At 41.4% G+C, this 72,089-nt stretch overlaps 2 protein-coding genes across 6 annotated transcripts; both read left to right on the top strand.

Annotated features, from left to right (window-relative positions):
* Positions 1-5,515: 5,515 nt before the first annotated feature.
* LOC115135296 (eukaryotic translation initiation factor 3 subunit A-like) lies at positions 5,516-32,443 on the top strand. Of its 5 annotated transcripts, none has more exons than XM_029669828.2 (23): positions 5,517-5,693; positions 8,367-8,557; positions 9,395-9,531; positions 10,041-10,204; positions 15,549-15,748; positions 16,621-16,829; positions 16,991-17,162; positions 17,441-17,545; positions 17,716-17,814; positions 18,242-18,358; positions 18,720-18,905; positions 19,235-19,582; positions 21,885-21,989; positions 22,132-22,245; positions 26,296-26,418; positions 26,669-26,822; positions 27,885-28,084; positions 28,545-28,633; positions 28,734-28,751; positions 28,895-29,292; positions 29,501-29,684; positions 29,861-30,048; positions 30,335-32,443. In XM_029669828.2, the coding sequence occupies exons 1-23, from the start codon at positions 5,645-5,647 to the stop codon at positions 30,544-30,546; spliced, it is 3,762 nt and encodes a 1,253-aa protein (XP_029525688.1). In that variant the 5' UTR covers positions 5,517-5,644; the 3' UTR covers positions 30,547-32,443. The 5 variants fall into 5 exon arrangements, with proteins under 5 accessions (XP_029525690.1, XP_029525693.1, XP_029525688.1 ...); XM_029669829.2 differs by having other exon boundaries at positions 29,501-29,672; XM_029669832.2 differs by having other exon boundaries at positions 29,522-29,684.
* Positions 32,444-40,187: 7,744 nt separating this feature from the next.
* On the top strand, positions 40,188-46,796 carry LOC115135297 (homeobox protein EMX2-like). The gene is made up of 3 exons (XM_029669834.2): positions 40,188-40,914; positions 42,295-42,479; positions 43,934-46,796. Exons 1-3 carry the CDS (start codon positions 40,527-40,529, stop codon positions 44,105-44,107), a joined length of 747 nt encoding a protein of 248 aa, XP_029525694.1. The 5' UTR covers positions 40,188-40,526; the 3' UTR covers positions 44,108-46,796.
* Positions 46,797-72,089: the final 25,293 nt, after the last annotated feature.

The following is a 72,089-nucleotide window of genomic DNA, read 5'->3' on the forward strand; positions in this document are numbered from 1 at the left end:
TCATACCGCTCAGGAAGGAGACGTGTTCTGTCTCCTAGAGATGAACGTACTGTGGTGCGAAAAGTGTAAATCAATCCCAGAACATCAGCAAAGGACCTTGTGAAGATGCTGGAGGAAACCGGAACAAATGTATCTACATCCACAGTAAAAAGGGTCCTATATCGACATAACCAAAAAGGCCGCTCAGCAAGGAAGAAGCCACTGCTCCGAAACCTCAATAAAAAAAGCTGGACTATGGTTTGCAACTGCACATGGGGACAAAGATCATAGTTTTTGGAGAAATGTCCTCAGGAAGTGAAAGCTTGGTTGCAAATGGGTCTTCCAAATGGACAATGACCCCAAGCATACTTCCAAAGTTGTGACAAAATGGCTTAAGAACAACAAAGTCAAGGTATTGGAGTGGCCATCACAAAGCCATGACCTCAATCCTATAGAAAATGTGTGGGCAGAACTGAAAAAGCGTGTGTGAGCAAGGAGGCCTACAACCTGACTCAGTTACACCAGCTCTATCAGGAGGAATGGGCCAAAATTCACCCTTCTTATTGTGGGAAGCATGTGAAATTCTAACCTGAAACGTTTGACCCAAGTTAAACAATTTAAAGGCAATGCTACCAAATACTAATAGAGTGTATGTAAACTTCTGACCCACTGGGAATGTGATGAATTAAATAAAAGCTGAAATAAATCACTCTTTTACTATTATTCTGAGATTTCACATTCTTAAAATAAAGTGGTGATCCTAACTGACCTAAGACAGGGATATTGTACTATGATTAAATGTCAGAAATTGTGAAAAACTGAGTTTAAATGTATTTGGCTAAGGTGTATGTAAACTTCCGACTTCAACTGTACATACAGTACCAGTCAAACGTTTGGACACACCCACTCATTCAAGGGTTTTTATTTTACCTTTTTTCTACATTTTAGAATAATAGTGAAGATATCAAAACTATGAAATAGCACATAAGGAATCATGTAGAAACCAACAAATATATTTTATATTTTATTTTCTTCAAAGTAGCTATTCTTGGCACTCTATCAACCAGCTTCATCAGTTTTGAAGGAGTTCCCACATATGCTGAGCACTTGTTGGCTGCTTTTCCTTCGCTCTGCGGTCCAACTCATCCCAAACCATCTCATTTGGGTTGAGGTCGGGTGATTGTGGAGGCCAGGTCACTTGATGCAGCACTCCATCACTCTTCTTCTTGGTCAAATAGCCCCTACACAGCCTGGAGATGTGTTTTGTGGCATTGTCCTGCTGAAAAACAAATGATAGTCCCAGAAGGATTGGCGTATCGCTGTGGTAGCAATGTTGATTAAGTGTGCCTTGAATTCTAAATAAATCACTGACAGTGTCGCCAGCAAAGCACCCCCACACCATCACACCTCCTCCTCCATGCATCACGGTGGGAACCACACATGCGGAGATCATCTCATAAAAACACAGCTGTTGGAACCAAAAATCTCAAATTTGGACTCAATCAGACCAAAGGACATATTTCCACCAGTCTAATGTCCATTGCTTGTGTTTCTTGGCCCAATCAAGTCTCTTCTTATTATTGGTGTCCTTTGGTAGTGGTTTCTTTGCAGCAATTCACACAGTCTCCTCTGAACAGTTGATGTTGAGATGTGTCTGTTATTGAACTCTGTGAAGCATTTATTTGGGCTGCATTCTGAGATACAGTTAAGTCTAATGAACTTATCCTCTGCAGCAGAGGAAACTCTGGGTCTTCCTTTCCTGTGGCGCATCTCATGAGAGCCAGTTTCATCATAGCACTTGATGGTTTTTGTGACTGCACTTGAAGAAACTTTAAAAGTTCTTGAAATATCCCGGATTGACCTTCATGTCGTTTTTCTTTGCTCATTTGAGCTGTTCTTGTCATAATATGGACATAGCCCTATTTGGTAAAAGACCATCTTCTGTATACCACCACTACCTTGTAACAACACAACTGATTGGTTCCAACCCATTAAGAAGGAAATCAATTCCACAAATTAACAAGGCACACCTGTTCATTGAAATGCATTCCAGGTGACTACCTCATGAAGCTGGCTGAGAGAATGCCAGAAGTGTGCCAAGCTGTCATCAAGGCAAAGGGTGGCTGTTTTGAATAATCTTGGTTACTACAACAAAACAAACGGGATGATCGTGGATTTCAGGAAACAGCAGAGGGAGCACCCCCCTATCGACGGGACAGCAGTGGAAACGGTGGAAAGTTTTTAAGTTCTTTGGCGTACACATCACGGACAAACTGAAATGGTCCACCCACACAGACAGTGTTGTGAAGAAGGCGCAACAGCGCCTCTTCAACCTCAAGTGGCTAAAGAAATTTGGCTTGTCACCTAAAACCCTCAACCTTTTAAAGATGCACAATTGAGAGCATCCTGTCGGGCTGTATCAACGCCTGGTACGGCAACTGCACCGCCCACAACTGCAAGGCTCTCCAGAGGATGGTGCGGTCTGCACAACGTATCACCGGGGGCATACTACCTGCCCTCCAGAACACCTACAGCACCCGATGTCACAGGAAGGCCAAAAAGATCATCAAGGATAACAACCACCCGAGCCACTGCCTGTTCCCCCCACTACCATCCAGAATGCGAGGTCAGTACAGGCGCATCAAAGTTGGGACCGAGAGACTGAAAAACAGCTTCTATCTCAAGGCCATCAGACTTAAACAGCCATCACTAACACAGAGAGGCTGCAGCCTACATACAGACTTGAAATCATTGGCCAATTTTTTATTTTATTTTTATTTCACCTTTATTTAACCAGGTAAGCAAGTTGAGAACAAGTTCTCATTTACAATTGCGACCTGGCCAAGATAAAGCAAAGCAGTTCGACACATACAACGACACAGAGTTACACATGAAGTAAAACAAACATACAGTCAATAATACAGTAAAAAAAAACAAGTCTATATACAATGTGAGCAAATTACTTTAATAAATGGATCACTGGACACTTTAAATAATGCCAATTTAATAATGTTTACATATCTTACATTACTCATCTCACATGTATATACTGTATATTATACCATCTATTGCATCTTGCCTATGCCCGCTCGGTCATCGCTCATCCATATATTTATATGTATATATTATTATTTAATTCCTTTACTTAGATTTGTGTGTATTAGGTAGCTGTTGTGGAATTGTTAGATTACTGTTAGATATTACTGCACTGTCGGAACTAGAAGCACAAGCATGTCGCTACACTCACAATAACATCTTCTAACCATGTGTATGTGACCAATACAATGATTTTTATTTGATTCCATATGTGTTATTTCATAGTTTTGAAGTCTTCACTATTATTCTTCACTATTTGTCTTCACTATGATTTACTTTTCTGCTCTTTTGTACACCAGTATTTCAACTTGCACATCATCATCTGCAAATCTATCACTCCAGTGTTAAATTGTAATTAATTCGCTACTATGGCCTATTTATTGCCTTACCTCCTCACGCCATTTGCACTCACTGTATATAGACTTTTAAATATTTTTTTCTATTGTGTTATTGACTGTACGCTTGTTTATTATATGTGCTGTTGTTTGTGTTGCACTGCTTTGCTTTATCTTGGCCAGGTAGCAGTTGCAAATGAGAACTGGTTCTCAACTGGCCTGCCTGGTTAAATAAAGGCGAAAAAAAATATACAATTATACAATGTAGAAAATAGTACAAATATAGAAAAACCCTTGAATGAGTAGGTGTGTCCAAACTCTTGACTGGTACTATATATTTCATTATTTACTTTGCTACTTACTGCCTGTCTAGCTATGAAAAGCGCTTCGTGTACATACGGGAACTTATGTCGTTACTGATGTTGGCCGCTCACGAGCAAGGTTGCCATGTTCGTGATTATCCTGAATAGCACACTTAGAAAACGATGTCACGTGTGAGAATGTATTGGTCGAGCATTTCATTTTATTTTATTTACCTCTTAAGTGACCCGTGGCAGTCTTCGCATTTCTCTTTAAAAAAAAAATTCACTGTGACCTGTTGCTGCCGATTTACATGCCATTGTAAACTACCATTTGATACAATACATATGTTTAAATTACTATCACTGGAGTCATTGCAAATACATTTTTTGCCACTTGTGTAGTCTACTTGGAGTTGGCAAACGGATTTAATAAATAGCCTATAACTTCAGTGTATTGTTGTTGTAGCCTTGTGTTATTATGCAATTATTAACGGACATGTTTAGTTCATTAAATTGGAAGTTATCAAAGCCATCGCTATTTCAGATCAGTTGTTAGAATGCATTAGACTGATGGTAACAGTCAGTCAGATTAGGCTAAAGGAAAACATGTTAAACACTGACTGTTGTTGACAAGCATATTCAGTTCATATACATATTATTAGTATTTAATATTTAATTGAAATTACGACTCATCCTCAGTAGCCTATTCTAGTAGGCTATTGGGAAGCACACGCACTTCGTACCTTGAAATCGCCAAACTATTCATGTTGAACAAAAGAGTCCATTTGAATTCCCCAAGCTGCTAAATCTTTCATTTTACATCTTGTTTACATTTTGCTTAGACTACTGTAGACTATCTGAAATAAGATGTAGGCCTATCTGGGGCTATAGGCTACCTGCATCTATCTCAGCAAACCATGGCAAAGTTGAATTACAACCATACACCTAGAATTTTGTCTGTAGTCGATGCCTATTGAAACGACAAGTCAAATGGGCCTTTTATAACTGTTTGTAGTCTTAACATTGGGCATATAATAAAAGGCACAATTGCCAAAAAATAGCCTAACAGTTTTTAAAGTTGCAATACGCACCTCCAAGGTTTATAATTAAGCAATAAGGCCCGAGGGGTTGTGGTATATGGCCAATATACCACGGCTAAGGGCTGTTCGTGTATATATGAATCAACGCGGCCCTAAGCAGTGGTATATTGGCCATATTCCACAACCCCTCGGGCCTTATCGCTTGATTATAAACGGGTTCAAGCCCTGAATGCTGATTGGCTGACAGCCGAGCCCTGAATGCTGTTGGCTGACAGACGTGGTATATACCATGGGTATGACAAAAAAAATACTTTTATGTTGGTAATCAGTTAATAATAGCAATAAGGCACCCTGGGGTTTTGTGGTAAATGGCCAATATTACAGGGCTAACGCCTGTATCCAGACTCTTCATGTTGCGTCATGCTTAAGAACAGCCCTTAGCCATGGTATATTGGCCATATACCATACCCTATTGCTCAATCATAGCAGTCAACGAGTTAAATCGACATTCCTTGATGGAAAATGATCTGACGAGTTTAATAAGGGCAAATTATATTTACTCTTGCAACATATTCAAATGAGTTTATTATGCCATGTCATAGTTTGCAATAATTATTATTTTGATAAACTTGTAACTACTATACATGTGGCAACTCTCCTCTTGCTGTGGGGGAAAATTAGGCTATTTGACATGCCTTTTTGTGCGGGTTTTGAGTAGTCGTTTGTGCTATCGTTTGTTAGGATTTTTTCGAACCTGGCAACCCAGCTCACGAGGTTAATTCCTTTCCCAGGAGCTTGTAGAGTGGGTGAATGCCTGGCTCGGATGGACCGGTGAAATTAGTCAAATTCACCTAAACCAACCTTCTCTTCATTCCGCGAGCAAGGTCATAAAATGCCGGCATATTTCCAACGACCGGAGAATGCTCTCAAACGAGCAAATGGTGAGTCGTAGAGGGTAATTTCCTAGATGTCATCGCTTGCTAGCTAGCAAGCTACACTAGCTAGCCCAAGTTATGTGTATTCATTGTTGGCTTGCCATGGTTAACGTAACAGCTTGCTACGCATGGCGGGGAAGCCATGTTTAAAGTATACGCTCGTTCAGGCCACCAGTGTCACTAGGCCTAAGAGTTAGGGTTCCACCACCCACAATGACGTTAAATGTGTCATGGCCCTGCCAATTCAGCAAGATTAGCCGCATGAAATCGAAAATCACACAAACTATCAGATTGTCCCACTGACATGAAAAAAGTACCTGCCATCTTTGCTCACACTGACCTAGATACATTTAAACATCAGCACATCCTAGCCCTGAAGGGCTAACGTATTAACTTATCCCGTCATCGTCAAGCTGAGATAATACGCGGCTAACTAGTAGTGACACAGTGAGCAACTTGTCAAACTCGTTTTGATGTCCGTAACTATTCGGTTTAGGCCACATGTAACGTTAGTTAACTATTATACTTTTTTTTTTTTTTTTTTACATTTAGCCTTGATTTAACTAGGCAAGTCACTTAAGAGCAAATTCTTATTTACAACAACGGCCAAAACCGGACGACTCTGGGCCAATTGTGCGTCGCCTTATGGGACTCCCAATCACAGCCGGATATGATGCAGCCTGGATTGGAACCAGGGACTGCAGTGCCTTCTGACTACACGCGAGCGTTGCAAAATAAATTGAGAAATCTATGTTATTCAATTATTGCACCCACGCTGCTTGCGTCGTCAACCAGCGTTTGGTTGCAAAGAGCTAAAATAGAAGTCCTTTCTATTTCTGACTCAGATGCGGGCTGAAAGTCCGGCCTCCCCCATCTTCTCATTGGTTTATAGAAGCAGGTACCCACGTGCCATCTCCTCATTGGTTATACCCACGTAGGTGACTGAAATACGAACTGTGTTGCCGGTAGTCTTAGTAATACTATGAAAGTTTAGATGCCAATCACCATATAAGTTCAAAGATGAAAAAGCCTGTAAGGAAGAGAGATGACTAAAAACGATTCGGTTGACCGTTTCATGTGTGGATTAATTGTCAAGAGTAGAGGACCATGTGCATTTCAGGTAAAATAACAACTCAATGTTTATATCCCAGGACAAATTAGCTAGTAACAGCACGCTAGCTAAATAGGACAAATTAGCTAGCAAGTGCAAGCTAACTAGCTATATTGCCATAAATGTTTAATGCTTTTTGACCTGTCCCCTACTCCGCCAATTAATCCACACATAAAACGGTCAACCGAATTGTTTCTAGTCATCTCTCTTCCTTCCAGGGATTTTCTTCTCTTGACTTTATATTGCGATTGGCAACTTTCATAAATTAGGTGCATTACCACCACTGACCTCGTTCATCTTTCAGTCACCTACGTGGGTATAACCAATGAGGAGATAGCACGTGGGTACCTGCTTCTATAAACCAATGAGATGGGAGAGGCAGGACTTGCAGCACAATCTGCATCAGAAATCGGAAGGACTTCTATTTTAGCCCTTGGCAACGCAGATGTTCGTTGGCGCGCGCGAGCAGTGTGGGTGCAATAATTGAATAACATAGATTTCAAAATGTATTTTGCAAGAGAGCGCTGTGGTCAGCTTGTTAGAACGCTGCGCCAATCGGGAACTATCAACTGAAAAGCAACAGGTGCTGCTGGTTAATGTTTTTTTAGAATTGTCTTTGGGCTCCTGAGTGGCGCGGCGGTCTAAGCTCTCTATCTCAGTTCTAGAGGTGTCATTACAGACCCTGGTTTGAACCCAGGCTGTATCATAACCGGCCGTGATTGGGAGTCCCATAGGGTGGTGCACAATTGGCCCAGCGTCGTCCGGGTTAGGGTTTGGTCGTATGGTATGCCGTCATTGTAAATAAGAATTTGTTCTTGACTTGCCTAGTTAAATAAAGGTTAAATAAAATAAAGATTGCATAACCAAAACAAGGCCATACTAAGATTATCAATCAATTGCAGTAGCTAGCTAGCTAGCTAGTCACCTTTAATTAGGATTAATGAGTCAGTTGACACATCTTGCCGTTATATTGTCGCTTAGTAGTACCAATAGTTGTTGTTAGTCAACATATAGCTGGTTTGGGGAGTAGCTACCCCATTCATAGACGCTAACTGCTTTAGTGCCTCTGAGGATAGTATGTTCTGGTCGGGGATCTTTTGTTAAGGAAGACAGATGGAAGATATAGGTGGTCACCAGTGCCAATTAGCTATCTAGCGCAGTCTTAACACGTGTGTAAGCGTAACTGGGGAAGAAGTGTAGTTCGTCAACTGGAGGCACATAGCGTATGGATCTGTGCAAAACTGGTACAGTAAGTGTATATTTTTGTTTTGCAAGCAATGGTTATTGACGTTTCTAAACTTTAAAATACAGCGTCGGAATTGTAGTTCACACGCAGCCAACCGTGGGGGAAGCTAACTGCTGAAAACCCTATGTATAATAAGACAGGTTTTCAAAGGCTAAAGAGTAGCTCGCTAAATGGTTAGGTTGATCGCTCTACCTTCATCTATCAGATCGGTTTTTAAACCATTTGGTGTCCCATGAATATACATGTTAGTAGCAACTGACTCACCTTCCAAACTATTATGCTGTTTGCCTCCATTTTTATGTAATTTGCTGTGTTTGTACAGAGTTCTTGGAGGTTGGCAAAAAGCAGCCAGCTTTGGATGTCTTGTACGATGTCATCAAGAGCAAAAAGCATCGAACATGGCAGAAGATCCACGAGCCCATCATGGTCAAGTACCTGGAGCTCTGTGTTGACCTGCGCAAGAGCCACCTGGCAAAGGAGGGTCTCTACCAGTACAAGAACATCTGCCAGCAGGTCAGTGGAAGCACACCCAGCCCTCTCTTTGATAACCCTAAATGTTGGATACTATTGATCCTACTTCGTCACTCACCTGCCGGAGTTAAATGTCCACTGCAGACGTTTTTATCTCAATATCAAATAAATATCTTACTGTGATTGTTTTCAATTAAAATGGTCAAAAAGAAATAGATTCTCAGTAAGAGCAATTTCTCAAACAATAATTTTGATTGGACTGTCAGGGAGTGGTCTGAGTGGGGATTGGAAAACTGAAAACGACCTGTTATTGGCAGAAAGGTTTGGAACTCTTTCTTATTGGTCTATTAACTAATTTACTGCCTGGTGATGCCACCAGCCAGGCCGAAACTCCACCCCACCAAAACAGGCAGAAATTTCAGGCGCTCTTTTCAAGCAGCTCTTACACTAAAATAGAACTATCATCATTTCCACAGTATTATTCCAACCTCATTTTATACAGTACCAGTCAAAAGTCTGGGCACACCTACTCATTCAAGGGTTTTTCTTTATTTTTACTATATTATACATTGTAGAATAATAGTGAAGACATCAAAACTATGAAATAACACATATGGAATCATGTAGTAACCAAAAAAGTATTTTACAAAATATATTTTGTTGGCCTCTTTTCCTTCACTCTGTGGTTCAACTCATCCCAGACCATCTCAATTGGGTTGAGGTCAAGTGATTGTGGAGGCCAGGTCAAATAAAGAAAAACCCGGGAATGAGTAGGTGTGTCCAAACCTTTGACAGGCACTGTGTATATATTAAAAATAGGAAAATCAATTTTTTGACTACACTGGGCCTTTATGCATGAGCCTCTATTTCGTGATGTAGGTGAACATCAAATCCCTCGAGGATGTGGTTCGAGCCTACCTGAAGTTGGCCGAGGAGAAGACCGAGACCGCCAAGGGGGAGTCACAGCAGATGGTCCTGGACATTGAGGACCTTGACAACATCCAGACTCCTGAGAGGTATTTATTTAACCAGGAAATAGCTTTGAGGTATGGGACTATTAAAACTTTATTGTGATGGGCTGATACTATAATTCAGATATATTGGACTATCTGCACACTTATTGTTACTACCTTTAATGGTGGTAACCATGCTAACAGTCATGCTTCACCTCTGCTGTAAACCATTCAAGTGGTGGTGTATACCACCACAGTTGTATAACTGACTAGGGGGATACATTCAACTGAAATGTGTCTTCCACATTTAACCCAACCCCTCTGAATCAGAGGTGCAGAGGGCAGCCTTAATCGACACCCACGTCTTCAGTGACCGGGGAACAGTGGGTTAACTGCCTTGCTCAGGGGCAGAACAACAGATTTTGTACCTTGTCAGCTCGGGGATTCGATCCAGCAACCTTTCGGTTACTGGCCCAAAGCACCTACCCGCCAGGCTACCTGCCACCCCACAATGTTGACGGTGCAGTTCTGTGAGCTCAAGTATTGATGCATAACTTCTTGTGTGATCCTAGTGTACTTCTGAGTGCTGTGAGTGGTGAAGACACCCAGGATCGTACAGACCGTCTGCTGCTCACTCCTTGGGTGAAATTTCTGTGGGAATCCTACCGCCAATGCCTGGACTTGCTGCGTAACAACTCCAAGGTGGAGCGCCTATACCATGACATTGCCCAACAAGGTGAGCACAATCTGAATATTAAACATGATGTACAGGGTGGGAAATGAACTTTTTGGTCCAACAGCCACTGTGGCAGATAGCTGGAGAGAAAAAATATCCATCTAATTACACCAAAAATAACAAATAATGGATGAACATGCTTTGTAGTGTTTCTAAAACAATAAATGTATTACTAGTAAGAAGTAATGTGGTATATTGCTCAGTTGAATTTTTGTGACCGGAGTCTTTTAACCAATCATTTAGATACAATAGTAAAACAGACACAGTTCTACAACTGAACATCACAAATCAAGTGATAAGTCTTATTTATTATTATTAGTTCAGGGCTCTAATGCTGACATTTTTTACAGTGAGTACATACGTCTGTTTAGGAGCACAATGCAATTATTTGAGTGTTTTAATGATAAGGAATGACTAAAAGTTTATGAATAAGAGTTTTTGGAGTGTTCCATGTTCAATCAAGCACTATGTACCCAAATATTTGAGTAATGTAGGTGAGACAGAAATGTTCAGCTGCTCCTTTAAACTTCTACATTTGGGTTTTGGATTTATTTATTTCCCCCCCAAATGCTGTGTTAAACGCCAACATGGCTGGGGAAATAGTCAATTCTCCTCCACCAATGCCAAAATCTACCCACATGTAGCGGGTGTTCATTTCCCACCCGGATGATGTACATGAGGGCTTGGTAACTAGATTCAGCCGCTGCAGATTTTTGTCAGAGAGGACGGTTGGGGGGAGGTGGAAAATATTAGTAAGCCCAAAAAGATTGTATTTGAAAATAACAATAATTTCATACCCGTGCCTGGTCTGAGTGTAGGTTTGATATTATCTAACAATCTTGTTATTAGAAATATATATTAGTCTGAGATGCGTAAGTGTAGTATGTTGTGACTTAGTTTTTTTCCTAATGTTAGGTTTACTCACACTGTGACAGCATGGAATTCAAAGGAGGCGATAGACAGATGGCATCATTTGTAAGCTTTAGCTTGGTATCTAGCTAGCACATTTACATTTACATTTAAGGGCTCTTATCCAGAGAAATTGGTGCATTCACCTTATGACAGAGATTACTTTAATGACTTGGGAGAGATGAGGATGCCCTTGTTTGGGTGTAGGGTTGAGGTGCCGTTCCCTCACACTGTGACCAGAAGCGGATGCGAGCTTCAACTGGAAGCCAGTGGAGGGAGCAAGCAGAGAGCTTGGGATGAACACCAGCTGGATGAGTTGTAGGGGTTTAATGGCACAGGGGAGACGAAGAGAGATGAGTGCCAGTGAGGAGTAGAGTGTTATCTGTGGTGATCCATGTTTCTGGGAGGAGGACGTCAGTGCAGTCCTTCCCCGGGAGGAAGAAGTCGAGGTGGTGAGGGATATGGGCTGATGCGATTCGCCATGAGGGGAGAGAAGATTAATTGTTGTCGTCTGCATAGCAATGATAGGAGAGACCATGTGAGGTTATGACAGAGCAGTTAGGAGAGGGCCAGAACAGAGCCTGGGGGACACCAGTGGTGAGACCTGAACTCGCCACACGTGGGTCGTGCGCGCGTGGGACCACCGGAGAGGGTGGAGAGGAGGATCTGATGGGTATCGAAGGCAGCCGATAGGTCTAGAAGGATGAGAGCAGAGGAGAGAGAGTTAGCTTTAGCAGTGCGGAGCGCCTCCGTGATGAAGAGCAGTCTCAGTTGAATGACTGTCTTGTCTGATTTGGATCAGGTCAGAGAGAGATAGAAGCTGGCCAGGTTCAAGAGTTTTAGAAAGAAGGGATACTGGTCTGTAGTTGTTACATCGGACCTGGGATCGAGTGTAGGTTTTTTCAGAAGGGGTGCAACTCTCGCTCTCTTGACAGCGGTCAGGGATGAGTTTGACAGGTCTCCGGAAAGACTGGAGAAGAGAGGAGGGGATAGGGTCAGCGGGCAGGTTGTTACGCTAATGTCAAAGGAGAGTGTGAGCAGAAATGACTTAGCAAAGGATGGACTCGACCTTCTTTTCAAAAATGGTTGACGAAGTCATCTGCAGAGAGGGGAGGAGGGGGGGGGGGGAGGAGGATTCTGCAAAGAGTGTTCAGAGGAGAGTTAGAAAGTGGCTTTAGCAAGAGAAGAAGAGGAAAATGTAGAGAGGAGGGAGTGAAAAGATGTCAGGTGTATTTTCCTCCATTAGCCCTGTTCTGTGAAATGATACTGGAGTACATGCTGAAGGGTTGAGGAGGCAGGAGATAGGTTGAGAAGTTTGAGCAGAGGGAAGAGATGATAGGATGGCAGAGGCTGCGTTGTTGAGGGGCTGGGAAGTGTTGGATGAAGCTAGAGACTTGGAGGGAGTTGCGAGGTTAGTGAACAGCATCAAGAAGCGTATTTCCTGCCTTGTGAGTTGAGGGTGACAAAAGAGGAGAGAATGGAACAGAGAGGAATACAAAGGTAGGCTAAAGTCGCCCAGAACTGTGAAGGTGAGCCGCTCAGGAAAGGAGCTTATCAAGGCATCAAGCTCATTGTTGAGGAACCTGTAAATGATAGTTTTAACTAGCATGGAATTGTAGACAGATGGGCAAGGGGAGAAAGAGAGAATGCTGGAGAGATGAGGATCCCGGGCTAGCTGGCAGTGGCTAGCAGTGTTGATCCATGTTTAACTAATCAGTGCCAAGTGAGGGACTGGAGGGATGCATAGGCTGAGATGAACTCTGCCTTGTTAAGATCGGCAGTTCCAGAGGCTACTGAGACCTGGAACTCCACTGGGTCGTGCGCTGGGACCACCAGATTAGGGTGACGCGGCCACGCGGTGTGGAGCGTTTGTATGGTCTGTGCAGAGAGGAGAGAACAGGGATAGACAGACACATAGTTGACAGGCTACACAAGAGGCTACGCTAATGCAAAGGAGATTGGAATGACAAGTGGACTACACGTCTCGAGTGTTCAGGAAGTTAAGCTTAAGCAAGAATCTTATTGACTAAAATGATTAAAATGATACAGTACTGCTGAAGTAGGCTAGCTGGCAGAGGCTGCGTTGTTGACTATGTAGGCTAGCTGGCATTGGCTGCGTTGTTGACACTACACTAATCAAGTCGTTCCGTTGAGTGTAATAGTTTCTACTGTGCTGCTATTAAGCTGGCTAAAGCAGTGTTGATTACGTTACGTTGCGTTGAAAGCTGGCTAGCTAACCTGAAATCGCTCTAGACTACACAATTATCTTTGATACAAAGACGGCTATGTAGCTAGCTATGTAGCTAGCTACGATCAAACAAATCAAGCCGTTGTACTGTAATGAAATGAAATGAAAAATGTGATACTACCTGTGGAGCGAGCGAAATGCGACCCGGTTGTTGAGTGCAGAAGTTCTGTTCGGTAGACGTTGGCTAGCTGTTGGCTAGCTAGCAGAGTCTCCTATGTTAAGGACGACATAAAACTACACACTCTAAACTACACAATTATCTTGGATACGAAGACAGCAAAGACAACTATGTAGCTAGCTAACACTACACTAATCAAGTCGTTCAGTTGAGTGTAATAGTTGTGCTGCTAATCGGTAGACGGTGGACTAGCTAACGGTGGACGTTAGCTAGCTGGCTAGCTGCAGGGCAGTGTAGACTGCGTTAGGACGACGAAATACGATAATTACGCAATTATCTATGATACAAAGACGGCTATGTAGCTAGCTAAGAAGAAATTGCTAAGATTAGACAAATCAAACCGTTGTACTATAATGAAATGTAATGAAATGTAATACTACCTGCGGACCGAGTGCAGATGCGACCGCTCGCTCCAACCCGCACCAATACAACCAGCCTGAAAACAATGACCAGTAGAAACTGCAGTCATTTTCATTATTCTTAGCAATGATTTAGGAATCCTTGTGAGTAATTATTAGCTATGTTGCCACTTGTTATTCGCCTATTGAAATTGAACTTCAAAATAAGTAGCTTGCCAGCTACTTAACCCTGTTGCACAAATCTAACGTTAAAAGCAGCCAGCTAGCTTCATCGGGCTAGTGAGGCTCGACCGGACTGGTCGTGTGTGTGTGTGTGTGTGTGTGTGTGTGTGTTGTGAAGCTAGCCACAAAAAGGATTAGGCACAATAGTGGAATTTGTGGTTCGCCTTCAAAATAAAAGTATTTAATTGACAGTGATCCAAATGAATACAAAGAGTAGAATTATGCCATACTTTTATTTTGAAGGCTAACCGCAAAGTCCACGATTGTTGCTAATCCTTATTGTGGCTAGCTTCACATAAATGGGTCCGACCACCATTAATCAAATAAGAAGTCTTAGAAATTAGGGTTATTTTAGATGATGACACCTGGCTATATAGTTAGCTAACTATAGCTCTAGAAACAGATTATGTTATGTTATTTGACACGTCAAAAGTGTTATTTGACGTGTATCTTTTTTGAGACGCAAAGACCCAAACGGTATTCCATAGAAATCCTGGTTTAGAATGAAACGACTGAACAAATGAACAACGAAACAGCACAGCAAGTAAGTGAAAGAAATGGGATTTCATTATGCTTTACTGGTAATGGGGACATACATACATGCCAACAAAATAACTTTTTGGTCAGTGTGTGTGTGTGTGTGACCTTTATTTACATTTACATTTAAGTCATTTAGCAGACGCTCTTATCCAGAGCGACTTACAAATTGGTGCGTTCACCTTAAGACATCCAGTGGAACAGCCACTTTACAATAGTGCATCTAAATCTTTTAAGGGGGGAGGGGGTGAGAAGGATTACTTTATCCTATCCTATGTATTCCTGAAAGAGGTGGGGTTTCAGGTGTCTCCGGAAGGTGGTGATTGACTCCGCTGTCCTGGCGTCGTGAGGGAGTTTGTTCCACCATTGGGGGGCCAGAGCAGCGAACAGTTTTGACTGGGCTGCGCGGGAACTGTACTTCCTCAGTGGTAGGGAGGCCTATTTAACTAGGCAAGTCAGTTAAGAGCAAATTCTTATTTTCAATGACGGCCCGGGTGACGCTGGGCCAATTGTGCGTTGCCATATGGGACTCCCGATCACGGTCGGATGTGATACAGCCTGGATTCGAACCAGGGACTGTAGTGATGCCTCTTGCACTGAGATGCAGTGCCTTAACACACACACAGACGCAGCGGTCTAACTATTTAAATGTACTAGAATGCTTAAAAGGCAGCAAAATGTTTTAATATTGGTTATCTGTATAGTTTTTTGGGGGGCAAATAAAATATTGGATATCGGTATCGGACAAAAATGTAATATCAGTGCATCACAACTTATTATGGTTCATAATTAAAGCTAAAGTCAACAACTGTCAGTGTTCTAAACGTTGATGTAAATGAAACAATATGTATATTGCTCTGCATCCTAACCATATCCTGATGTGCTCCACAGCTTTCAAGTTCTGCCTTCAGTACACCCGTAAGGCAGAGTTCCGGAAGCTGTGCGACAATCTACGCATGCATCTGGGTCAGATCCAGCGCCACCACAACCAGAGTACGGCCATCAACCTGAACAACCCTGAGAGCCAGTCTATGCATCTGGAGACACGCCTGGTGCAGCTGGACAGTGCCATCGCCATGGAGCTCTGGCAGGTATGATGTCATACATGCAGGGATGGAAATTGAGCTCGCCTGAGGCAAGTGTTTTTCAGAGAGCGAGGGAAACTCATTTTAAGGTGTTTTATAAACCGCTGTGGTTTGCACATGTATTAAAATTCTCTACAACAACAACTCTACCTTAAAAGTCAAATTACTGCTCTGGAGTGGGCGGGCAAGCTAGCTGCGGGCTTCTTAGCTGGTGTCTGGCGAATGCTCATGTTGACGTAGCTAGCTACAGTGTAGTTGATTGGCATGCGTGTTGACCATTAGCTTCGATCCTCTGTCTTCGCGGCGGCGGGTCAACAGATACACACACAAGCTTAATTTGGTTGCCAAGGGAACATTGTTGCGTTTGACAGCTGTGTGTGAATAGTTGTTGTTGGTAGCTAGCAACAAAGATAATACATATATCTTTTTTTTTGCAAACGTAACACCCCCAACACCAAAAAAAAACTACAACTGACAAACAAATAGTAGTTACAACATAATTTAAACATTGTGAAATGTTCCGGGAATGAGAGGTTTTCCAATATGCTTTTATGCCTGACTCTGTCTTATGTCATTTCCAATTTAAAAGCAAATACATAGGTCTATATCTTCTGGGCGCTCACCTCGCATATATGACTATATAAACTGGGCTAGTACCATCTTAGCTAGTCTACTAGCCCAGCTGGCCAGTGCCCAAAAGCCTTGAGTTCCATCACTGCATATATAATTAGCTTGCAATATTGTAACGGTTGCATCTGGGAGAAGAATACTTCATCGTCCATTTTCTTTTTTCAATAAGCCCTTTTTTATCTGCATTTTATTATGAACATTGATTTTATGTGTTATGAATGGTGAAATGAGATTTTTGATTTTTACAGGAAGCTTTCAAGGCTGTGGAAGACATCCATGGTCTCTTTGCCCTTTCCAAGAAGCCCCCCAAGCCTCAACTTATGGCCAACTACTACAACAAGGTGTCCACTGTGTTTTGGAAGTCTGGGAACGCCCTGTTCCACGCCTGCACCCTCCACCGCCTCTACCACCTCTCCAGGGAGATGCGCAAGAACCTCACCCAGGAGGAGATGCAGAGGTATGCTAGCCCAGTCCTTAACAGTCTCTGCTCTGCTGGAATATGTGGCACGTAGAATTATAATTACTAGAACGGTCATTCGCAAGTCAATGTTTGATAGGTAGATCCGAGGTTGCAGGTCAGGCAGGTGCTTATGGCTCTCTTTTCTCTCTCTTCCTCAGGATGTCCACAAGGGTCCTCCTTGCCACCCTGTCCATTCCAATCACCCCGGAGCGCACGGACATCGCCCGCCTGTTGGACATGGATGGCATCATCGTGGAGAAACACCGAAGGCTGGCCACACTACTGGGCCTGCAGTCCCCACCGACCCGCCAGAGCCTCATCAATGACATGGTATATACATACGTGCATGGAACAGTATAGAAATAACTGGTGATTTCTGTTTGTGAGCAGGCTGGGTATAAGAGGCAGGTGACAGAATGTCCGATATGTTAGACAATGTTAGGAGTTTGTATTTTAGTGCTAGACTTGTTTTAGTCTTGTGAACAACACGTACAGATATGTTTGTTTACTACATAATTGAAAATGAAAACAAACACGTTAACCAATTGCTGTTGCTTTTGTCGGGGGTTGTTCACTGAGTGCTATGTGTGTGTTATGTTTACCTTCAGGTGAGGTTCAATTTGCTGCAGTACATTGTACCTGAGGTGAAGGAGCTGTACAATTGGCTGGAGATGGACTTCCACCCACTGAAGCTGAGTGGAAGAGTAGCAAAGGTAACATTTGAATTCAGATTCAGAAAAGCTATAGTGTCGCGACATTGGGCAATATGACTTGCAACTGTACAAAAAAAAACAATACACAATGTACAATGCATAAACACAATTCCTCTAGAAACGACAGCTATTTGTTACACGGCTGATTAATTTACCCTTCTTCCTGTTAGGTGTTGAACTGGGTGAGAGACCAGTCGGAGAAAGAGGCGGACCTCCAGCAGTACGTTCCCCACCTGCAGAGTAACACCATCCTCCGGCTGCTGCAGCAGGTGACTTATTTGTCTTAGGCCCTTTATACTTGATGGTCTGTTAATCTCACTCGTAGTTAAACGTCACGAAAATGTGTCAAACAATAACTAATCAAATCAAATGTAATTGAACTTTGTTATTAACCATGTCTGTTGTCCTTGTTGTAACTATAGTGCAGGGACGGGCACCAGGAGGCCCGCGAGACGATTAAACTTCTACATACTTTCTATGTATTTTAAATTAACTGCTCTTTTTCCAGCCCACAAATTGGTCAACAACAAAAAAAGCAGTCCTAATATGGCCTTCGATGTTGCCCATCCCCGCTTATAGTGTGTAATGCAAGTTGTCACTGTAACAAAATGCTTTGTAACACATGTCATGTATTGTATGTAAGTTGTGGTCCTATGAGCTAATCACTGAACACGGTTTATTCTATTGGGATATTAGGTGGCGCAAATTTATCAGAGCATTGAGTTCAGCCGTCTGGCCTCCCTGGTTCCATTTGTGGATGCCTTCCAGTTGGAGCGCTCCATTGTGGATGCTGCCCGACACTGCGATCTGCAGGTAGAGTACTGGACATGGATTTTGCCTGAAACAATGAGATTCTCTGTGCAAAATCATACAAAGTGGACTTTTCAACTTAATCCGTTTTTATGTTTTCATAGCCATACACTTTGAATTCAATCAGTATTTCCACAACTAAAAGATGAACACTTCTGTTTATATTACACAGAATGGTCACAGGAGGTTGGTGGCACCTTAGTTGGGGAGAACGGGCATGTGTTAATGACTGCCGAGGAATTGTATCAAATACATCAAACACATGGTTTCCAGGTGTTATTATCATGAGCCGTTCTCCCCTCAACAGCCTGCAGTGAGAATGGTACACGTGAAAAAAAAAAGAAAAAAAAAACGTCTGTTCTAGGTTCGAATTGACCACACCACTCGAAACCTGAGCTTTGGTTCAGACCTGAACTACTCAACCAAAGAGGACTCTCCTGTGGGGCCGTTCCTGCAGAACATGCCCTCGGCGCAGATCCGGAACCAGCTGACAGCCATGTCGTCCTCCTTGGCCAAGGCGATCCAGGTCATAAAGCCTGCATCCATGCTGGTGAGCACAGCCCCCTGTCGAGATAGCATTTGGATATGGATTGCAAGCCCTAAAAACGTCAAGTCGACAATGTCACTGTCCTCCCTGATCTATTATCAAGACTTGCTTTTCTATCATCCCCGATGCACATTCCATAAATGATTCTATGGTATTTAGGGCCAATATTGTATGTATTGTTCCATGCATATACATACAAACACAGCACCAATTCACATTGATACCGCATGAATCCCCCATTCATGCACAATCTCTATTGCTCCATTTAATTCTCGCTCAAACAAACCTGTCCCTGTCTCTCACTCTTCTACCCTCTTGTCTGCCATTTCCAGCAAGAGCGTGAGGAGCAAAGCCATCTGGCCATCACTGCCTACCTGAAGAATGGCCGCAAGGAGCACCAGCGCATCCTGGCCCGCCGGCAGACCATCGAGGAGCGCAAGGAGCGCCTAGAGAACCTCAACATCCAGCGGGAGAAGGAGGAGCTGGAACAACGCGAAGCGGAGCTGCAGAAGGTGCGCAAAGCGGAAGAGGAGCGCCTGCGCCAGGAGGCCAAGGAACGCGAGAAGGAGCGCATCATGCAGGAGCACGAGCAGATCAAGAAGAAGACGGTGCGCGAGCGGCTGGAGCAGATCAAGAAGACAGAGCTGGGAGCCAAGGCATTCAAATACTTCGATATAGAGGTAAACTACACATAAGCTCAAATAAGCTGTACATTATGCCACTGATCAAACATATTAACCCTAGTGATCCTATTAAAGCTGCAATATGTAACTTTTTGATTGACTGGACCAAATTCACATAGAAATGTGCGTTATAGATCTGTAATTTTCATTGAAAGCATGTCTAAGAATCGGTAGATCTGTTCTATGTGTGCTCTGCTTCCATTAAGTTTAGTTTTTGTGTCTTTTACTTTCGGTTTTGTACATCAGCTAAAAGCACAATATTTTGGGTTGTGGAAAATATATTTCACAGCGGTATATATAGATGGTACAATGATTCTCGACTCTACTTGCTTTTTTTGTCATATAAACAGAAATTAGGTAAACTATTAGAATTTCAGCAACTAGGAAATGGAGGAGAGATTTCTGCATATTGCATCTTTGGATTACTAGAGGGGCTATGTTTTAAACCCTTGAAGGTCCTGAATGGGGTGACAATGGCAGCCATATTGGTCAGGGAGATATCCAAACCAGTCTAATTGGAATGAAGGGCAGTAGAGGTATAATCCAGATTTGACTTATGCAGGAAAATAAAAGTAAGGCATGTTATGTAATAGAGTTGTCAACCTTAAATATTGTCATATAGTTATAAATACCCTGAGTGTACATAACATTAAGGACAGCTGTTCTTTCCATGACACAGACTGACCAGGTGAATCCAGGTGAAAGCTAGGATCCCTTATTGATGTCACTTTGTTATATCCACTATAATCAGTGTAGATGAAGGGAAGGAGACAGATTAAAGAAGGATTTTGAAGCCTTGACATAGATTATGACATGGATTGTGTGTTGACATGGATTTTGACATGGATTGTGTGTATGCCATTGAGAGGATGAAAGGGCAAGACAAAAGATTGAAGTGCCTTTGAACGGGGTACGGTAGCAGGTGCCAGGCGCACTGGTTTGTGTCATGAACAGCAACGCTGCTGGGTTTTTAACCGTCCGCAGTTTCCTGTGTGTATTGAGAATGGTCCACCACCCAAAGGACATCCAACCAACTTGACACAACTGTGGGAAGCCATGGAGTCAACATAGGCCAGCATCCCTGTGGAACGCTTTCGACATCTTGTAGAGTCCATGCCCTGATGAATTGAGACTGTTCTGAGGGGGGAAAGGGGGGTGTGCAACTCAATATTAGGAAGGTACAATACTGCTTTTATACCGATTTTTTTCTGTTTAAATAGCCTCTATATGTAACCGATCATAAATGTCTCAGATTTAGTTTTCTTGGAAAGCTGTGAGTGCTATTATGCTGAACAAAAATATAAATGCAGCATGCAACAATTTCAAAGATTCTACAGTTCATATAAGGAAATCAGTCAATTGAAATAAATTCCTTAGGCCCAAATCTGCATCCATGCTAGTGAGCACAGCCCCCCATGACTGGGAAGACACATATGCATCTGTTGGTCACAGATACCTTTAAAAAAAAAAGGGGGGGAAAAAGTATGGATCAGAAAACCAGTCCGTATCTGGTGTGACCACTATTTGCCTCATGCAGCGCGACACTTCTCCTTCGCATAGAGTTGATGAGGCTGTTGATTGTGGCCTGTGGAATGTTGTCTCACTCATCTTCAATGGCTGTGCGAAGTTGCTGGATATTGGCAGGAACTGGAACACGTTGATCCAGAGCATCCCAAAATGCTCACTAACACAGGTGTAAACAAATTTGTGTGCAATATTTGAGCGAAACAAGCTTGTGCATATGGAACATTTCTGGGATCTTTTATTTCAGCTCATGAAACATGGGACCAACACTTTACATGTTGCGTTTATATTTTTGTTTAGTGTATATGATACCATATCGGTACAAGTTGCATTTACAGCTAGTCTAAATCATCAATTGACTAAATCCTATCATGTTGACATAATTGTTTGAATGGAATGTTGGCTTATTGGCAGTTAATTTGACAAATGAATGGAATCAGTCCTCTCAAGCTGGCTTGCTATCTAACAAACATACAGTGCAGGTAAATTCTTCAAATGAATTAGTTTACACTATATAAACACATCTGGAAAACCATCGTTGCCCAACTTCGTGACCAAAATGGCTGACCTTTATGCCATCATAAGAAGGTTACTGTTCATTCTAGTATTCTAATTCTATGTCAATGATGTTAAGACAATGTTTTTTCCCAATGGGTCATACTTGTATCAGTACCATAAGTGTAAACCTGGAATGTACATACAATCTAGAATGGGTTTTGGAAAATAATTGTGGATGTACAATGATGAAATTAACTCTTAACCACCCTCTGTACAGAACCTTGAGGACCTGGACCCTGACTTCATCATGTCCAAGCAGGTAGAGCAGCTGGAGAAGGAGAAGCGAGAACTTCAAGACCGCCTGAAGAACCAGGAGAAAAAGGTGAAGACAGAATTTTCTGCAAATTAGGCGATTCCATGTTTTCTGTCTTGCCTGTTACACAAACAGGTGATACATAAAGACCTCTACTAGGGGGTGAAATGACTCACTCAACATTGTTTCATGTGTGGACTGGTCCTTGCAGATTGACTACTTTGAGCGTGCCAAACGTCTGGAGGAGATCCCGTTGATCAAGAAGGCCTATGAGGAGCAGCGTGTCAAAGACATGGAGTTATGGGAGCTCCAAGAGGAGGAGAGGGTATGGCAATATATTTCTTCAGTGTCTGTGCCTTTGTAAATCCTAGGCCATCTAGGGCTGTCCCCGACCCCCCCAAAAAAATCTTGGTCGAACTGGAGTTATCTGTTCTTAAAACGTGTATTTTTCCATATACTGACACATCTTATGTGTTTTAATCAAATCGACTATATTCACTGAGCTTGTCTGATGCTTTAATCACACTCTTTTATTCAATAATTAAGACACACAAATGACTAGAGGGAGTCCGACCAGCAATTGATTTGATTGTGCTTGGCCGGGCTCAGACTTGCTGCGCTGTGTTTATAAAAAAACAAGACTGCGAATGACCGTGTGACTAGCACCCATTGTCTTTCTCTCCTCGCTGCTGCAGCGACCACCACAGAACATCAACAGTGTTTATCGCGCTCTCCGTGTTGCTGAGCCTGCAACATAATTACAGCCATTTCTGACTTAGAAATTATCGAAATGTAGGAAAAACATTTCCTATTCCCTCAACCCTTGCTGTCTTTACATGACACATGTAGGAATCACATGCATGTGACCAAATACTTATTCACATGGGACTAATATTACTAGAGAATGTTGGTTTATGTAATTATTACTCTAGAATGCCCGCTATTCCGGAGGATGATTCGGACGGGATAAGTTTTTTCCAAACTGCCCCCTGTAATTATGATTATTTGTTATGTAAATCGACAATTATGACTGAAGCTTGGAGGTTTTTATTCTAGGCGTGAAGATAAGGCCACACTGATAACTCGAGCTTGTTTCCGAAGTTTCTAAACCACATCAAACTGTCTTTGGTATAGTGTCGCCATAACATTTGAATTGAGGAAGTGTGGTCATAATCAGTAGAATATTTTAGCGATCCGCAGTACGTCCTAAATGCCCCCCTAGCCTTCAGGTATGAGCTAAACAGTGCAATTACACTTGAGATGTGTTTTAAGGCTACGGATGAGAAAGTTAACTTATCATTTCCAAGCATTTAGGTCAGTTGTATGCTGCTTTGTGATCTATTAACAGCAAGGGTTGCATTAACTTCTTGATGCACCCATCCCGTTACCGGGATCATTTTCGGCAACATCCGCTAAATTGCAGAGCGCCAAATTCAAATTTCATCACAAAAAATATTTAATTTTCATGAAATCACAAGTGCAATACAGCAAAACACAGCTTAGCTTGTTGTTAATCCACCTGGTGTGTCAGATTTCAAAAAAGCTTTTCGGCGAAAGCATACCAAACGTTTATGTAAGGACATCTCTCTCAGTAGACAAAATATTACAAACAACTAGCAGCCAAGTAGATTGGTCACGAAAGTCAGAAAAGCAATAAAAGGAATTGCTTACCTTTAATGACCTTCGGATGTTTGCACTCACGAGACTCCCAGTTACACAATAAATGTTCCTTTTGTTCCATGGATTCTTTTTATATACAAAATACCTCCATTTGGTTGGCGCGTTATGTTCAGAAATACACAGGCTCGAGCGGTCAAGACCGGGCAGACGACAATTCCAAATAGTATCCGTAAAGTTCGTAGAAACATGTCAAATGTTTTTTATAATCAATCCTCAGGTTGTTTTTACAATAAATAATCGATCATATTTCAACCGGACCGTAGCTTTTTCAATAGGAGAGAGAGAGAAAATGTCTGCTCCAAGCTGTTGCGCATGCAAAACTCTGCTGGCACCCAGCCATCCACTTGATGCGATGTGATCGTTCTCGCTCATTTTTCAGAATAAAAGCCTGAAACTATGTCTAAAGACTGTTCACGCCATGTGGAAGCCATAGAGAAATGAATCTGGTTGATATCCCTTTAAATGGATGGAAGGCATGCAATGGAACAGAGAGGTTTCAGGAAAAACAGCACTTCCTGGTTGGATTTTCCTCCGGTTTTCGCCTGCAATATCAGTTCTGTTATACTCACAGACAATATTTTGACAGTTTTGGAAACGTTAGAGTGTTTTCTATCATAATCTGACAATTATATGCATATTCTGGGCCTGAGAAATAGGCCGTTTCATTTGAGTACATTTTTCATCCAAACATCAAAATACTGCCCCCTACACTCAACAGGTTAAATAGCCTCAAAATGTTTTACTGATGCATTTGGCAATATTCAATTCCTATGCACAAAACATATAAACAAAAGCATTCACTGTGAAAGTTGATGGGCTACATGTAGACCATTCAAATATAGCTTATGCACATTTGTCGAATCAGTTATTGTTTTCTTGTTTAAACCGCGAGCAAACGTCTGTCAAACTCAGGCATTTCTCCCAAAACACAGGGATGTTGATTAGCACGGGACTAGTATTATCAAAGGCTATTCCGCCTGGAATTGTTGCTTTCCTGCCATGTAAAAATGACTGACATGGCAGATTTGGACGGGACAAAAATTACAGATGTGATGTTTTGTGCTTGTGTACATAATTACATTACCCACCCTCCCCCAGTAAAACTAATCCCGTCGAAATAGGGCACAATAGGGCCTGACCTATAGCGTATCATAATCAAATTGGTTATAACAAACTCAGAACACCGTAACACATGTAAGAGCAAAATTAATGCAGAGGACCTGACAAATAAACTTGAAACGGGGGAATGCTTACTGGTTGCTCAGGAGGTAAAGGGAAAGTCAGATGTGTGGAATAAATTTAGCTAATTGTGGAAAATATTGGAGATCAAGAAAAAGAAGATAAGGAGCAAGCGCTGTGTGCATATTATTTGTGCCAAACAGGTGCTGTATAGATTACAATATAATTTCTCTGACCGTTTGGAACAATGTTAACAACACTAAATAAATTATAAGCGTACCAGAGAGTCTGTTGTAACGTTTTTTTGCTAAGCCTTTATTACAGCAAAGACTAAAAACAGTTGCATTCATTCATGAATGCAATTTCCGAAATGGAACGATTCATTTATTGTTTAAGCTAATTATTCAAGGCTCACTTAATTTAAAAAAAAATGCTTGATTGCATTTCAAATCATGAATGACTCCTATGCTTTGTGATGACATAAATGACTTATGACTTATTGATTGCTGCAGAAGCCTATATAAGCATTGAAATATAGGCTAAAGTAAGTTACGGTATTAAGACTAAACTGGATACATTCTTAGGCCTGCAGCTCAATGGTGGTTACACAAGGCTGCTATACTAAGCCTACTGATGATAATGACATTACTTATGATCATAATAGTAATAACAATAAGAAGTAGATGAAGAAAAAGGAGCGTTATTATTATAAATATAATATTTCTGACAATTTGGAGCAGTTCTAAATAATACCAGTGTACATTTTTTTAAATATATTTTTTTAAATGATGAAATTGTTTACTTGAAATGTCGTTGCGTGACGTTTTTGGCTTATGGAATCAGTAGGCTATTAAACAAACAGGCAACAAAAGCAGGATCTGTATAATTTCTGTAGATGTATTGATGATTCATAAAGCCAGGCACCTTTAACAGTTAGGCTGTTGATTATAGACCTAATTAAGTTGGTTTCCTCTCTTCACTTTTCGTAGACAAGAAGGCAATGGCAAGTTTTCACATCTCCTCATTCTGCTGCTGCTGCATTGTTCTCAATACCAATATGCTGGTTAACTTTGCTATTATGCACATAGCAACATGGTCAAGGAAAAGGGCCTCAATTCAACAGCCCACTGATGTATTTCTGAACCGTGGACAGTGACCACTATCCAACGCCAGAGGGTGCATTTTGTTATAAAATAATCATATTTTTATTAGTGTTGCACCATTGTTCTTATGTAATGTAACCATATACAATTTCAGTATCACATGTCTTAGACTGATGGACTGTGCCATCCCCATGGCCTCCACAATGGATCAGTCATCTCAGACAGGTGCGAATCAATTTCTTTTAGCAACTGCTCGACTAAAGAAATCTCGGTCGACCAACTAAATCGTGTCAGCCCTAAAGCCATCATAGATGGGATGCATGAACTGAGCGCTCTAGTGATGTCAGGCTGACTGGTCCATGTTTTTTGTGTAATCTTTTTTTTTTTATTGGTCCATGTGTTTTGTGTTGTAGATCAGCAACATGAAGGTGGAGCGTGAGAAGGCCTTGGAGCACAAACAGAGGATGTCCAGAATGATGCAGGACAAGGAGAACTTTGTGGGCAAAATAACCGACGCTCGCAGCTTCATCTACGAGGTAAACGCCATTTGAACGTGCATGAAACAACAGATTCTATAAGCCCATTGGCAATGACATTAAAGAGCTATTATCAATCGCTACTAAGAAAGCCGGTATAACCAAACAAAAGTAATACCAGTGTCAAGGGTGTTCCACCACGAGTTATTTTGCCGGTGTTCTTTTTCATCATATTCAGAATACACCTCAGTAAGAATGTTATGAGTTGAATTCGTATGGCCTGAAGTGTCTTTGCTCTTTACCTTCCAAGGAAAAACTGAAACAGTTCCAGGAGCGCCTGGTGGAGGAGAGGACGAAGCGTCGAGAGGAGAGGAAGATCCACCGCAAGGAGGACCGTCGCAACACCTTCTACCGCAATAAGGAGGAGGAGGCCCAGCGCATCCACGAGGAGCAGCTCAAGAAAGGTACCTCAAGAGTTACCGCTCAGGTCCAGAGATGACTTGATATATAGAATGACTGTCAAATTAACGTAGATCTAGTCCTCTGAGTTTCTCTTAAAAGATGGAATACAGGGCAATCTACCAGCGAGTGCGATTTTTTTTACCAGCCAAAATATAATTTTTTCGCTAAAATCACACCAACAAAACACAAAATTAACAGATGAGAATGTTTTGTAATGTTTCTAACACAAATGTATTACTAGTAAGAAGTAATGTGGTATATTGTTTAATTTTTTACTTTTAACCAAAATATCACAGATGATGCAAAAATGTTTACCAGCCACTTGAAGGGCGGGAGGTTACCGTGGTAACATGACTCGTCATGTTTGCCTGTGAGATTGAGTCTGACTAGTAGAAGCGTTATCTTTTCCCTAGAAGAACAACCTAGCTTGTCAACAAAACAATGTAAATAACCAAGAAACAGAAGGACAAAGTAGGCTTTCGTATCAAGTAAATTAGACCCACTTTTATGCCTGTGTGCAACGCTCCTAAAAATGATTCTTTCACTCAGCTCTTCACGTGCACACAGCCCCAAGCTTGGCGGTGTTGCATCACGAGGTGGAATAGGCTATATAGGATTCGTAGTTCTTTGACTTTGTGCGATTAATTTTCCAGCTATGGAACAAAACAGCGGAAATACTTTGAAAACAGCTACTGCAGCATTTATTTTACTATAAATGTGATCATATTTGACTATTTTTAGTCACAGATGCGAGTAAAACGTTCTCACTGTGTAGCCCTGACCTGCCACCAACATGGCTGGTGAAATAGAAGTCTTACCCTCCAATGTCAAAATATGCCCGCATTTTGCAGGTGTTAGTTTTAGGCCTTGGTGGAATAGTTTAATTGATGTCAATTGAAGATGTGTGCAAAAACTTGAGTTATGTGCACAGATTTAGGTAGGTTAGATTTTGGGTCCAGTGTGGTTTTTGGTTGGAGTTTGTTCGTCTAGGTGTCCAATGTGACGCTTGCCCCATAAGTCTTCAGTGGTCCTGTGTTCTACGTATTATCCATGTGTTGTTGCAGAGCGCGAGGAGCGTGAGCGCATCGAGCAGGAGGCGCGCGAGGCAGAGGAGGCGGTGTACCAGGAGCGCCTTGCCAAACTGGAGGAGCAGGAGAGGAAGCAGCGCGCCCGGCAGCAGGAGATTGAGGAGCGCGAGCGACGCAGGGAGGAGGAGATGAGGGCCCCTGCTAGGTCCGAGGAGAAACCCAGAGGAGAAGCCAAGGTAGCCTACTACACATCTCCTCCCAGAGCACTTTCCCACAGCCTCACTTTGCCTGTTGAGTCAAAGATGACTCACTTTTCAAGGGGTGTTAAGATCAATATCTAATATTAATACATGGGTTTTATGTTGCGCTTTTAATGGACACAAGGTCACTTAAAAGTTTTGTTTGCTCAGTGATGATTCTCCTCCATTGATCGCTCAAAGAGCGACATGAAATGAAATGCACTTCTATTTCACCGGCGATCTGAGAGCGACAAGCACAGGCACCCGTCACAGTGTGAAGTGTTTTGACACTTTGAAGGACTACACGAATGTAGTCCTTCACCCTGTCGACTTAGTACCCTGTTAACTTGAAAATGAGCTTAGATAAAGGTATATTGAGTAGGATAAAATTATCATAATTATGTTGTAAAGGTAATGAAACCAGTCACTCCGTGTTGGACACTCTTTTCCTCTCCAGGACTGGGGCGCTGAGAAGGAGGAGGGAGGAGGAGGATGGAGGAGGCGCACAGAGGTTGAATCAGAGAGGCGTCGCCCCGTGCCTGATAAGTGAGTGTGGTTTCATTCAGAATGTACTTTTGAAGCTCTTCATCTGGTTAAAAATCATTTTGTGTTCACTGATCAAAAACTGGTCTATTATTCTCTACAGTGTCACCGTACAGGCTAAGTGAGTGGGATTTCATTCAGATTGCAAATTTGAAGTATTTTACCTGGTTTAAAATACTTTGTATGTTTGTGTTCACTGGTTAAAGTGACATGTCTGTCTTATATCTGTCTTATAACTGCTGTACGTTCGCTCTGTCTCTCTAGGGACTGGAGAGCCGAGGGCCGCGAGGATGTCGGTGAGGACAGAGACCGAGAGCCACCCTTCAGGAGAGGAGGAGACGGCCCTCGCCGTGGCGGAGACGATGACCGTGGACCCCCACGCAGGGGCTTCGGGGATGACGACCGCCCCCTGCGCAGAGGCATGGATGAGGACCGTCCACCAAGGAGAACCTTTGGGGATGATGACCGTGGTCCCAGAAGGGGAGGGGACGAGGACCGCGGTCCCCGCAGAGGCTTCGATGATGGCCCCCGCAGAGGCATGGATGAGTCCAGGGGCCCCAGACGCGGGGCTGATGATGACACCTGGGGCCCCAGGAGAGGAGGAGATGACGAGAGGGGAGGGCCCCGTGACGACAAGCCATGGAAGCCTGCTGTCCGGCCCGGTATGGATGAGTTTTTCATTTAATCTGTTCCAAATATGGATCATTGAATTAATGTGGTTGCATGTTTGTCTTGTGTTGTTGTTGAAAGCGCCCTTATACTTGTTCTCCTGTAATTCTGTTAATTATTTATTGAACTTCCAATAGTAAATGTTTGTGTAGTGGCAACTGTTGCCAGTTCTTTTCACACGTTGTGCTGGATCATGGGCAGTTGCTCTGGTGTCTGCTTCAGGTGGTGGCTGGCGTGAGAGGGAAAAGGCCCGCGAGGAGAGCTGGGGTCCACCCCGCGAAGGTGGTGGCCGAAAGGAGGACGAAGAGGGCGAGAGGGAGGAGAGAGAGGAAAAACAGGAGAGCGACCGCTTCCCAGAGCGCCGCCCACCCAGGTCAGACACACAGTATGTGGACTACAAATGGCACTGCTGTGATAATGGAGGCTCATATACCATATGATCAGGAGTGGCCCTAAACGGGTGGATGGTTTCACTGATATTGTGAAAATAAAGTAGCATATGTGTGTTATGACGAGGTGTAGGTTTTTTTGTGGAGTAATGGGGGACCTCTTTGTTTTCAGGGAGGAGGGTAGTGGAGGTGGTGGTGCCTGGAGAAGGCCAGGTGCTGATGAGGCGCCAAAGAAAAGCTGGAGAGACTCTGTTCGTCAGGAAGAGCCTGCCCGCGAGGACCGCCCTCCTATCCGTCGAGAGCGACCTGATCGCAGAGATGACCGTGACCGCCCCCCACCCAGCAGAGAGCCTGAAGAAGGTAAGATGAGCTCAGTCCTCTGCAGACCGTTTAAAGTTTTGCTATAAAGCTTTCATTTTAAACCATTTAGCCAGCAGGTGTCCCCACTTGCTCTGTATTTATTGCAAGCGTCAACCGGTATCAAGCATCAACCTGTTAATGCAGCAATACTATCATTCATTGCCTATACCATGAAAATCAAGACCACTGTAACCCCTGTCCTGTGGTGGTATTTCCAGTCTGGAGGAGATATTTTTAAACAACACTTAAGAGTTAAGATGCCATCCCCGGGGTTCTGTGCACACAGGAGGCAGCTCCTGGCGCCGTGCAGGTGACGACAAGCGTGAGGAGCGTAAAGAGGAACGTCCGATTCCTCCCAGACCCAGAGAGGGCGAGCGTGAAGAGGACGGAGAGAAGAGCTCCTGGCGCTCCGAGAAAGACAAAGAGAACGCTGGTCGCCCTAAGAAGACCACCGACGAGACCGACGATGACGGCTGGACCACTGTGGCCCGCCGCTGAGTCCACCCTCTCTCAAAGCATCTGCTTCAAAATGGCCCCGCAATGGCTAATGTACCCCTTATTGTCGCCTGCCTCCTAGTGGTTTAACCTTTTCATAAGCTGATGAAAATGTTGGCATAGCAAAGCTGTTTTATTGTTAAATCAAATGTCATCTCATCAACAACTATCTCTATTGCCATTGAATATGTATTTTGTTAAAGTTGCTTCTTAACCTAAAAAGTAGTTGATTCCCATTTTGATGTGCATTTTTAAGAGTATCTACACTGAGCGAAAATATAAACGCAACATGTAAAGTGTTGGTCCCATGTTTCATGAGCTGAAATTAAAAATCCCACGCATTTTCCATATACACAAAAGGCACCTTGTCCTCGGGACAAAATGCCACTTTTAAAATGTGCACACAACACAATGCCACCGATATCTCAAGTTTTGAAGGAGCGTGCAATTGGCGTGCTGACTGCAGGAATGTCCAACAGAGCTGTTGCCAGAGAATTTAATGTTAATTTCTCTACCGTAAGCTGCATCCAACGTCGTTTTAGAGAATTTGGCAGTACGTCCAACCAGCCCCACAACCACAGACTGCGTGTAACCATGCCAGCCTAGGACCTCCACATCCGGCTTCTTCACCTGCGGGATCGTCTGAGGAGGAGGAACTAACTCTTGATCGGCTGGGCCTGGCTCCCCTGTGGGCGGGCCTATGCCTTCCCAGGCCCACCCATGTCTGCTCCCCTGCCCATGCATGTGAAATCCATAGATTAGGGCCTAATGAATTTATTTAAATTGACTGATTTCCTTATATGAACTGTAACTCAGTTAAAATCTTTGAAATTGTTGATGTTGCGTTTATATTTTTGTTCAGTTTTTGTTTGTCTATTCTGGATCCGTAGATAAACCATTTGTCTGTGATAAATGGGGGCTGAACTAGAGCGGTGTTTGTGAGACGAGGGCCGGGGCCAGGTCTTTAATACAAAAACTTCTGTAGAGTCAGAATGGTTCAAGCTACAAACTATTAAAAGCAATCTATGAAAAGCTGAGACTTTCACAAACTTGCACGTGACATGTTTTGATCTATGATGCTCACAAGAGTCGTTAGAAGGTAAGGCTCTTCTACATAGATCATAGGAAATCCCAGGACATAGTGTCTATAATACTGTAATAAGCTCACATAGTTATTTTTTTTAAATGTTTAACCTTTATTTAACTAGGCAAGTCAGTTAAGAACAAATTGTTTACAATGATGGCCTACCAAAAGGCCTCAAGTGGGGATGGGGGCTTGGATTAACAAATATAAATATAGGACAAAACACATGACAAGAGAGACACCACAACACTCATTAAAGAGGGACCTATGACAACAACATGGTAGCAACACAACATGGCAGCAGCACAAAACATGGTACAAACATTATTGGGCACAAACAACAGCACAGAGGGCAAGAAGGTAGACAACAATACATCACACGAAGCAGCCACAACTGTCAGTAAGAGTGTCCATGATTGAGTTTTTGCATGAAGAGATGGAGATAAAACTGTCCAGTTTAGTTGCTGTCACAAACCACACAGTTGTCACTGACTAGTTAGATATTAATTTCCCAGTGAGCAAATCATTTCTGTACTTAACAGCATTCATATGGCTTCATTTTTATCAGGCTTTTGCTTTGGCAGACCTTGTTTTTTTAATTGCCATTTGTCAATAAAAGTCATGAATGCAACTATCAAATTGTTTTGTGTTCTACTTGTAGCCCTGGTTGTCCTGAAAATATAATGATAAAACAATTCACTGTGGGGCAATTCATGCCCAGGCATGTGAAATTCATAGATTAGGGCCTAATGAATTTATTTCAATTGACTGATTTCCTTATATGAACTGTAACTCAGTAAAATCTTTGAAATTGTTGATGTTGCTTATATATTTTTGTTCGGTATAATTGGTCTCACTCAATATCTAGTGTCTGGTTCTATTTTAAATCATTCAACCATATTGCATGTTTATAGATAAAGCCTTTATTAACAAAGTACTTTGGGCAACAGTTTATTTCTCTGTTGAGGCTCGAGGCCTGAAGGCTTGGTTAGAGCATAGCTTGTTCTTTGTAGAGTTTTTCTTACACTTGGTCCTTTTTAAATAAAAGTCACGAATGCAACAATCAAATCGTTTTGTGTTCTACTTGTAGCCCTGGTTGTCCTGAAAATGAAATGGTAAAACAATTCACTGTGAGGACAAATATAAGGGCTGGATTAATGAAAGTCAGATAAATGAAATGTCGATTTTTGCTAGAATCTCGGGATTGATAGGGTTTACACCCTTGGATTCGAGTGAGCATGGCTGGGGAGAGTTTCCAGCATATTTCTTACAGCAGTCCATTCCTTTTAAATCCATAAGGGGGAGTGAAAGCTAGAGAATCGCATTTAATCTTATATCTCAGTTGAAATGGCTGAAAATCTTAAATCCAGAGGTTAGTTCATTTGAGAAAAGTTGTTCCCTGTTAGTTTTAATTCTCTGTAGGGGAAATACATGTTTCTACTTGAGAATGTAAAAACAAGTAACAAAGCTCTTTGTGGGTTTATGTAGCCTAGGCTGGCTATACAATTATGTAGGAATAGGCTATGTAACAAAGGGTTCAATCATCTCCCAGTCCCATCCCCATCGAGTGTAGGCCTACTCGTTTGACCTTTGGATTCTACCCATAAGAATGTGTAAAGAAGCTACGGTTGGTTTCATTTCGAATCTTACATGTTCATGCAACCAGTCTGTGTCCATTCTTTACGCGTCCTATTAACTAGCCAAACCACAACACTACCCCTCATTAGTTCGATAGACATATTTGTGTGATTTTGGATCTTAGGCCTAATTTGATATATTAGTGGTGGGCCAACTGTGACGTGTCTGAAATGCGTGTAGAATATGTTATATTATTTTGCCACCATGGAAGGAGGCTATTTGCAGTGATCTCTGCAAGGAATGCGCTACAACTATTTCCTCTTGAGGTATTGAAATGCAGTTGTATTTGAAGCAAAGCCATGTAAAGTAGCTACATAGCCTAAACCAGAAAGGCAAGGGTGATGTATAAATACAAAACGAAAAAAGCTAAAAAAGAAAATTCATCAAATATAGGGCTAATGTAGATTGTTTGATATATGCTGCAAATATAGGGCTGTCAAATGCATAACTATTATTCCGTTGCGTACACATCTGTGGTTGTTTTTTTCTTTCAAAAAAGTTACCTTTATAGGGAACTGGGGTAAACTGTTTTTCATGTCAATTTAAAAGGAGTCGGCTAACACCGTAGTCTGAAAAATCAGGTGGGATATGTCAACACGCACTCACAGTCACACAAACACGCACACCTTTAGTTTCGAAAATCACGGCCGATTAAAATGTGCAATATTAGGGCTATGATTATGAAGATAGGGGAAGTTGTGTTGGCCAATATGTTTGCTTTTTTTTTTTTCTCCACAGAATTAGTTCGCAAAAGTGTAGCAGAGTGCAAATGTTATGATACAGCGTATTGGTTTTACGTGAAGGCTGTAGAAAATACTAGTCCTACTTTACAAAGCTTATCATTCAGCAATATTTTACACGTGTATTTTTTCAATAGTCATTATGCAAAAATGTTGGCTCTAGAATAGTTTGTAGGAATTATTCTGCCTCAACAGCTATTTTCATCCGTTTCAATTTGATGAACATGGAAAAATATTACATGATTATATTAGCTTACTATATTAGATATGTCAATGCATCGTAGCCTATGTTGTGACTTAATAATCGATTACTTTATTATTTTGGGGGGGGAAATAGTTTGAAATGCTTCATCTTTACACACAATTTTGATAATTAAATAGGCTAGGCCTATATCAGTGCCTTCAGAAAGTATTCACACCCCTCACACTCCCCCCCCACACACATTTCTCTGTGTTACAGCCTGCATTTAAAATGGATTCAATTTACATTTTTAACATGATTTTTTTGAATGACTATTTCATCTCTGTACCCCACACATACAATAATCTGTCAAATCTCTCAGCCAAGCAGTGGATTTCAAACAAAGATTCAAACAAAAAGACAATGGAGGTTTTCCAATGCTTCACAGCAAAGAAGGGCACCTATTGGTAGATGGGTAAAAAACTAAAAGCAAACGTTGAATGTTATCCCTTTGAGCATGGTGCAGTTATTAATTAGACTTTGGATGGCATATCAATACACCCAGTCACTACAAAGATGCAGTTGCCGTAGAGGAACTAAACCGCTCAGGGATTTCACCAATGGTGACTTTACAACAGTTAAAGAGTTTAATGGCTGTGATAGGAGAAAACTGAAGATGGATCAACAGCATTGTAGTTACTCCACAATGACTAACCTAACTGACAGAGAAGGAGTCCTGTACAGAATATTCCAAAACATACATCCTGTTTGCAACAAGGCACTTAAGTAATGCTGCAAAAAATGTGGCAAATCAATTAACTTTTTGTCCTGAATACAAAGTGTTATGTTTGGGGTAAATACAATACATTCGTAAGTACCACTCTCCATAGTTTCAAGCATAGTGGTGGATGCATCATGTTATGGGTATACTTGTAATCAGTAAGGACTAGGGAGTTTTTCCAGATAAAAAAAGTATGGAATGGAGCCAAGCACAAAACCTAGTTCAGTCTGCTTTCCACCAGACACTGAGGGATTAATTCACCTTTCAGCAGGACGATAGTCTAAAACATAAGTCCAAATCTACAGTGAATGTTTCTGAGTGGCCGAGTTCCAGTTTTGAATTAAATCTGCTTAAAAATCTATGGCAAGACCTGAGAATGGTTGTCTAGCAGTGACCAACAACCAATTTGACAGAACTTTCAAAATAATAATGGGCAAATATTGCACAATCCAGATGTGGAAAGCTCTTAGAGAATTACCCAGAAAGACTCACAGCTGTAATTGCTGCCAAATGTGATGTTAACGTGTATTGCTTCAGGGGTTTGAATACTTATCTAATCAAGATATATTCGTGTTTTATTTTTCTTCATTTTTTTTGTTGTTATACAAATGTTAGAAGTTTTCTTCCACTTTGACATTACAGAGTATTTTGTGTAGAAAGTTGACCTAAAAAAATACAATGAAATAAATTTGAATCTCACTTCGTAACACAACAAAATGTGGGAAAAGTCAAAGGGTGTGAATACTTTCTGAAAGCACGATACAAAGCGATGACATAATATGTTTCTCGATGAGTACAATTTCGAAGACATAGTTCAGCCATTTTTCTCACATTCTTGTTGTTTCCTGTAACTGAAATTAACACATTTAGAGTGTTAGTAAAGAATAGTTAAGCTGCAACTTTTTAATAACGGGTGTAAAAAGCATACTAATAATTCTACCGCACTATCACAAGATGTCCACCGGAGGCCGACAGCGCACCATCGCTGAATGTTGGTCAAAACCATAGAGAAGAATAGAGGACTGTTGTTTGTGTCTGTGAGAGTACCTGCAGCTCCTTTGAGGCCATGTCGATTTTGAAGTATTGAATTTCTTATTCTACTACTTCTATGAGTTGGTAAAGAAACTGAAAGGGGGCATACTGCCACCTGCAGTGTGTTGTTTGAACAGGTATAAAGCCAAGGTTGGCCGATTTCACATCGACAGGGCTGTAGTCGAGCGGGTTGAGAACTTCAAGTTCTTCGGTGTCCACATCACTGAGGATCTATCATGGTCCACACACACCAACACAATTGTAAAGAGTGTGCAACAATGTCTTCTCCCCCTCAGGAGGCTGAAAATATTTGGCATGTGCCCTCAGATCCTGAAAAAGTTCTACACCATGCACCATTGAGAACATCTTGACTGGCTGCATCACCGCTTGTTATGGTAACTGCTTGGCAACCAGCTCTACATCGGGTAGTGCGTACAGTCCAGTGCATCACTGGGGCCGAGCACCCTGCCATCCAGGAAATTGTCAGACTCCAGCCACCCAAGTCATAGACTGTTCTGTCTGCTACTGCACAGGAAGCAGTACCGATGCACCAAGTCTGGAACCAACAGATTCTTGAACAGATTCTACCACCAAGCCATAAGACTGTAAATAGTTAGTTAAATAGTGAACCAAATAGCTATCTGCATTGACCCTTTTTGCACTAACTTTTATTGACTCATCACATATGCTGCTGCTACTGTTTATTATAGGTCATTTTATTCCTAGTTATATGTACATATCTACCTCAATTACCTCGTACCCATCGACTCGGTACTGGTACCTGTGTATATAGCCAAGTTATCGTTGCTCATTTTGTATTTATTATTACTTTTATTATAACGTGTTTTACTTTTCTATGATATCTCTATTTTCTTTCTCTCTGCATTGTTGGGAAGGGCCGTAAGTAGGCATTTCACTGTTAGTCTACACCTGTTGTTCATGAAGCATGTGATGAATAAAATGTGATTTGATTTACTGCCACTTGACGTTATGGAATGTTTGCACACAAGTATAAATCTATAAATCATTGGATGATCCCCCTGATAACCCGGATGGAATTATGTGATTCTTCCTTAACCCTTAGGAAGTCCCACCCACTTGACTACTTAAAAATGGTGAAAGTAGTCAATGGGCGCTGCTCATGCTACAAGATAGGCTTTTGGGTACTAGATTCCTCTATCTATCTCTATGGTCAAAACCAAGAAGTCGCACGAACCATACTGGTGTAGAACCATCCGTCATGGATGCTGTAAAAAGAATAATTGAGTTTTACCAAAATAATCTAGGACTATACAAACAGATGTGCAGCGGACATTTTTTTAAACTGCAACAACAACAAAAATCTATGATAAACAAACGATTATCCGCGTAAGTACATATTTACATTGCCAAGGCTACCAGTAGGTGACGCAGTTTTGAACAGCTAGCCTACTGAACCTACACCCATGAGAAACGCTACTTCATCCCTGGTTCATTGAATGGATTCCAATAATAAACAATCCAAAGAATGAGACCAGTGTAATATAAGGGAATCTTGCTAGCTATATTGTTAACAATGTTTTTATTCATTTACCTCTTAGCATCAATTCACTAAAGTAGATCTAACTGAGTAGACCTATATTTATTCGTTACTACATAGGCATGTGGCCTATTGTTATTATTATGCTATTAATATCATAATTTCTGGAAAATAATACTGATGAACTAATAATAACTAATAATAATAATAATTATTGTTCTATTTTTTAATTTTATTATCACTAATATTCTGCCTTAGTGCTGAAGTAGATGCATTAGCCTACTGTTTATCAGTCTGTAACTGCAAAACGTCCGTTATCTCATTGACTAATGCAGGCCATTATTATATATAGGCCATCTGATGCCTGGAGTATGCCAGACAATGTCTTGCTGTTGGGCTACACAAAGAAGCAGCAAGCTGCACCGTGTACAGAAAAGGACAAGCAAGATAATAACAAAAAAACAGAGACATCCCACTGACCCTTCCACCACTACAGTCACGGAGAGAGCAAGCAGTCGTAAGATTGGTCACTGCCATGAACCAACCTGACCACCCTCCACATGATCTCCTACCACAGAGAAAGGGAGACAGTATTGGCAGAGTCCTCTGAAACCAGAACCGACTGTCCAAAATCAACGCAAGGACAAAAAGGCAGGTCAATTCTACCACAGCCACAGCCATCAGACTTTGATTTTTTTCCTAAGACATGGGACCTTTTTAATTTAATGTAATATATTGTGTTTTTTTTAAATATTGTCTAAATGCCACTGTGCATTCTGCAAAATGTAGTCTTGCGGACTGCGAGTATGAATGAAATAAATCAATACAGGCCTATGGCAGATAAAATGTCATATGCACAGGACGTTTCAAAAGACATATGGGACCTTTTCAATTGAATGCAATATCTTGTGTTTTTTAAGTGTTGTCTAATTGTAACTGTGCATTCTGCAAAATTCAGTATTGTGGACTGCGAGCGTGAATGAAATAAATCAAATCAAATCAGGCCTACAGCAGGTCAAATGTAAATCATACGCACAGGACCTTTTCAAAGACACTGCACATAGAGGGAAATAGTGCATATTCCTACGCAAGGAGACAACGGCCTACAATTGTGCAATGTTGCAATATCGATGTGCAACACAAATGCTTATTGGGGTTATAATTTATTAAAATAACACAATGCGTGCAGCTTTCAGGTACAAGCCATGGCTTGCTACCATGTTATCATAAGATCGACTTGGCACTAAAGCCTACATGAGCTGTCCCGACGTAAAATGTGTTCAACTGAAGTCATCCTTCGATACCTTTCTTTTATATTTTTAAGTAAATCTTAGATTTAATTCGCAAAAGTGTAACCTTGGCACAATATTAATTGACCTAATTAATAATCATAATCATCCATTTTTTTAAATGGATTTGTTGTTATTCATAATAATTTTACCATCAATGTAATGGGCTTGTAGTAATGCAGGACGGATTGGCCACGTATATCTAATAAGCAGAACATCGCAAACAAAGTTAAACTACCGAGACTCATAGCCCGGGCAGATTTGGACTCACAACCCATAGCATTTTCTTATAGTCTACTCGTGGGTTGAATCATATGTCCCCGAAGATGAACATCATAATTATGACAGTGACTTAAAACCCTACAGTGAAATGAAAGAAACACATAGTTATCTTATTCCAAATGAGGTCCTTTATTGGTTTAAGAAAACCATCATGCGCATTTTCATGGAATTCAGCAATAGCAAAATAATGAAGATATCACTAAGACATGGAGACCTATTGCGGCATATAATAGGCTATATGTTACAGGTGGATTTATTATTATGGTACAGACATTTCCGCTAAATGAATGGTCAAATAAAAGGCATACCAAATACATTTCTAAACTCGTGCGTGTGTATAGGCCTGTATCTTCCTATGCACTTTGTAAACCTCAAATTACAAATGATAAACCTTTCGTCAGTGAATGCTTGACTTGCATTGAGCAGAAATTAGCCTACGCAAAAAAAAGTTGTGTTTAGGGTAATGTACGTAGGCCTAAATTAAATGGGTCGTTTATATGTCAATACAACAAACCAACTGCACTGAATATAGTGTGGATCCAATATCCATCGTCCCAATCTTCCGGCCAATAGAAATTGGGGAGCCTTCAACCCCTAACTAATCACAAACTGATAGGAGAAAATGAAAACACGGAGAGACGAGGCCAGGGTATGTAGTTGGGTATGCTGTAATTACCATAATAATGGTAAATATAAATTAATATAAAAGGTATCCCTAAAATGTAAAATCGGTAAACTCCTATTTAAACAGAACTATGCGGTGGCTATTGGTAAACACACCCAGGTCAATGGTGTAGGCTACATTTTATACTAACAACGTATCACACTTATGTCAAAGAATGTTAAACCGACTCTTAGCCCCATACTTCAACATAAAACTCAACACTGATAAACATAAAGGCCCCTTTAAGACCGACTGTCCTCAGGCCTTATCGGTAGACAAAAATGCAAACGTAAGTACCTTGAGCTTTTCTACTGGTTCAGCTGAGTAGCCTATGTAAAAATGTTCTGAAGATCTGGTTCTGAACGAATCCGTTCCGTTTTGCTTGAGTCCGCCTCTCCGTGCCTGTTCCTATTGACGCACTTAAAGACTCTTCCCTCAACCTTAAGGCGAGTAGCAGCGACCAATCACCATGCCATTACAGGCTTCAGAGGAAGCTGTTTATGTGACTCCAGCGCTAATTAGGCTCATGAACTAACAAATCGCTTGCACAACTGGTGAGGAACCGATCACATCCATGGATTGTCTGGCGCAGTTGACCACCTTTATGGCTATTTGTTGATTTGTTGTTACTTTGGCTTCTATTCTTGCTGCACTCTTCGTTCCAAAGTTATTTATGCTGACAAACTTTCTCGGTGTGGAGTAGTAACCTATTTTTTTACGAAGTACGCCTGCACCTCTTAAACTCTAAGCTGGGGAATCTTGACTATCAAACCATGTTTCAACCTACACCGAAGAGGTGTTTTACTATAGAATCGTTGGTAGCGAAGGATAATCCTCTACCAGTGTCGAGGTCTGAGGAGCCCATACGACCAGCAGCTCTGAGCTATGCAAACTCCAGCCAGATGAATCCATTTCTGAACGGGTTTCATTCCAGCGGCAGGGGCGTCTACTCTAATCCGGACTTGGTGTTCGCTGAGGCGGTCTCACATCAGAACAACTCCGGTGTCCCAGTTCATTCGGTACCACCTCCACACGCGTTGGCTCACCCACTTTCATCCTCACACAGTCCGCACCATCTTTTTGCCAGCCAGCAAAGGGACCCCTCAACTTTTTACCCATGGCTAATACATAGATATAGGTACTTGGGTCACAGATTCCAAGGTAGGTTGAATTTACATTTGTCTTTTTAACGCATTTATTACTTATTTATGCTGTTAAGCCCTTTTTTGGGGATGTTCCATAGCATTTATGTAGGCCAATATAACATGTAATTATGAGAATAAAGAAACGAATGATAAATATCAGTGAGCTATCGAATTTTGGAAATATATGTGCTATCGCCTTGTCTCGAACAGTTTTACAAACTGTTTTTGTCTGTTATAATTAGAACACTGTTCAACTGGAATAGGCTAGGGTACTTTTAGTAGCCTAATGTACGGCATAGTATTTCTCAATGTGGTAACACGGGTTCAAATGTATTTTGCTGGTGGTCTATAGCCTATAATTTTCCATTTTGTTTTAAAAAAAGGAATTGCAAAGAGTGGACTTTTAAAAAGTCCTTTAGCGTCTAAAACATTTCATTGAAACAAAAATAAGCATAAAACCTTACAAGTGTAGGGCTATATAATTAATTGACTTGTTATTTTTAACAACAAAAAAAGATTATTGAAAAATAAATAATGATTTAATTTGGCCTAGATATTTACTTCATGTTTAAACTGAGTGCAAATCAATTTAACTACATTGATAGATGCCTGTGTAATTTTTTTGTACTCATCCGTGCCTTGGAATAGGAATTGGGTCGTATTTGTGGGCTATGTTTTTATTGCCCAAACTGCTGTTTACGAAATTGTACACAATGCACTATTTTAAAATCGCACTATTAATTTATCATCCCCCAAATTGGACTGTCATATTAGAAAATTATATATTTTTTTGCTGGTGGATGCACATAATCTTTTTCTGAAAACAGTGACATGCAAATTGTATAATAAGTGAACGATCTGTTTTCATAATGGTTATTTTAATAAGGGTCTTGATAGTAATTCTGACAAAAAAAAATGTTAGGCTAATGTAGTCTAATTTTCCACCATATACTTACAGTATACCAGTGACTGTATGCTAATGTTAAAAAGAAAAGTTGAAAAGGGTTAGGCTATAGAGGCTTCTAGGCCCCTTTGTGATTGTAGACCATTGTGTTGCTATTTTGTATGTGTAGGCCTAGTGTTTTAGGATAACCAAAGACTGTATCGAAACGGCGCTTATTTTAGCCACTGCATAGCCCTATTGTTGCCATTTGAATAATATAAACTGTATCAATTTGCTATTGTTAAAATTATTGCAAAAAAAATGGTCAAGGTGTTGCTTGTGACTAAATTGGTTTCAATGTTCAATTGAGTGTTGCCGTAGACTTTAGTCAAAAGTTAGAAGGCCCAATTCTGCGGTATAGCCAAATTATGAGCATAGCATCATCATCTCTTTAGCCTCAGTTTGCAACGTAAGAGTGGTCATAATTAATATCCCTCCCATTGTCGTTTTCAGGTAACGAAACAAGCCCGGAGAGCTTCCTTTTGCACAATGCACTGGCCAGAAAGCCCAAAAGAATTCGGACAGCTTTTTCCCCTTCCCAACTTCTGCGGCTTGAGCACGCATTTGAAAAAAACCATTACGTCGTAGGTGCCGAACGAAAACAGCTTGCGCACACCCTTAGCCTCACAGAAACTCAGGTAAGAAAATGAATTGAATATTCACAAGTGTATCGTTAAGTCCGCATTAGGCCTACTTTGAATAGGGGATGGATTTAAAAGACGATTGTGTCAAGTTGCACCAGACCTGACATGACGCACAGGTTTGTGGGGTGTTTTTCAAGGGGTGTTTTATAGCCTGTAGGCCTACCTACATTAGGCTATAGGACAATAATAACTTGTTTTCGTGTTGGCTACGGTATCTGTGAATATGCTAAATTTCTATGAATAGGCTAATTATTTATAAGAAATTCATATGCCAGCCCATAAGTGACATTACGGGAATTATTTATTCATTTATTGAAAACACGACAATGTGTTGTCTATTGGGGTAAACTTCACACATGCTATAGTTAATCCTTATTGCAAGTCAAATGTAGGAATTTCACATAGGCCTAAATGCTATTCCATTTTAAAAATTGAAATGAAGGGGGGGAAATTATATAAATGAAAACACACGTTTATTCATTTTTCAAAATTAGGCCTACTATTGGATTGACCTGTAAACCCACAGTTTCAGAGATACAAAAATAAATGTCTACACCACCATCGGCCTTGAGGCTTTTAGTTGGATGAAAGAAATCAATGATCATTGTACAACCTCGTTGGGTTGAATTACTTTGTTTTGGGGAAAAAAAGGTTTCCATTCAAAATGGAGGGCAATTAACCAGTTAACCATTTTAAAGGATCTATGGCACGCTAAAAAGAATGAGACGGACTCAATGAATTTCTCTGGCCATATTTAAGATCGTATTTGTGCCTATCAGCTTGTGGAACGGTCGGTGTCTTTTGTCCCAGTGTCACCACCGGCTCTTCTCTAAACGGAGGCTTTCAGAGGGGAATGAGGGAGAAATTAACCATCACCCACTTCAATTAGCTGACTGAAAGCACATTAAATGCACCTCACTTGCCAAGCTGTCAGACGGATGGCTTGTATATATTAATATTGCCCACTAGCCTATTGATATGAATTTACAAAAGGCTTAACATTAACAAGCAATGTGGCTTTTACATTTTTGGGGAAATTATTAGAAATTAAATGACATTTATTTGTTATGCATTGCATATTCGTGGGTCTGTTTGCGCCCGTTTTTTTCGACCAAGGGGATGTCAATGTCTGGTAATTGGCTTACGTTTGTACTATTAAAAAAATAGAGTATGCAATGCATGCCATTTTTGACCTAGGCAATATCCCATCTGAAAATAACCGTACTTCTAGCCTAACTTGTAAGTAATTTAGGGCCTATAGCATTGGGCAAATTTTCACACAGCGATCTATGAGAGCCTATGCAAAAATGCTAGGCCTTTGCACTCCTTTTATAGTCTATGCTTGTATCTCTTTTGCTATTCTGCTATTTGAATTCTAACTTTACGCACATGGATAGTTTTTGTTTAGTATTTTGGTATTTATTGTAGCCTTTATTTATTTCCCTTAGGTAAAAGTGTGGTTTCAGAACCGAAGAACCAAGTTCAAGCGTCAAAAGTTGGAGGAGGAGGGTTCAGATTCGCAACAGAAGAAGAAGGGGACCCATCACATAAACCGATGGAGACTCGCAACTAAACAAGGATCGGGAAGCCCGGAGGAAATTGATGTAACTTCAGACGATTAAAATACGAAATTGTTTGAACCTGGGACAGCCGTGTGGCGTGAAGGATGACATGGCTAAGGATGCTGTGTACAGAGAGACAGAGAGAGGGTAAAGCCAATGTCACATTTCGATTCTTCGGAGATCGGCAGCTGAGGGTGAGAGATCCGATTGGTGGCACTGCTGTCACTACCATGGGTCTGTCAAACCATATCAAATTGCCCAGGCAAAAGTGATTGACAGTATCGCAGTCCACCTACCTGACCACCTTCCACGCATCAACCCACCACTACAATCTCCCACGAACCACCCAAAAATTAATCTCCAATTCACATTGGACATTTGCACTTCTGAAAGTTTCTAAATATGAACGTTTCCACTCAAGATACCAAAATCCACAACTGTTTTTGTAAAACTTAAATTGCATGGTAGACTTTCTGGTAGTTGTTTTAATTTGATAATTTTCTCAAAAACAACTTTGTTTTAACTCTATTTTCAATCTCAGAGATGTTGTGCTTCTTCCTTTTTACAAAGTGTGCAGTCTTTTAATTAATGATTATCGTGTTAAAGTGATTGTGAGAACAGTATGAAGTAGCAGTGCTGCGTTATAGTGTTTTTAAAGAAAATGTATTTCGAAAACTTTATAAAAGTTTATCAAACCACAGATAAAGTACTTAAAGGGAAAGTATCCAGGACATTCCTTAAACCTAAAGCTTTACCATGTCTCCGTTATTCTGTCACGAGCATATTGTCAGGATTTGACCCTTCCGTGAGAGTTGCCACAAAGGACTAATGCAAGAATTGACTGCCGTAGAGGCGAGAAAACGTCAAGCACTGAGCGTATCCATGTACAGAGATACTAAAAGTTAATGTTTCTGTTAAACCCTCTTTTATCAGAATGTAAATAATGTTGTGTTTGTGTTAAGTTTGCTACAATTTTAACACAAAGTATACTTCCAAGAAGTATGTAATTGTTAATATTTTGTCAATAAAGTTTTATCAATATGTTGCGCGCGGAGTAAAATTAGGGTTTTGATTTTAGATCAACTTTCATATATTGACATTTTATAAAGAGACCTGTTACGCTCTTCAATTCAAGCGTGTATTATTTAACACTTTTTATAGGCTATTGGCTGCCACCAATCACCCGCTTCATATATCTTGATTTTCGTCAAACCAGTCTCACAATTAGCCTATATTTGAGATAGGCCTATGACTAATTTTAGAAGAAATCCAGACAATGTGGCTTGTTAAAATGAATTTATAAAATCCAAAATAATTTGTCTGTGGCAAGTGCATGGTTGTTTTTTCCGGTCGTTCATTTGCTCCTCAGTCTGATAGACTGCATTAATCCGTTTTTATTTAGAGGGGCAGCGTCTGGTCTGTTCAGGCTACAAAGAGTCCTACGAGCTTTTGTGAAAGTGCAAATCAGTTTAGGCAATTATCATGCGAGTAATATGAGGGGGAAAGGGGATGCATTGCCCAGTGGTCCACTTTAATCTCTTAATCCGTGGATCCAAGGGGGCTTGGTTGGACATAATTTAGTACAATCTGACTACCCCTCACGAAGCGATAAGGGAAGGTTGCAATGTGCAGCAAAATGAGATCTTTGTTTAAAATCTTGTCTCCGACAGCCATGAGTAGGATATGCGTACACGCGTTCTTCCCACAAATTGATCACAAACAAAACAGCGTCAACGCATGTATACGCTTTTCCCATTAGATGTTTTAGCCTATTACGCTTGTACGGCAAAAATACATTATATATATTTTTTGGTTGTTTTTACATCTAAGAGCTTAATAGAACAACGTCTCTTTTTTTTACAAGTGACTCAAACATAACATTTGATTATTTATTTATTCAGGGAAAACCCATTGACACCAATGTCTCATTCACAAGGGTGCCCTGGTCACAGTAACACACTTAAATACAACATGGAAACAAAACAGCCATCGATACAATGTAAAAGAAAAGAAAAAAATACAGCACAACACAATTTAAGAAAAACGGTTATATTCCTCAACTACAAAATGTTATATTCCTCAACTACTAAATCCTCAGTCAATCATTTAAATTGCCATAGCCGCACTAGAACATCCTATTGTAATACGTTTTGTGAATTGTTTGAGTAGTGAGGTGCATTAAAAGTAAGAAAGGATTTACCTAATTCGGTGGAGATCCGAGGAACCTCAAGAGTTAACCAACTCTGTGAAAGGGTTTGGTATCTCGTGTTTTTATGCTTCAACAACGAAGTTAGGTAAGTCGGAAAGCTTGGGTAGTAGAGTTGTGTAAACAGAAAGGGAATATTGAAGTGACCTCCAGGACTTTAATGGGGACCAGCTAACCTTTTAATACATGATGCAGTGATGCAGCGTATTAAAACCGCAACCTGTGATAAATCGAAGGGTTTTGGTAGACAGCATCCAACGGTTTAAGAGTAGTGGCTGCTGCATTCTGGTAACTGGTGTCACCATAGTCAAGAACTGTCAGGAAAGTTGACTACAATATGCTTCCGGCTGTTTAGAGAGAGGCGTTTAAACTAGCTCATCAGCATGTTTTTTTATATATTTTTTTTATCCTTGCCAATCCAAATGCCCAGATATTTATAGGAACCCGATCAATGGGTGAACCATTAAATGAATGAATGCACATGGGAAAAATGCACATCAAATTGTTTTAAATGTTGCAAAATTAAACTGTATTATATTTACACTATGTATCTCCTAAACATGTGAAGTCCCCACAATGCACAGTGTATGATGTGAGGTGTAGTGTCTATTTCTATAATTGTTTCACATCTTGAAAAGGAGCTTTTCGGAGGGGGGGAGGGGGGCTATAGGCCTACATACAAACTACGGTCCCCATATATGGATGGGGAGTTTTAATCGGCCCATGGACTATAACAGCAATAAGAATCTTCAGAGAATACCATTAGCTTTGAAAAAACCCTAAAAGCTTTATTACAAACCCAGCTTTGAAATAGGGGGATTAGAGGGCTGAAAAGGTCCCACAATAGTTAGAAGAAAAGGTTTCATGCTAATGAGGTTAATGCCCTTTGTATCTCCGGACTCCACAACTTCATTACTCCTATCTCCGGCAACACCGAGCGGCTCAGAGCGCGCAATCCACTCGAGCTTCTCCCTACCCTGCCTAAAGAAGGATTTGATAGCAGTCCTGTTCAAACTAGATAATTATATATTTTCAAGTTGGAATTAAGATAAAGAAAGTGCAGTGAAGGCGGTGAGCCTTGATCCGCTGCAAACAAATTTGGCGCACTTTCTCCCTCCGCGGTGCCTCAATAAGCAGGACAGCCCCCTCATTATGACTGGGTCTCGTTGTATGAATTGTACACTCTTTTGATTTAAACAAGCCAGTCTTTTGAATTTAAAGGCAGATTATTGTATACAGCGAAATTAAATAAATGTTATAATGAAGAACCGGATCTGTTCAAATGTACACGGGTTCCCATGAATAGCCTATACATTAGCACTTCTACACAAGTAGGTCTATACAGGCTATTCACAGAGCTAATTTGGAGCTCGGGGAGGACATTTCTATTCAAACCGTGCATTGCATGCCTTTATGACACATGCTGAAATGTATTTTATTTTATAGTGGATATATTCGTCAAATGGGCTATTGGATTAACACTGCAAACTATTTGGTGTCTTTTTCTGCAACATAACTCGGTGTTTTTTTGTGATAAAGGCTATGATAGGCCCATATTTTTCATATAAGTCTGTGCATAGGCCTATGACTGTGCGTAAAGCCTCGACCTTCCCTTTTTTTTTTACAAGGCCTACAATTGCAAGGATTTACATATCTTGGGGTTTAACATTTTTACATTTTCACTGAGGTAAAGCAGCAACGCAAGGGATAAAATACCAATGTGCGCAGGAAAGCGCACCTGTCTTTTTGAACAAGGCAGATGAAGACGTTGTTTGTCATTGTTAATCTTTAGTGGTTCCGGTAGGCCTACTGTTTCCTCCACTCAAACTTTCTCTGGGTCAGTGAATGTTAAGTTATGAGATACTAGACCCCATATACTGTATCAATCGATTCCTTTCCCAAACAATAAAGCTGTGTGTATGAGGAGTGCTGGGGACCTTGTGACCCGCTTATTTAACCTTGCGCTGCTCCGCGGTACAGAGGCTAACGTTTTTTTTGGCCGCCCTTAATAAGGACTGGGAAACGATCAATCATCAAAGCCCCATGGCTCGGGTTTATTATTTAGTTACTATAGCCAGATCATTCCTGGCTGCTAAATACTCGATGAGGAATATGGATTCTGACACCATCTGAAAGGATAGCAAGTAAGCCAAAGGTCTAGGCTACTTACCTGACGTGAAATAATTATCCGCCATTTAAAGAACCGTCCTATCAAATGATCCCGGTGACCCAAACCCCCTAATCTGCATTAGTAGGTCTAAATATGTCCGCTGATTTTGCTAATGTGAATGGTATTTGGATGGCGACCATTACACATCAATAACGCACTTCCCTGCTATAGCCTAAACACTGAAAACAAGTATATCTGCAAAAACAAACACACATTAGATGAAGTCCACTATATAAAACAGGCAATGAGACTAATCTGATCTTGTTAGAGTAGAACGGGCCCTATAGCCTACTCATAACTCGCACTCACAAATATAGGCTACCTTTCATCACCATTATGCACAGATGAGCGACTGCAAGCATGGTACAGCCTTATATCAAGTGTGATTTATGATCAGCTTTTTGAAGACTTTAAAGACATTTTTGCATTTACTGGTAGGCCTCTGGCCTAGGCCATAGTGGTGCATGCCGACTTCCGTCCTACTCGGATTCACGTTGCTTGAAACTAGGTAATGCCAACTTCTGTCCTCTCATTCACGTTTCTTGACACTAGCTACGCTGTAAAAAAAAGTCATTAGTTCTGCTAACTCAAAGTATTTCAGTGTTCAATACTTAAAGTAAAAAAAGTGACCTTTACATTTAAATTTTTTACCTTAATTTAACTAGGCAAGTCAGATAAGAACATTTTTTTTTGTTACAATGACGGCCTACCCGGCCCAAACCAGACGACGATAGGCCAATTGTGTGCCACCATATGGGACTCCCAATCACGGCCGGATGTGATGCAGCCTGGATTCGAACCAGGGACTGTAGTGACACCTCTTGCACCGAGATGCAGTGCCTTCGACCGCTGCGCCACTCGGATGCCATAATCACCATCCGTATCTTTTGAAGTTGTAAATTGCATTATGTATTCTGTACTATAACGATTGAAGTTACTTGAACATCACCATTTGTTGTAGTGAACACTAAAATGTAGTTTTTTTCTCCTCAAGTGTAAACAGTAGGTCTACGTAGTTCTGATTAGGAGGCTAATTGTTAGTGGTCGTGTGTTAATGTTTAACATTGTTTTATGTATTTGACCATTTTTCAATTTTAGCAGGCATTGTTGAGCACACTGCTTATTCCTCTTGCAGTAACTGGAGGTAGAGCCACAAGCATTACAGGATGCTGCATTAGCCTCTGACAGTAAAGGGCTCTATTCAATCTGTAAATCTGATGAATGACATATTCCGCAAAAGAAATTTAAGGGTAATTTCCGATTGAGCCCACATATGCAACATTTTCCATGACCGTAGTCTCCACTAAAGCAGGAACATTGCCTTTAAATTTCAAGCACGCTGTAAAACTGGACTTCCGCAATGCTGATTAAATAGAGCCCTAAGATTAGTACGTACACACGACCTTGTTGATAGTGGAACTGGCCTGTCTCATTATTGAACGTCAATTTGTCTGACGGTTTGATATCAGTTCACCATGATCAATTACACATCATAGCACAACAAACTATTTTAGAATTACACTTTTCACTGTATACGCTGACCGTTGGAGATGTTTGAATAGCCACTACTCAATTTCTATAACGAGTTAGGTAGTTACTTTTTTTACATTGTATACAGTGCAGTCTACACAGTGTCAGCTACTGCCATTTCACATTCTCATCTCAACTAGTAGACTAAAGTCGTGTCAGAGAAGAAAATGTTTTTGAGCTGATACTTATAGCTTGCGGTTGCACTGTCAGAATCTGACGTCATGACAAACTTGATCTGTCCTGTTTCACAAATTGCTTCTGAAATTGATCCTTGAAACGAGAGAATGAACCCTACACAATTCCCTTGGCCTTGACATAAGGTACAGCGATAAATATACAAGAATAATGAGCAATTACCATATAATCACCCCCCCCAAATAGCTTACATAATAATAAATTAAACATTGTAGTTTCTCGGATACAGTTTCTCATTTTATTATTAACGAGGGCGGGGGGAGATAGGGGGGGGGGGGGCTTGCATGGTGCAGAGATAGGCTTATTGAGATGAGGATGTTTTCCAAACACAACAATAAAAAATAGTTCACGGACTTTTTCTAATGATATTGATCACGTAGTTTTGATGCCTATGCGGAAACATGGAAAAATAACTACAAAACAGAGATTTTGAATCAACTTTAAGTGCCCTTTTCAAAATAATATTTGTGAAATATAGGTGTCAAAGGTTTCATGTTGTTATGTAGTTGATATAACTGAGGAAACATACACGCACATACACACATTGATTGAGGTCTTTCATTTGGATAAGATTATATAACATTTAGTAGACAGTTACGCCCTATCCATTCTAGAAGTGCAAACTAACTATTTTTGGGATTATTACTTTTTATGTTGGATAGTGCTGCATAGGCCATAAGATCAGCTGAGGTAAACAATTTTCATTATCACGGATAAACATTGATTACCATTAGGCCCTGCCTAGCTTATTCAACAACATAATGAAAAAGCATTTATTTATTTATTTTTTTAGAAATTTTAGCAAATTAAACACTGAAATATCACATTTACATAAGTATATGGTTCAAGTCCGGGCTCTGGCTGGGCCACTCAATGACATTCAGAGACTTGTCTAGAAGCCACTCCTGTGTTGGCTGTGTGCTTAGGGTCGTTTTCCTGTTTGAAGGTGAACCTGCGCCCCTGTCTGAGGTCCTGAGTGCTCTGGAGCAAGTTTTTTTCAAGAATATCTCTGTACTTCATCTTTCCCTCGATCCTGACTAGTCTTCCAGTGCCTGCCACTGAAAAACATCCTCACAGCATGATGCTGCCATCACCATGCTTCACAGTAGGCATGGTGCCAGGTTTCCTTCAGACGTGATGCTTGGCATTCAGGCCAAAGAGTTCAATCTTGGTTTCATCAGACCAGAGAATCTTGTTTCTCATGGTCTGAGAGTCTTTAGGTGCCTTTTGGCAAACTGTAATTTATTTTAATTGAACCTTAATTTTACTAGGCAAGTCAGTAAAGAATAAATTCTTATTTTACAATTACCCTGGCCAAACCCTCACCTAACCCGACGACACCGGGCCAATTGTGCGCCGCCCTATGGGACTCCCGATCACAGCCAGTTGTGATACAGCCCAGGATCGAACCAGGGTCTGTAGTGACACCTCTAGCACTGAAATGCAGTGCTGTAGACTGCTGCACCACTCAGGAAATAATTTGACTGAGGAGTGGCTTCTGTCTAGCCACTCTACCATAAAGGCCTGATTGGTGGAGTGCTGCAAAGATGGTTGTCCTTCAGGAAGTTTCTCCCATCTCCACAGAGGGACTCTGGAGCTCTGTTTAGAATGACCATCGAGTTCTTGGTCACCTCTCTGACCAAGGCCCTTCTTCCCTGATTGTTCAGTTTGGCCGGGCGACCAGCTCTTGGCGGTTCTAAACATCTTCCATTTAAGAATGATGGAGGCAGCTGTGTTCTTGGGGACTTTCAATGCTGCAGAAATGTTTTGGTACCCTTCCCCAGATCTGTGCCTCAACACAATCCTGTCTCGGAGCTCTACGGACCATTTCTTCGACTTCATGGCTTGGTTTTTGCTCTGACATGCCCTGTCAACTGTGGGTCCTTATATAGACAGGTATGTGCCTTTCCAAATCATGTCCAATCAATTGAATTTACCACAGGTGGACTCCAATGAAGTTGTAGAAACAGCTCAAAGATGATCAATGCAAACAGGATGCACCTGAGCTCAATTTCAAGTCTCATAGCAAAGGGTCTGAATACTTATGTAAATAAGGTATTTCATTTGTAATAAATTAGCTAATACTTCTAAAAACCTGTTTTCACTTTGTCTTTATGGGGTATTGTGCGTTGATTGATGAGGGGAAAAAAATAATGCAATCCATTTTAGATTAAGGCTGTAATGTAACAAAATGTGGAAAAAGTCAAGGGGCCTGAATACTTTCCAAATGCACTGCACATTTCATCTCAACTGAACAGGACATTTGATTCAAGAAATCATTTTAATCACATGTTGTTGTTACTTGACTGTGTTGAGTTAATTTCCGTTAAAGCTGCAATATGTAATTTTTTGGGGCGACCCCTGACCAAATTCACAAAGAAATTTAGTTTTGATATTACGTTTAGCTTTTGGTCTTTTACTAAAGGTTTTGTACAAACAGCTGAAAATACAATAATTTTGGTTATGGAAAATATATTTCACAGGGGTTAGATAGTACAATGACTCTCTACACTTTACTTGGTTGTTTTGTCACATCAACTGAAATTAGCCGACCTATTAGAATTTTAGCAACCAGGAAATGGCGGAGTGATTTTTGCATAGTGAGTCTTCAACTCTCTCAAAGTGAAAAAGATGTGTGAGGGGCATCATGATCATATTTCCCAGCATGCTTTGTTGCAGGTTGCGTTTTAGAATAGTTTGTTTGAATATCTATGTTTCCTCATGCACATTGATTAATCTATACTATACAAAGATAAATACATTTTTCTAGAATAATCTAATATGTAAGGGTTTGGATTTATTGCTCCCATTACTGAGATGGTTGTTCCAGTTTAGATGGTTTAGGTAAAAAAAAAAATTGTTCTCCAAGCAGTAATTCCTATTGCAGGTTGTTGGTGATAAAATATAAAAAAATCCTGGTAAATCCTCCCTCTAGCTGGATTCAGATAAGAATGACTATTTACTGATCATTTCATAAACCATCATTTTTTGACTTGCTGGTTTGATGTGGACCATGAGCCAGGATTTTCAGACCACAATGACAAGGATAACTAGGCCATAATGAAAGGCTTTATGAAATGTATAATTCTTGGTATTAAATGGTTTGGTTTTAATTGAAACAGTTACTTTGTTAGTCAGTTGGATAAGGCATCAGGAAAATTAGTTGTTGAATGAAACATGCCTATCGCTGTCACTAACAAACACAATAATGGGTGGGTATCTCTCACATTCACTGGAATGGCATGCTGGGAAATATGCAAATACAGCTTTACACCCTTCTCTGTTAAAATAACAGCCCCAATTATTTAGTGTTTATAACCTAAACGCCTTGTGTTGAATAAACGTGTTAATGTGTTTAAAAAGTGTACAGTGAATAAACATGGACTGGTGTTTACATCTAAACACTGTGAAGCGTTTTCATTGAAGTTCTAAATGCCTTGAGGCGTTTTAAAAAGTGTTACAGAAAAGTGTTAAGTTATGTGTTCAGATCCTAACATTTTGTTTTACAGTGTTTATGCATGCACGCGCACACGTGGTTATGAATTGCATGAAATATTCAGTGTGGACCCTTATGTTGTTATTGATGCTCAAAAGGTTTCGTTGAAATGTTCTCCATGCGGCATTTATTAAGATTGTTAACTTAGCAACATCATTTTTTGAAATTCCTTTATTACAGAATAGGTCTAGACGTGATGCTTCTTGTGTTCACATCAGTTGTTTGCTAGTGTTGCTAAATACTTGAATCATGATGTACTGTAGGGTCCCTGGCTGTTAATGTTTTATGGGCATATTATGTCTCTAATTGCAAATTTGAGTATTCAGGAATCCCCACCCCTGTCCCCACCCCTTTCCTCTCCTTGGTGATATAGCCCACAGAGCGATAGAGAGAGAGAGAGAGAGAGAGAGAGAGAGAGATGTTGTCTACCTCACTTGCTTTGGCAATGTTAACACATGTTTCCCATGCCAAAAAAGCCATTGAATTGAGAGAGAGAGAGAGAGAGAGAGAGAAATAGAAAGAAAGAAAGAAAGCACAGGAGCACAGAGCAATGATGGGAGCTTTTTCAACATAAAATGTTCCTATTCTCTAACACTTTAATTAACAAATATCTAAATATTATTCTTTGGTACAAGTCTGCACATTGCAAAAAAGCCGTGCTTGACAATAGGAACACGTACCTCTTCAATTAAATTACTCTGGCAGTGGTAAATCAGCACACTATTGAAATCAACTATAAAAATGTATATATTCTCGATAGGCCTACATATTAATGACACAGCAAAATCATAGCCTATGCACAAGGTCAAAGCTGGGTTCGTTATTTGGTCAAGAGATGTCTAGAGTGCAGCAGTGACAAATGGCCCATTTTATAAGTAAACATTCAAATAGTGTTTCGGCAAGATGGAACTCAGAAACATTCAACGTTTCCCACCTGTAGATGTCTCTTTCGCCGCCCAGCTACAGTAGCATATATGGTTCCTTGGAAGTTGTGGGAACATATGTTTTTGGTTTCACATTGGCTGTGGGAACGAAGCCATACATTTCTTGACCGGCAAATGTTTTTTAAACGTTCTGAGAACAGAAATGAAAAATTTCAACTGTTCTGGGAACGTTTTTGGGGGATTACAGGGAGGTTCTGAGAACGTTTTACTCTGGTTCCTGGAAAGTTTCCCTGGGAGATTTTATTAACGGCCTGAGAACCGAAATTATAGGTTATTTTGGAGGATTTTGAATAACTTACTTAAAACTTTCACTGAATGTTTCAATAAAACTGCTAGCTTGTTTTCTGTCAACTTTTTTTTTAAAACACCAAGCACCAATGGAAATGTATTTCCTGAGGCATTCATCATGCAAAAACATTTCTATTTTATTGTGCCACAATGTCAGTGAGATTCAAACCTATAATCCTTTGTTCTTGGCCCATGGAATTAGTCCACTGCACCAGCAGGATGGAGCTAGCTTGCCATGTTTTTTTTATGCACACAAGCTGTTAATTTTAGTCTATTCAAACAGACCCCATTTAAAAGAAAACAAGCACTCATTAAGATCAAGTGGGCCCCTTTTAGTGGGCGTGGCCAACACACCTGAACACACTTAACAACATAGAGGATAGAGAGAGTTTTGTTGATGCTGAGAATGGATTGTACATTTTTAAATAATATTCATGTTCTCTGAACATTTCTAAAGTTTTCGTGTGATTTTTATGGAGAAAAAAAACACGGAACAAGTTGAGAACATCACTTTAAATAGAACCACAAGGAAACCTTTAGGAAACGTTATGCTGAAGTACTGAAATTCCCACAGAAGAACATTGTTTCTGAATGTTCTTGGAACAATTTGAGAACATAAACATAAAATAGTATCATGTGGAATCCTGTAGGAAACATAATGCTGAAGTACTGAAATCACCACAGAAAACGTTGTTTCTTAACGTTCTCTGAATGATTTGAGAACATTCCCAATTTCAAACAAGTTGGAGATCTTTCCTAAAACATTACCAAAATTGAAATTAATAAGAGTCTATTGACGCTACAGTGCGTCAATCTAAGTAACATAATAAAAAAAATCCCCATAAAAATCTGTCAATTTAAACTAGATATATCTGGGGGGTTTTCATGGGCTGCATCTCAATCGCCCTGCCGCATCTGCGGTGGAAGGGGATTGAGCTAAAGCAGTGTTAGTCAGACCATGAGACATCACAAAAAATCGGTCTTCTCACGCAAACGGTTGGCCTAGAAACTAATATGACCCCACTAAGGAAAGAGGAGATTCTCACGAACACGATGGTGTTCTTTGTTTTGCTCTACAACCCCCACAAATGTCACAGGACTCGTCTGAAGGTAACCCGGTACCGACTTAAAAAATGAATGGAAGATTGGAGGTAGTTTAGTGCCAACAAAAAAAAGGGGTTAATGTACCCGTGATTGAATTGTATTTAAATACCAAGAAAATATATTTTTTTGGTCAAGTTCCTCATACACTATATATACAAAAGTGTGTGGACACCCCTTCAAATTAGTTGATTCGGCTATTTCAGCCACCACCGTTGCTGACAGGTGTATAAAATTGCGCATACAGCCATACAAACTGCATATACAAACATTGTCAGTAGAGTTGGCTTACTGAAGAGCTCAGCAACCTTCAATGTGGCACCGTCATAGGGTGCCACCTTTCCAACAAGTCAGTTTGTGAAATTTCTGCTCTTCTAGAGCTGCCACGGTCAACTGTAAGTGCTGTTATTGTGAATTGGAAACTTCTAGGAGCGACAACCGCGAGGTGGTAGGCCACACAAGCTCACAGAACAAGACCGCCGAGTGCTGAAGCGCATTGCGCATAACAATCGTCTGTCCTCAGTTGTAACACTCACTACCGAGTTCCAAACTACTTCTGTTAGCAACATCAGCACAATAACTGTTCTTTGGGAGCTTAATGAAATGGTTTTCCATGGCCGAGCAGCCGCACACAAGCCTAAGATCACCATGCACAATGCCAAGCGTTGGCTGGAATGGTGTAAAGCTAGACATAGGGGCGGCAGCGTAGCCTAGTGGTTAGAGCGTTGGACTAGTAATCGGAAGGTTGCGAGTTCAAACCCCCGAGCTGACAAGGTACAAATCTGTCGTTCTGCCCCTGAACAGGCAGTTAAACCCCACTGTTCCCAGGCCGTCATTGAAAATAAGAATATGTTCTTAACTGACTTGCCTGGTTAAATAAAGGAAAAAATTAAAAAATATTGGACTCTGGAGTAGTGGAAACACATTCTCTGGAGTGATGAATCACACTTCAACAAGTTTGTGGCAACAATTTGGGGAAGGCCCTTTCCTGTTTCAGCATGACAATGTCCCTGTGCACAAAGCAAAGTCCATACAGAAATGGTTTGTCGAGATCAGTGTGGAAGAACTTGACTGGCCTACACAGAGCCCTGAACTTAACCCCATCGAACACCTTTGGGATTAATTGGAACGCCGACTGCGAGCCAGGCCTAAATGCCAGTGCCCGACCTCACTAATGTTCTTGTGGCCGAATGGAAGCAAGTCCCTTCAGCAATGTTCCAACATCTAGTGGAAAGCCTTCCCGGAAGAGTGAAGGCTGTTATAGCAGCAAAGGAGGGACAAACTCCACATACTCCGCCTATGATTTTGGAATGAGATGTTCGACGAGCAGGTGTCCACATACTTTTGGTCATGTAGTGTATGTGCTGAGAATGTTCCAAAGCCAAGAAACTATCCTGCACCATTCCCAGAAAGTTGTGGAAAGGTTGTATGAAAAATAACCATCGGACAACCACACTCTCACCAAGCACTAAGGAATATATGGTTTTCAGAACATTACAAAATGTGCAAGCTGGGAGGCTACACGGCTTCTTGACTAGAGGCCTGTGACAAGCCTTGTGCGGACAATTTCAGCATCTGCTTGACCTTGACTAGCAGAGTGCAATCACCTTGCTGACTAGGAGCACAGCGGCAGTGTTTTAAAGGTATTTAGCACAACCTCCAGTCACCCACACAACGTTACAGAGCCTTGTTTCCCAGATTCTTCATAGCATTAAGATCATCGTTAGAACCTTTTATCGATGTATCTTCAGTAGCCGAGATGTTTCCCAGAGCCTTCGTTACTAAAATGGCCTTTAAAAACCTTCGCACAATCTACAAGTAATTCAGGGCGTCTACTAAGCTAACATATGGGATTGTCTTAAGAATGGTCATTCCATGGATCATTTAGCTATTTGATTTTGAATTATATATATTTTTGGGGGATAAAATATTGAATTTGGTGTTTACTGCTATAGCCCATAGAAACACATTGTATAACACATTAATAAATGTGCAAAACAGACAGTCAAAAAATAAATCATAAGGAATAAGGTTTTAAGTGTCCGTCCAATATCTAGGAGATCCAAGAAAGCTCAGGAATTCTATGAAAAACATTTGACACACATTTAACCCCTTTTTTGGGGGGGAACAAAACTACTTCCATACTTCCATACATTTTTAAAACAAGTACCAGGTTACCTTCAGACGAGTCCCAATACACTTGTGGAGAACATCGTTGTGTTTGTGAGAGTCTCCCCTTTGTCGACAAAACAGTTCGGACGCTACAGACAGAAGTTGGCACATCGGTGGTACCGACGTCAGAAGAGTCCCGTGGGGCTGGTGGGGGGTCATAGAGCAAAACCGAGAACACCGCCATGTTTGTGAGAGTCTCATCTTTCTGTAGATGTGTGGGATGTATCCTGGTCGGACAAACAACGCTGTAGCTCTGCCACTTTCCACCGCAGATGCGGAAGCCCGACGTAGGTGGGTGTAGCCCACACAAAAATCAGACACTGTATCTCTATCTTCAATAGACATTTTTTGATGTGGATTTTTTTATTATGTTCATTGATTGATGCAAGGTGCATACATCGATTCAAGGGGGTTTAAAGGTAAGATTTGAATGGAGAAAGCTGATCCGAGAGCAGCGCTGCTTTTCCTTCGATCCTATCAGTTTTGACACATGGTCTAATGATGGATTTACCAAACGTTCTCTCTACGTGCTAGTTTGGGGAACACATATAAAGTTGTCTCGTAAAATAATGATGCATCTGGTATGATCATCGCCATGCTTAAGTTATATACAAGTGGGAAACAAGGCCCAGGTAAGTAGGTTTGAATTTTAAGGTCAAATGCAGCCATTAAATTTTTTTTTTTGAAACAGTCCTGTCAGGTGCAGAAATACACAAAACAGAAATTAACTACCCACAAAACCCATGTGGGCAAGAGCTACCTAAGTATGGTTCTCAATCAGAGGCAGCTGTCTATCGTTGTCTCTGATTGAGAACTATACTTAGGTAGCTTTTTCCCACATGGGTTTTGTGGGTAGTTGTTTTCTGTTTTTGTGTCTGCACCAGACAGAACTTTTTCGGTTTCGTTCATTCTCTTTGTTGTTGTTATTCAGTGTTCAGTTCAAATAAAAAAGATGAACACGTACCACGCTGCACCTTGGTCTTCACCTTCTTCCACCAACAGCCGTTACAGTAACCCATGGCCGGACGGTACACCTGATAAAATACGTTATGTGCCTTGCAGTTTATGGGCCTGGCAAAATCCTCAATTCGTTCCCTAAATAAAACAAACAATGGCTTCACTAAATATATCACATGTGCAGCCGAACTATTTCGTCTCTCGATCTGGAGTTTACTCCTCTCACATCAGGATTAATAAATGTGTTTCTGTTTGCTGACAGTGGACTGTCTTTCAGACATTTTGGGTCTGTTTTATATGGCATATTAGCAAACACTCTTCTGCAGTAGCCTATAGACTGCCACACAATAAAAAAAATGTAACAATTGCTTGTTTTTGTTGTATCAGGACCCATTAGGTATTGTAGCGAATTTAGGGTGGACGAAGGGGGGTAAGATACCTTGTAACATAACACTAAATCAATATGTTTAACCCACAGAGGCTGTAGACCTACTCTTACCAATGGCAATGTCATCACTGGAAATGTTTTTTCCCTTACTGTGACAGACGGGTTGCTTCCGGGGAATTTACCAGTGCTCCAGCTTAACACGTCTGTAGTGGGTTCCGGCGTCAGTTGCGACAGAGACAGAGAAGACGAGTCGGAAATGGGAAGCACGTCACCTTTAACGTCACTGCCCGTATCCGCTTTTTGGCCTGGCTATACACCAGCACAATTCTCGCCTGCGTTTGAACCCTTATGACAAGCCACATGAATTTCATGTGAACACATGTGAAGTGTTCCAAAAACACATGTTTTATGTGAACACACGTGATCTTTAGTGAAGTTAATGTGATAACATGTGACAACGTATGTAAAGCAACATATGATAACATTCAACTACACTTGAACACGTGATCACATGTGAAGTGTTCCAAAAACACATGTTTTCACATAAATTCACATGTGGAATTTCATGTAAAATCATGTATTTGATGTATTTTAGCTTTAATATGAAATGAGTTAATAATTTGCACTCTTTGTAGCAAAGTGCTACAATGTCACTCGGTTAATAATCTCTCTAGACAGACGGGTTGTTTCCCACAATGAACCAATGTTCTGGCTTTCGTATACTTGAAAATAAAAGAAAGCCGCACACTCTTGGAGCTCAGATGCAAAAAATTTAATACCAACGTTTCGACAGCCAAGCTGTCTTCATCAGGGTATAATCACAAACACTGCGGGATGACTCGTTTATATAGTGTCAAAAGACACAGGTGTCTGTAATCATTACATTTACATTTAAGTCATTTAGCAGACGCTCTTATCCAGAGCGACTTACAAATTGGTGCGTTCACCTTAAGACATCCAGTGGAACAGCCACTTTACAATAGTGCATCTAAATCTTTCAAGGGGGGTGAGAAGGATTACTTTATCCTATCCTAGGTATTCCTTAAAGAGGTGGGGTTTCAGGTGTCTCCGGAAGGTGGTGATTGACTCCGCTGTCCTGGCGTCGTGAGGGAGTTTGTTCCACCATTGGGGGGCCAGAGCAGCGAACAGTTTTGACTGGGCTGCGCGGGAACTGTACTTCCTCAGTGGTAGGGAGGCGAGCAGGCCAGAGGTGGATGAACGCAGTGCCCTTGTTTGGGTGTAGGGCCTGATCAGAGCCTGGAGGTACTGAGGTGCCGTTCCCCTCACAGCTCCGTAGGCAAGCACCATGGTCTTGTAGCGGATGCGAGCTTCAACTGGAAGCCAGTGGAGAGAGCGGAGGAGCGGGGTGACGTCATCATCATCATAATATAATATAATAATCATAATCATGGCCAGGAGTGGCCTAATATCATTGGTTAATAATCAAATATTAAAATGTCATACAAAGAACAACATACAAACAAATGGATAGCATACGATCATAGATTAATTTAACTACAAGTTTACACACAATTACAATGGCAAAGTCACAATAATCACAAGAATGGCTTCAGATCAAAGTCTACGTTGAGACCGAAGGGCGCAAGGGTCTTTAAATTAAAGATCCAGGCAGCCTCTTGTTTTAACAATAAATTATCAAGGTCACCCCCTCTCCTAGGGAGGGTGACATGTTCGATGCCAATATAACGCAGAGACGAAATCGAGTGGCCTGCCTCCAAGAAGTGGGCCGCAACTGGATAAGTAAAGTTTTTACACCTAATGGTGCTACGAGGCTCTGAGATACGTACTTTTAATTCGCGCTTTGTTTTACCTACATAATTTCGTATACAACATACGTATTCTGTACGTATACAACATCAGTTTGGCATAGAGGAAAGAGCATGGTTGGGACATACAGCATTCTTACTGTCTCTGCCTTGGGCCTTATTGTTGCCCAAGCCTAAACATCCCCCAGACACAAAATAGTAGCTAGCAGGATGAAGATCACAGAGGTTATTTCTAATTTGGGTATTTCGCAAGTGAGGTAAACAGCTTCAGGATTGTGTCTTTAAATAAGATGTCAAATGTGGCTAAGGTCGGGAGGCCATGGAGGTAAATGGGCAGGCATGTGAATTTGAGGGAATTTGTTCGTGTTACTTCTTATGTGCGCACAATTCAAGTTTGGCAGTGTCTCCCTCTCTAAGTGGTTTTGGGTGGTAGCTTGCTGACTGATGTGGAATAAGATCTGGTTTAACCAGACGGGCTAGCTTCTTGGTTTGCTCTGAGGATATGGCTGGAGAGGCGTTGGCATTGCCTGGTGAAGCTGGATGGCGTTGGCTGGCCATGGTTGGGATCATCGCACTATTGCCGATGTGGGCTGGTGGAAATCTGGATAGAGTGGTCTATTCAAGTAAATAAGTGGTTTTGGCTGGAGGATACTCTGTTGGGAGGGCTGGATAGTTTCGTGCAGCTGGAGCGAATCGTCCCAGTGCAGACGTGGAAACAAGCAGAATTCTGGGGTTATGGAGTAACCATGAGAGGGAAAGTGATTGAAATGAGTGGCCTGACTGTCCCGGGATGCCATATATATACCCAATGTAACCACCAATATTTTAGCTTTACGAATGCAGGTATTTGGTTGGCTTTGTTTTTTTATAATCAAGGTTGAGGCATGCTAATTGGTTAATACATTTCTTTAGTTGAATAACTGATTAGTTCAATGATTGACTTGGAAGAATGAAAAAAATGACTTGTTTCTTGCCAGCTGCCAAGTTCAGGAGTAAAGTAATTTCACAAACGATTCTTCATTATTAAGAGGTAGGCGTAGTTATTGTGTGCATATTATATTTTAGGTGTGGTCTACTGCTCTACTGTGCATTCTGAAATGTCAAATATGGGTAAGTTGTTGTAGATTCTATTGTGTACAGCATTCATATTATAACAAATGTATCTTCAATATTACATTTATATACACCACAAAAATAGTAGAAATTCGGTCGTTGTCACCTATTTAAATGTTATGTCATCACTCTCCTGAAGGTTGTGTGTAGTGACTGACTTATACATATTGTTCATTAAGTTGACGGCAGAGCAAGAACAGATTGGGATCTGTCTGTTACACTATTATGTGTTCATGAGCAAGATGTCTTGACAGTTGAACGATGCATTGAAAGCTGCCATAATGACCGAGTTCTCCTGACGACAGTCTTCTGCAAGGAGCAGCAGGTCAACACAAGGTCAGGGCCCATATTCACAAAGCATCTCAAGTGCTGATCTAGGATCAATTTGGACTTTTGGATCATAATGGATAAGATTACAACATGGAGAGGAGGGGGGCAGGATCCTAGATCAGTACTCCTACTCTGAGACGCAATGTGAATACGGGCCCAGGTATTTTCCTGGCATGCAGAATGAAATGTTTTCCAATGTTAGTACATTACACTGTTCTGTATGATTACTGTAATCCAATGGAGAGTATTCATAAAACTTCATCTCTACAGTAAATTCACAAGTATATGTATTGAGTATTTTACTGAACACAACCCAAATGTAAAATATCCCATGAAATGAAGACTAGATTGTTTGTTAGATTGACTAGATTGATTGTTTGTTATTCTGATTCTGATGTATTTTTGTCGACATCCAATTTGTCAATAGTTCCAGTGGAGGGAAAGTTTAATGGAGCAATTGGTTGGGGGGAAATCTGTAATAATTACCAGCAAACAGCACCAACACTATCTCTGGCCTCTCAATCAAATCAATTTGGAAGATAATGGATATCCTATCCATACCTTGACAGATCATTGGGATTTTTTTGTTGTTGCAAGAATCACATCCCACATGTCTCTGGCAAATGAATGCACAATTATTTATAATATCTTGACTGGAGTTGTGGTAACATGTTTGTCTGTGATTTACCTCAAACTAATACACTTAGTTAGACTATCCAAAATATGCAGAACACGTGTTCTATGAAATATAACCTGGAATTGGAATATATCCAAACGATTATTCCACTAAAATCCAGGATTTTAGCATCCCTGAAGTTTTAACTCTTGCTAACTTAAAGGAAAAATCCAATCAAAAATGATCTTTTGGCTTTTTTTCTCCATTAGTCCACTGTTGATACAGTACTACAATGTTTTGCATGTCAGCATTACACTGCCCAAAGTGTCACTTTTTACGTTTGTATGTGTAAACAGCTACAGGAAACCCCTTTCTTCCAAATATAGATCACCGTGAGAAGAACACAGCCCCTAACACAAGTAGGACCAATACCTGCCTTGTACCTCAGCAAGGACACAGAACAACAGAGTAAGGATGCTTATGAGTAGGATGCCTCCACTATATCTACATTGAGCTCCAAACATATTGGGACAGTGCCAATTGTTTGTTGTTGTTTTGGCTCCGTACTCCAGCACTTTGGATTTGAAATCATAGAATAACTACGAGGTTAAAGTGCATACGGTCAGCTTTAATATGAGGGTATATTCACTTTTTGTAGATAGCAGAACCCCCCCCATTTAAGGGGACCAAAAGTTTTGGGAAGAATTCACTTATCAGGAACCGAGGTAAGACCCAAGTGCAGACTGTGAAGTAGCAATGTTTAATGTAACAGGGGCAGGCAAACGACAGGTCAAGGCAGGCAGGGGTTGATAATCCAGAGTAGAGGCCACGGTACAGGACGGCAGGCAGGCAGAGGTCGGTAATCCAGAGGCAGAGCAAAGGTACAGGACGGTAGACAGGCTCAGGGACAGGCAGAGTGGTCTGGCGGGCGGGTTCAGGGTCAGGACAGGCAGGGGTCAAAACCAGGAGGACATGAAAAGAGAGACTGGAAAAAGTAGGGGCTGAGACACAAAACGCTGGTAGGCTTGAACAAACAAGACGAACTGGCACAGACAGACAGAAAACACAGGTATAAGTACCCAGGGGATAATGGGGAAGATGGGAGACACCTGGAACGGTTGGAGACAAGCACAAGGACAGGTGAAACAGATCAGTGTGTTAAAGTAGTCAAAAGTTTAGTATTTGGTCCCATATTCCTAGCACACAGTGATTACATTAAGCTTGTGACTATACAAACTTGATGGATGTTTGTTTTGGTTGTGTTTCAGATTATTTTGGTTGTGTTTCAGATTATTTTGTGCCCAATAGAAATTAATGGTAAATTATGTATTGTGGGGGGCCTCCTGGGTGGCGCAGTGGTTAAGGGTGCTGTACTGCAGCGCCAGCTGTGCCATCAGAGGCCCTGGGTTCGCGCCCAGGCTCTGTCGTAACCATGTCCTTGTCTCATCGTGCACCAGCGACTCCTGTGCCGGGCCGGGCGCAGTGCGTGGTGTACCCTCTGACACATTGGTGTGGCTGGCTTCCGGGTTGGATGCGTGCTGTGTTAAGAAGCAGTACGGCTGGTTGGGTTGTGTATCGGAGGACGCATGACTTTCAACCTTCGTCTCTCCCGAGCCCGTACGGGAGTTGTAGCGATGAGACAAGATAGTAGCTACTACAACAATTGGATACCATGAAAAAGGGGTAAAATTTAAAAAATATATTTTTTATGTATTGTGTCATTTTGTGTCATTTTGTAAATAACGTTTCTAAACATTTCTACAGTAATGTGGATGCTACCATGATTATGGATAATGAATTGTGAATAACGATGAGTGAGAAAGTTACAGAGGCACATATGTCATACCCCTAAGACCATTACAATAACAGGGGAGGTTTGCATTTTTTGGGGGGGTTATGATATTTATGCCTCTGTAGTTTTCTCACTCACCATTACTCAAGATTGATTCCCATCTTGCATTCCCGCCAGTAATGTAACACATAATAGATATATTATTCTGGCAAAACTTTAACCTCTTTCATTATGGTATATTTACATTTACATTTAAGTCATTTAGCAGACGCTCTTATCCAGAGCGACTTACAAATTGGTGCGTTCACCTTAAGACATCCAGTGGAACAGCCACTTTACAATAGTGCATCTAAATCTTTTAAGGGGGGGTGAGAAGGATTACTTTATCCTATCCTAGGTATTCCTGAAAGAGGTGGGGTTTCAGGTGTCTCCGGAAGGTGGTGATTGACTCCGCTGTCCTGGCGTCGTGAGGGAGTTTGTTCCACCATTGGGGGGCCAGAGCAGCGAACAGTTTTGACTGGGCTGCGCGGGAACTGTACTTCCTCAGTGGTAGGGAGGCGAGCAGGCCAGAGGTGGATGAACGCAGTGCCCTTGTTTGGGTGTAGGGCCTGATCAGAGCCTGGAGGTACTGAGGTGCCGTTCCCCTCACAGCTCCGTAGGCAAGCACCATGGTCTTGTAGCGGATGCGAGCTTCAACTGGAAGCCAGTGGAGAGAGCGGAGGAGCGGGGTGACGTGAGAGAACTTGGGAAGGTTGAACACCAGACGGGCTGCGGCGTTCTGGATGAGTTGTAGGGGTTTAATGGCACAGGCAGGGAGCCCAGCCAACAGCGAGTTGCAGTAATCCAGACGGGAGATGACAAGTGCCTGGATTAGGACCTGCGCTGCTTCCTGTGTGAGGCAGGGTCGTACTCTGCGGATGTTGTAGAGCATGAACCTACAAGAACGGGCCACCGCCTTGATGTTAGTTGAGAACGACAGGGTGTTGTCCAGGATCACGCCAAGGTTCTTAGCGCTCTGGGAGGAGGACACAATGGAGTTGTCAACCGTGATGGCGAGATCATGGAACGGGCAGTCCTTCCCGGGAGGAAGAGCAGCTCCGTCTTGCCGAGGTTCAGCTTGAGGTGGTGATCCGTCATCCACACTGATATGTCTGCCAGACATGCAGAGATGCGATTCGCCACCTGGTCATCAGAAGGGGAAAGGAGAAGATTAATTGTGTGTCGTCTGCATAGCAATGATAGGAGAGACCATGTGAGGTTATGACAGAGCCAAGTGACTTGGTGTATAGCGAGAATAGGAGAGGGCCTAGAACAGAGCCCTGGGGACGCCAGTGGTGAGAGCGCGTGGTGAGGAGACAGATTCTCGCCACGCCACCTGGTAGGAGCGACCTGTCAGGTAGGACGCAATCCAAGCGTGGGCCGCGCCGGAGATGCCCAACTCGGAGAGGGTGGAGAGGAGGATCTGATGGTTCACAGTATCGAAGGCAGCCGATAGGTCTAGAAGGATGAGAGCAGAGGAGAGAGAGTTAGCTTTAGCAGTGCGGAGGGCCTCCGTGATACAGAGAAGAGCAGTCTCAGTTGAATGACTAGTCTTGAAACCTGACTGATTTGGATCAAGAAGGTCATTCTGAGAGAGATAGCGGGAGAGCTGGCCAAGGACGGCACGTTCAAGAGTTTTGGAGAGAAAAGAAAGAAGGGATACTGGTCTGTAGTTGTTACAATGGGAGGGATCGAGTGTAGGTTTTTTCAGAAGGGGTGCAATATGCATAATAATGTATATAGGCTTACAGTCACAACAACACCACTTTGCATTGCGTGGCTTAGCCATTGAAGGAGAGGGACACAGGCATGGCTAATGATCTCAAGTGGAGTTTCCGAGAGGAGCCTCTAATTACAAACAAACATAACTCATTTCAAGGGTTTATATAAGCTTAAGGTAAAAGTATTATGCTTTGTCGCTGCACTGTTCTTATGATGTCTGAGAGCAAGGACTTTGAAGCTTAGTTGACAATGGCCTAGAGAGCATCTGTTCAATGCTGTCTGAGCCAAAGTGCTGTAGCAGTTGTCTCGAAAGGTTCTGAAAGGTACATTTTCACAGCAGATCGTCATGCCATTATCACAAATTACAGATCTTAAAAACTGATACGTCTTCTGCTTGGATCTTTGAAATGTGTGGTTTTGTAAAATGAGTTAACCGAGAAACAGACGTAGCATGAACACTTGATTGATTTGTGTTCTCACATATCAGGGGGAGGAAATGTCCAAACAAATCAAATCAAATTGTATTCTTCACATGTGCCGAATACGACAGACCTCACGGTGAAATCCTTACTTACAAGCCCTTAACCGAAAAATGCAGTTTTAAGAAAATACCTATCATTCCAAGTGTGATTATTTCTTTAAATTGAGTAAGGAACGCTCGTATTCAAGGCTTGCTGACAGTCGTCCCACAGGTTTATATGTTTATAGGAGTGGTATTTAATGACGAAAGGGTCTATGTGCTTGAGGTTGTTTTGTATTCGAAGGCGAGGACAGAGCAAATCAGACCACTTCACACGTGAACGTCAGTGGCTATGTTTCATTCTCTGCGCCTCTCTTACCCTGGCTCTTGCTGTCCTTTCAGGGGACTCCAGAGGCTAGTTCAAATGTGTCTGATTCTCACCATGAATCTAATTAGATCTCTGAATGAGGTCTTAACATTTCCTTAGAAAAAAAGAACTGCACAGAGGGGGGAAAAAAAGGTGCTAAAACACCAACCCTTTTATTCCCCTGCATTGCACTTTGGCTCAACCCGCTCAACCCATCCCCTGCCCCCCCCTCCCTTTTCTGGAGAAAAACAAAGTCCAGTAAGCTAATGAAGGTTGTAATTAAGGAGATTCTGTCAGGCTGAATGGGTAATTAGAGCATGGTTTCTTGGGGGTGTTAGCAGTCCAATCTCATCAGAGCAGAGGCTGTATGTATGACCAGGGAGAGCACCCTTTCAGACCTCGCCATGGGGCCAGGAAATTCTAATTTTCACCTGCAGCGACAGCAGCTCTAGGCAGTTCATTCTGGGGAAAAAGGTTCGCTTGTTCAGAGTTTACCACTAAAATGAACACTTGTAAAATGTCACCAAAAAAGGTCCCTTAAAGTGTCTATGACAAAGTATTTTTGTATTAAAACACTTGAACAGATTGGATGTATGATATAACATAGGCTGAAAAGCAGAGATGAATATGAGAGCGAATATGAAAAATGTAACACAACACTCGTGCTGGGAAGTTCAACATTTACCGTTAATGTCACAGTAGCCCATCTATACATGCTCAACAAACCGTCTGTAGGCGATCAGCAGCATTTCAATGACATATCAGTAGCCTGTCAGTGATATCTCAACAGTATGTCCCCTCACTTGCACAAATACCAAGCCCATCTATAGAGGATCAACAAACATCCAGGAGACTATCAGCAGCATCTCAACTGCATGTCAGTGACAACCAGTGCTCGACTTGGGCAGGAACTCACCGGAGCTGAGGACCGCCACCTCAAATGTTCTCCTGCTTGAGCTCCTGTTCCTCTTACAGAATCTTAGCTAAAAAAAACTATTGTGGAGCTCCTGCACCTAAATATTAACAGTACCAGCACCCAAAATGACTACCGGCACCTATTTCAGTCCAAGTCAAGACCTGGTTACAATTTAACAGCATATTTGTTGTCATTCTGGTAACTATCCCGTAGATATACTTTGGGATTATCCAAATAAAGTGAAACACAAGTTGAGCTCAGTTGACGGTCTGCGGACTAAATAGTTCACATTCAAACATGTATCGACTGATGAGCGTGTTCAGTGAGTTCACTAACATTATAGTAACCCTCTGTAGATATGGATTGGGACTATCTAAATAAAGTTAAAGACTGTTAAGTTAATAAGCAATAATCACTTAACACATTTAAATGGGCAAATGTTGTTGGGATGATTGAAATCACTTTTTGACACTTGAGCATCTGGGGAAATAAACAATCACTATGCTGAAACTTGTCTTTCCTGTCGGTGATAAAGAAATGCACCAGAGGCCAAATTTTTAAATCAATCTTTTAATAATGAACAAAAATCACCTGATTGTCTATCAACATTTTTGACCTAATGGCTAAAGGCTGCCAGTACAAGTTGGGTCGTTGCCTGAGGAGGGAAGTAGCTCCCCCTTTCTCTTCATCTCTGTGACCTTTAGTTAAATATCACCCACCATCTTTCCTGTGCATAATATTGCCACGGTGCGTTCAGTCCAACAGAATGGTGTGCAATGTTTAATTCAAAGGAAACAGTGTACTGAATGACCAGTTGAAGAACGACTGAATGACCAGTTGAAGAATGACGTGATCATGGTGACCCAGAGAGCGACTGTGTATGTGCATGGTTTGTGCTTCATGTGGGCGATGCACAAGTCTAGCTTCACAACCATATTGAGCACAGCCTCAGTCCTTCACGTCCCTTATGTCCTTAAAAAGCCTACCAAGCCTATTTGTGTCACCGGTATGCCCACGCAATGAAGCAGAGTTGCCCCTTTAGGGACTCCTCTGATTGGTTTCCACATAGACACAGCATCTCGTTCTTGTAAGTCTGCCACGCCCTCTCGATATTCTAAGTGTGCAGACCTGTAAGTGGGTCTACATAATTTGGACGGTGGTTGACCTTCACATGCATGTAGCCCTGCCGTGAGAGACTTACATATGCTCTCTGCTCATCACTGACTACCATTCCCCACCACAGTTTTGGTAAACAGCTGAGGGACGGAGCCACTCTCAAATTCTTAGACCGAGCTATAGATGCAATGACTGACCATCCATGATATCAAAATGTATAGTTTTAACAATGTTTTGAGCCTATATAGTGTTGTTTACAATTGCATTGTTTAAAACAATGGAGTCAAACTAGATTATATTTTGGGTTTTGATGGAGTTAGACAGTAGAACTAAACTCATGAGACAGGAGGCATGTTTTATTCTTCAGGAATCAATAGCTGTATATTATTAAAAGTTTAAATTGGTGATGCATGTATTGCAGTTTAAGCCTTTGAATCTAAGCTCTGGACAACTGTTTTTCAAATTAAAAAGTGGGTTATAGATGGAGTTTTCTTGAATCACTTTATATGTCAGGATGAAACATACCTTTCTTTTGTGGCAGAATTGTGGATGAACTCATTCTCTGTCCGATGCTTTTTCATGCTTTTCAGACAGATACTCCCAAGTTTCTTTGCCATCCTGTGGAGCGTGGTGCTGTTCTTAGAAATCCCATCTTGCAGCATGTCCACTTGTCGCATGCCTTCACCCTTGCGATAATCCAGACAAAAATGAATTGTAGTGTTGTGAAGATTATTCATCAGTTAATCACAGATCAATCAGGTAGGGCCATGTTCAGATTTGGGAAGGTTCCACTTGAAGTTGAATTGAAAGTAAATTCCTTGCATACATTGATGCCAAACTATACTGTGAAGGGTCAGAGACATCTCAGACATTCATGCATTTTGTATGGTTTCAAAACCTATAAATCGTACAATAATTATGTTTACACAAAAAAATAACATTAGGTCTCTGAAGACATATAATTAAGCAATAAGGCCCGAGTGGGTCAGGTATATGGGCAATATTCCACGGCTAACGGCTGTTCTTAAGCACAACGCAACGCGGAGTGCCTGGCTACAGCCCTTAGACGTGGTATATTGGCCATATACCACAAACCCCAGAGGTGCCTTATTGCTATTATCAACTGGTTACCAACATAATAAGAGCAGTAAAAATACATGTTTTTTCATACCTGTGGTATACAGTCTGATATACCACAGCTGTCAGCCAATCAGCATTCAGGGCTTGAATCACCTAGTTTGTAATAAATCATTTATAACATGCATTATTGTCTAATGAAAATACAAAGATATTTATTTTTCATTTTCTTTACAAACATTTACCTCTCATTTGCCATCGTTATTCATAACGCAGTACTCATCTCTGGATTATGGGGCTGATTGGGATAAAGTGCGCTGTGGCTGCACGGAAGTGTAGCTGCAGCTGTTCTTTACCTACACTTTCTGCTGTATAACCAAATAAAAAACGCAGAGGCTAGCCTCCCTTTGTATGTATTGCATCCACAGGAACAGGCTGGAGTCGGATGGGTCGAAAATGTACCCAGTCCTCACGCCCCTCCTCAATCGTCTGCAGGGTGTTCGGGCAGCATTCCCTGGGAATCACATCAGTTGTTTATGTACCACATCATCAAACAACAAACATTCTATTACATAACTAAACAGGGTTGCCAGGTCCTCTTTTGCTGTATCCATATTCAAAAGTCAGAAATGCGAAGCCATTCCCAGTTTAAGTAAATAGGAATTATAGCGTAGACCTACATAGGCCTACTTCAACAGAGGGGATAAAGACCCACTTTCTACCATTTAGTGTGATTACACATAGTGGTGTCGCCTATATGCAGACCATATAGAAACAGTGGTCAATAGCCTCGGTCAGAGCCACGTATTCCAGTTACGCAGTAGGCTTTGGCAGAGGTGGGAGGCGGAACTCAACGGCTACTGCAGAACCACGGAGAGCTCCGTCACAGTAGGAGCCTTTGATGTCACTATTACGAAAGACATTCAAAACTCACATGTCATTTACTCAGCAACACACCTCTCGGGCCCGATCTGGTCTGCGATGGCCTATTCACATATCAGCTTGTTTTCCGGTTTATGGTCGGCTAAGAATAACGATGGGCTACCATGACAGACCCACTACACTTCTAGTTCTAGCCTTATTATATAGGCTAAAAGCTCGCTCATCAAAAACCCATGCTGATCTCATGATAAAATGATCAGACATTTCCAAGGATGTGTCAAATCTAATAACTTTGTGGGTTTGTCTCCTGACCTGGCAACCCGGGTCCGAGTAGGCTGTACCAACATAGGAATGAGAATTATAAGCTACTCAGTAAAA

This window comes from Oncorhynchus nerka, linkage group LG10 (genome assembly GCF_034236695.1).
Source record: "Oncorhynchus nerka isolate Pitt River linkage group LG10, Oner_Uvic_2.0, whole genome shotgun sequence".
Classification (NCBI taxonomy): Eukaryota; Metazoa; Chordata; class Actinopteri; order Salmoniformes; family Salmonidae; genus Oncorhynchus; species Oncorhynchus nerka.

What these genes read in the sequence shown, in the direction of transcription:
- LOC115135296 (XM_029669828.2), top strand. Translation starts at nt 5,645, where the DNA reads ATGCCGGCATATTTCCAACGACCGGAGAATGCTCTCAAACGAGCAAAT. An exon ending in TGAAGAACCAGGAGAAAAAG is followed by an intron (nt 21,990 to 22,131) that starts GTGAAGACAGAA and finishes TGGTCCTTGCAG; the next exon opens with ATTGACTACTTTGAGCGTGC. An exon ending in GAAGCCTGCTGTCCGGCCCG is followed by an intron (nt 29,293 to 29,500) that starts GTATGGATGAGT and finishes GATCATGGGCAG; the next exon opens with TTGCTCTGGTGTCTGCTTCA.
- LOC115135297 (XM_029669834.2), top strand. Translation starts at nt 40,527, where the DNA reads ATGTTTCAACCTACACCGAAGAGGTGTTTTACTATAGAATCGTTGGTA. An exon ending in CTTGGGTCACAGATTCCAAG is followed by an intron (nt 40,915 to 42,294) that starts GTAGGTTGAATT and finishes TGTCGTTTTCAG; the next exon opens with GTAACGAAACAAGCCCGGAG. An exon ending in TTAGCCTCACAGAAACTCAG is followed by an intron (nt 42,480 to 43,933) that starts GTAAGAAAATGA and finishes TATTTCCCTTAG; the next exon opens with GTAAAAGTGTGGTTTCAGAA.